Source organism: Apis laboriosa, unplaced genomic scaffold (assembly GCF_014066325.1).
Source record: "Apis laboriosa isolate Shangri-la unplaced genomic scaffold, ASM1406632v1 scaffold16_cov148, whole genome shotgun sequence".
Lineage (NCBI taxonomy): Eukaryota > Metazoa > Arthropoda > Insecta > Hymenoptera > Apidae > Apis > Apis laboriosa.
In genome coordinates this window covers 1,933,619-2,004,336 of record NW_025222129.1, presented here as the reverse complement: position 1 = coordinate 2,004,336, position 70,718 = coordinate 1,933,619, and the positions used below count along the sequence as shown (strand labels likewise).

Here is a 70,718-nt window from a genome sequence, read left to right as displayed (position 1 = left end):
TTTCTTTTTTTTCTATTTTTTCCGCCGACCAAAGCGATTTTCTCCGATAGTATCGGCGAGCCGTTCCATCGACCCCTTTAAGCCGGATTTCTACGAGGTTGTATCGCGTAGAACCGGGTTCCACACGTCTGGATTCGCAACCAGTCCTAGCCGAGGGAAAAGCGGTTGTGAAAATGTCTCGGTGCGAGTCGTGCGGCTAGATCTACGTGATCCAGGATCTACGATCGTGGCGCACGGCGATCGTGCGCGCATTCAACCGGCTGATCATGCGCGCAGCCTCTTCCGAGTCGAATTATTATTTTCACGATCGAGCACGCGTGGCGTGCGGGAATCGGTCGAAAGATGCACCTTCGCTCCTCTACACCACTTTCACCGCGTTCCAATTCTTCTCACTTGCTCTCTATTTTTTTTTCTTATTCGTTTGTTTTTTGTTTTTTCTTCTCCCTCCTCTTCTTTTCCCTTACGTAATTTCGACGTAATAATTTCGCGATTTTATTACCGAGTATTATCGAGGGAAGGAAGAAAATTCGAGGAGGAATTGATCGGATTCTAGAAAGGAATTGGAAAGGGAAAAACATTGGATGCTTTACCTTCTCGCTATTTCTCGGTGTTACGCAATTCCAGGCCTGCGTTGATATCGCGTTGTCCGATTGTATCTGAATGGAGTTGCGGCAAAGGAATTGAGCAAGTCGTTCTACACCGGTTGCCTATGCGTTTGATCAAATTTCAGATTGCCTCGATTCCGTGTCGGGGAAAAAAATCGTGTAATGGAATTCGACACGAAATACCGTGCTGTGAATCTGCCTCCTTCCCCTCTCCTCTCCTCTCCCCTCCTCTCTCCCTCCATTGCGCAATCGCAAAGCTCGACGGCGAAAACGACGAAAACGAGCTTTATATCGTTCCATTATATCGTTTCATTTTTCCGTTTTGCGCGAGATTTCTACGGATGAAAAGCTTCAGCTTCAAGTTGGTCGATCAACCTATGTAGGATAGGTGAATTTCACCAACCGCGATTCTTACTCACCGCGGATTGGATGTTACGTTTTACCGCGACGATCAGTTTTGCCTCGAAACGGACGGGAGACTTTCTAAAAAATGATTTGCATGAGGTAAAAATGTATTCCACGGTTGCGAAACACCGTGCAAAATTTCGGATGGTGGAAAGATCCTCCTTTTGCGAAATTTAATTTAATCGCATTGTATTGAAAAATGAAAAAAAAAAGAACGATTTCAACGAAATTACATTAAACTGATTCGATCCGTATTTCCTAGAATTCCATAACGCGATAAGTAAGCTTTCGACTAAGCTTTTTTCGTTGGCCACGACGAAATCAAAAATAAAAAATTTCCGTCTGCGATGCGTCACGCCGCATCTTTCTTCCCTCGCGATACCCGGCTTTTTCCTGCGCGCGATTTCTGCGCGGCTTTTCCCGACGACGTCCGATTTTTTGTCGGCGCACGTGTTTCTACGGTCCACGAATTAATTAATGTCTCAAGTGGGTGTAATTAGACGCCCTCGCGCGTCTGTCGCGCGGCGAGAAAACAGGGGGAGAGGAGAGGAGAGGGGAGAAGAAAGAGGCTTCGCGCGTCTCAAGACGAACGATGGCCCCGCCAGAAAGAGAAAGCAGCAACGCGTTTTGAGTAGAAAACTGTCTCGTCGAAACTCCTTTTCAGGCTTTTTTAGCCAGCCCTGTTAATTAATTATCTTCTGGACGGAATCGATCGATCCAACGATACATCGATGATTGTTTCTAATAAACACGTTCGTTTCGTGGATTAACCTAATGTTGACACGGCAGAGGAAACAACAAATAAAACGTACCGATTTGGCATCGAATGAATAACGTGTTTAACAAAACGTAATTGCCTGTTACGAAACATTCGAATTGTGCGTATAGAAGAAAATTACGTATTATAGCGATAAAACTACAAATATATACAATATAATTGTGTAATTTTAACTTTGAATATCTTTTGAAAACGCTTAATAATTGTTCCAATTTCGAGTTCCCGAGATTATCCCAACTTTCGATCGAAAAGTATCTCGTATCCGCTTTTCCAAAGTCCATTTATACGTCCATTAATTTCTTTCCCCTTCGATTCCATAATAAGTCGAGCACCGCAAACTTTCTCAAACTCTCGATGCTTCGTTTAATTCGCGAGTTAATTTCGGGGGAGAACTTTCCTCTCCTCCGAAACCTCCTTTTCCTCCTCTTCCTTCTACGAGACAAGAACGCACGATTGAAAATGTATTCTGTCTATACATCGAAGCACTTGTGAATTCCTCGCCGAGATCCATCCTGGTCTCGATCATTCTGATCTGTGGAAATCGGATCGGCCGTGATCGTTGTTCGCCACGTTGTTGGAATTCCTGGATCACCCTGCCCGAGCGGACTGTACCTCGTCAAGATTGGGTTAACTATGTAGATGGGAAACATCTTGCGTAGTGGGGCGTTGGTTCAATAATGATAGAGCAGCCGCGATAACGGGAACACGGAGACGGAAGGCGGGACGAGAGCAAAGAGGCGATGCATAGCCGAGTTTTCGTGCGTGTTAAGCTCTGTCTCCGTCTGCTGATGGGGATAACGCGTGGAGGGGAGGAGAGGCCCGTGGACAGGAAATAGTCTCTCTCTCTCTTTCTCTTCCTCTCTCTCTCTTTTCTCCCTTTCCGGTTGCTCGCTGTGCGTCACGGATAAACCCGATTAAGGAAGGGAAGGGAATTAAGGAATCGAGGGAAGATTGCTTCGAAGTGTTTTCAAAACTGTTCCACAAACTTGTCGCTCGGCGGGATTAACTACTCGAAGCTACGAAGCGATGAAAACCTTGTCGACTCGGGCCTATCTTGACGAAGAGCAGATATTTACAGAAGGGAAGTGGTTGAAGTGTATAAGTGAAAAGGAAGGAAGGAATTTACATCTAGTGTTTCGTTCTTCGAGTTCTAAGGCGTAGGTAGAATCGAGCGTTCGAATCGACCACGGAAATAGCGAAAGTTGGACAGAGAGGGGGAGAGAAAGAGAGAGAGAGAGAGAGAGAGAGAGAGAGAGAGAGAGAGAGAGAGAGATGGATATAGAAATTTAAAAATCATCTAGAGCCGGAGGACGAGTCAGAGCGAACAGCTGACTAGCGTGTTTGTACGTCAGGCAGGGAGGGACAAAAGTTTGTCGGCTGGAAGGTTTAAAACGAGAAAAAATATGACGAAGCTATAGGCGGTCGAAGAAAAAGGATAGGCTGTTTTTGAAAGAGAGAGGAGCAAAGATGATGAATTGGAAGGGATACACGAAAGATCGTGAGGAGAAAAATACACGCATATTATAGACAAATGTGTGTGAGGAGCGAGGAAGACGGAGACAGGTCAGGGCGTTGCACTGCTCACTGTGACCCAGTGTCCCTTATGGATGCCTCGTGGTATCTTCCTATCTACGCCTCTTCTAAATCGACGATATATACCATATAATATGCCTTCCATATTGCGAAGCATCGAACAATTCGAACGAAATTTTCAACGTAATTTCATAATTTTCCCTCTCTGTTTTTATTTATTTATTTATTTTTTTCCAAGAATTTTTCTTGTCTTTCGTGTCGGATTTACGTGTCGGAAGAAATACCAATACTTTGAGAATTCCTGTTTTTCTCGAGCAGTTTATTTACGCTCTCCACCTATTTATCTATCCATCTATCCGGTTTAAGGATGGAGAGGTAATTAAAATAATATGTGTGTCGTACGTGTGTTGCGGTTACCGTGACAACAGATACAGGAACTCTCGTAACGATATCGTTTTCTTTCGTTTGATCGATATTCTTCTCTACTACTCTTGCCTGGCCCCCAAGGACACTTCTCGGCGAGGTGAACTGGAACAGAGAATAAAACGTACCATTCCCGACACCGATTCAACTCTTAAAAAAAAAAAAAAAGAAAAAGAAAAAAGAAAAAGAATAAGAACGTACGCTTTAACCTTAATAACCGCGTGTGTAAATGAACGTTTTAAAATGCATTTTTGCGGGCGCAATAGAGCATGAGGCATTCCTCAGAGACGGGAACGCGTGCGGCAATTAGATTCCTGGCAACAATGCGAGGTTAATAATTCCACTTTTAAGATTAATCGGCACGCTCTGACCGATGCTCCAAACACGGACAACGTTTACCAGACGTCTCTCCCCTCTCCATTCCCGAGTTCCATCGTAACTAAGCGGTTCCCAAACAGTGCACGTGCTACGTTATTTCACCAAGGTTGCGCGCGCTCGTATCCACCGCTACACTTTTTTTGTGGGTTAACTAGCCAGCCATTCCGCTATGTCGAAAGATAAGTGGAACGACCACACGAGACGAGATAGTCGGCTTGTAATTCCGAGCGTTTTCTTTCACGCGTTTGCTATTCCGCTTACGTTTATCCATTTTTCTCATCGACGATTCCTTCCTTATTTAACCGCTTCAAATTTTTCACCAAAATTTTACAATAATTACATTGCGTTTTCCCAGCAATCAAATCGTTTCTATCCTCGCAACTGTTTTTTTTCGTTTCGTTAATCGTCCGTTAATCGCGCTACAGATGGAGAAAGAGAGTAGACGACGGTCGAATAGCGGATTGGCGTTTCTAGTCGGATGGACACGCTCGAAGGGATCTTGGGCGAACTTAGGAGAGCCGTGGCGGAATAATTGCCAGGTTGGACGCGTTGGATCGACGTGATCGCACGATTGCACGCCGCTTTCCTTTCGCGCGTTACGCCCCTAGTTTTGTCGCAACGCGCCACAGGCGGTATCTTTGCTACATGCACGCCACTCGTTACTTCCGTCGTGGCTCGAATTTCAATTTTTCCATTCCAACGTTCTATTATATCCCTCTCGTGACCCTTTTCTCGGTTCCACGGCCGATGTTTCTTGGATCCAACATCTTTTCAGAGATTTATTTCAGAAGGTCGAGATCAGGAACGCATGCACGTTAAATTAATTTCGATGCATTAATTCCGCACGAGATTTTAATTAAAATTTATCTAGCAGTATCTAGTAGTAGTAGTAGTAGTAGTAGTACATTTCTCGTACTAATACTCGAAGACTTTAAGACGTCATTAGTTGTGTCACGTAAGATTGAAACTATTGATAAGATAGGAAAATGTATGCAGACTGGATAATCTGAAGGCGCCGTTATTAATTTACACATCTAACAGATCCCTGGAGTTTAAGGGCCAGAGAATCGATAAGGGAACAATTACGTCAATGGCGATGTAGATAGGAACCGCTGGCACACTCTGCCGAACTCTGACGAGCTCGTGTTTACGGGCCACCAGTTGAACCTTTGTACGTGTCGCGAGTAACAAGTTGTCGAGGCTTAAGTGTTTAAGGTACGTGTTGATCGGTGAACGGTCGATGAAGGGTGTACTTTAAGACGCAAAAAGAAAAAGAGAGAGCGAGAGAGAGAGAAAGGGAACGAGGAGAAGATCTGTCAAATGGATTCTCACAGAATCCACTGCATCCTGGTAGTGACGTCAAACGGTCTGCAAGAGCACAAACGAGTGACACGTGCACGTAGCGACAGAGTTTTCGACCGGAGACCAAAAGAGGGAGACCAGTTTTTCGCGTAATTCTGGTTCTCGAGAAGAGGTTCCAGAAATGGAATTTAAGATGCTACTCGATGCTTATTTTGACAGAGGCGAGAGGAACAGTCAGAATAAATAAATAAATAAAAAAAAACACGAAAACTTTGTCAATCTTTACTTTTAATTAGCACGAAGAAACCACTCTTTGAAACACGTCTGCTTTTATTCGAGATATTGAAAGAGCGCGGAGAGATGAAGGAAAAGAAAAGTCGCCGTGGGCGTGCGTATGTAGATCAGCCACCGAAACCCTAAACAAACTTCCGTGTAATTATTCGATCCGAGGGAGGGTTGTGGCGTGAAAGAAAAGCGAAGGAAAAGAAGGGTTGATACGACCCTGTCGAATCAGCAAAGCGCGGACTCATTCGACGGCAGGGCGAAACTTAAGCAACGCAGCTGGCGACATACCGGCTCGTCACGTGACAATTATTATGGGGGCCACTGTGTAGTTTGGATTACGGGGATCAATTCGTGTACACAGACGTTCCGTTTGCGTTGGAAGAAAAGCGTTCCTTTTTTTTCTTTTTTTTTTTTTTTTTTTTTTCCAGACGAAAATATTCGACGGATCTGGGTTATCTGGTGCTGTTGCGACAGCTGTGCCCTGCTTGTTCTGGACGGAGGCCAGCACTCCGTTGAAAATTATTCTAATGGACCTGTTGAAATACGAAAATACCGCGGAAACGATGTAAAACAATCCAAGGATTTCATTTTCTTTTTCTTTTGATACTTCCATATTTTTCTCTCGTTCTTACTTTTTCTCCCCCCTTCTTCTTCTTCTTCTTCTTCTTCTTCTTGTTCTTTTTCCGAGAAGAAAGAAGAAGATCAAAGAAGCCAGGTTAGATGTCAGTGGACGAAAGGACAGCCGGTTTTTCACATTTCTTCAAAGCGGATTAACTTCGAAGGCTCGCCGGCCAATTGTTGGCTTCGAGAATTCCCTCAAATCGACAGCCAATTTGTAGGGGCTTATTTTTCATTTCGTCGGGGTGTAACGGTCGCGATACACGGGGCACCCTTCGGGGTCAATTAGGCACCTCCTCCTTAGGTGGGATATAATACCTGCATCGTATTACACCCTGCGTGAAATGCGCACGGTGTGAGAAAACACGCATGCCTAGTTTCAAGGGAACAATATATATATATATATATAAATCGAATTTTGTTTCCACCCGTGGAAATGGCAAATTTCCTTAAGTTAATCCTTGTTAAACAGATTTCAGTTTGGGAGAAACAGTTGACTCCGACCTTTTGGCCGACGATTAATCTTTTTGAAAGGAGAGGAAAAGAGAGAGAGAGAGAGAGAGAGAGAGTTAGGAAGTCGTAGGTATACTTTCTCGAAGGGGGTTGCGAGTCCCCCGTTCCGAATTCCGAGGGACGGAATCGAGGTAATGCAACCCTTTGACCACCAGATGCACGGCACAATGGCAGTCACGAAAAATCGAATGACAATGTTATCTCGATCTACTTTCTTTATGGGGTCACGTCGGAGGAATTGAGTCGTCAAAGATGTCTGTCGGCTGGTGGGGCGTGGATCATCGTATCGATCGAAGAACGCAACTTCTTTCGCGAATTGTTTCAATTGATTCTGCCAGTCAATGGAACAATAGAATTTAGATTCGACGGAAAATAACGCTGTTATTTTACGAAGACATCTCTCTCCCCGAGAGGAGAGAGGGAAATACGCGCGTTTCCCGCTCCCTCGAGAGCAAAAGGGTTTTTCGAGGGATGGCCGCACAATAAAGAGGATAACAAATTAGTCGTCATTTTGGCTCGTAGCACGAACAGGCTGGCCGCACAAAGCGGCGGTTTGGCTTTCGGGGAAAAAAGCAAACAATCGGAGGCTAGAGCTGGCTAGAGTCTCTCTCTCCCCCTCGTAAGAAAGAGTCAATAGGAAAGGATATTTTGGTCAGTGTAGGCTAAAAAAAAAAAAGTAGGGTAACCGAACCGGTCTTCCACGACGGTGCCTCTCGCGTACGACCTTGCCTCCATTTTCGATTCCATTTCCATCGCGCGTTTGTCGCGCAGCGTTTGGGTTCTGGGAGGGAAAGGGTGAGACGAGTCACGAGTAGGACGAGGGAGGGAGGTGATCCGCGTTGACATCTCGCGGTGGAAGAAGCACGGGCAGAATGGAAAATCATAACCATGCGCAGAAAAGAAAAGAAAAGGAAAGAAAGGTGTGGAAGGCAGGACGGCGGTGCAGCTAGGACGAGGCGAACGAGCTCTCGCACCCCTTTCTCACGCAACGCCTCACGCTTAGGTGGATCCATCTTTCCTCGAGGCACCCCACGAGCTTCTTCTTCTCGCAGGGTTCATCGATCAAACGTTCTCCTCCCGAGATAAACTGTTTCCAGGTAGCTGGAATCAACAATGATATCATCATCGGTATGCAAATCGGATCGGTCGCCTATTTTTTTCGCCGCGATTGAGATTAAAAAGAGGGATCCGAGCGTTCGCATCTGATTAGCAATCGGAGCCTTTCGTTCCCTTATTGCCGACCTGACCGATTGGACAACACCGCGCAATTTCACGCGCAGTGTTCGGCCGACCGGTGAACGGCCATCTCTTAACAGCGCGGCATTGTGATGCAAATGGCCAATACGCGCCGATACGTATGCAGCGATGCGATATTTTTGCCACTTTATTGGCGTAATTTCGTAACGGTACACCGAAGGGGTGACAGGCTCTCCTAGTTGGCCCACGTGTGATTCCACGAAATTCGACTCGAATCGCAACCCTTGAACCGGCTACCCGTCGCTGTTCCGTTCCGTCAGAAGAGAGGGAGAGAGAAAGGGAGAACGCTTTGATTTATGAGAGCCGGCATCAATTGTGTGCAACTATGTGGCTACCCCTTTAACGCCGCTTTCGTCACTCCCTCCGTGTGTCGGATACCAGGGGAAAGAAGGAGGACGGAGTCGAGCGTGAATCCCACTTCCGTCTCCGGTTTGTTTTCAAGGGAGAGGATGGAAACGAAACGTCCTCCTCTCTTGGGAACCATTTGACGGCTTTATTTGTTTCGTGCGAAACAATGCTTGGAGATTTATCGAGTTTTATCGGGAAATCAACCCTTTCCTTTTCCCAATCGCGAGAAAAGAAATCGCGTCGAGGTGAAATTCGATCCGCGAGCCTAATGATCGTAACAGACTTTAAACTGGCGCGCGAAGAGAGCGGTGCGAAAGTCGGTTGATTTTAAAAAACTCCGCTGGGAGGCCGGAGCGGGGCGGAATGTTTGTATGGAAATTTTACCGGTCGGGAAATGAGCGTGTCGAAAGGCGATGGACGAACGGAGGCATTGCTCGTTGGCCACCACTCGCTCTCGCTTTGCTTTCTTCCCACCGATTCGCCCCGGCAAAATTATCGGGACCGGTGATCGAGCGCAAGGCGCAAGCGCCACGGAGCAAGAGTTACACGACCGTTCCAAGGGGATTTTGGATTCGCTCTTTTGTTTCCCCTCCCCGAACAATGCAGAAACTCGGTCCGGTTCCAGATCCAGATCCAATTTCACGGCCGAGTCAAGTGGCGAAGTGAAAGAACTTTCCGTGAAATTTAATTATTAACGTTCTTTCTTCCTAACGTATTATTGAATCGATGGATTCGAGTAAATAATGGTTAATGTCGAATCGTTGCCACGGTTGGCAAGTAATTTAGAAAAAAAAGGCATTCGCGTTAATTACGTTCCACAATTGGAGGGGAACAATGTATCCCACTTCCTTTAATTAGAGCAACGAATAATTGCAACGTCTCGTTGCGCAATCGACAGAGCGCGCTACGTTTCAACGAACAAGTTCATATTCTCACACGCATACCGTTCGTAAACGCATGCGCAAACGCGTGACAACGGAACGAACGTATTTGGATCTCGATGGGGCTTCGAACGAGGAACGTGCGCTCGAAAGATGTACGAAAAGTCGTCGTACGAAAAAGGTTTCGAGTTACGTGCCCGCATGAACCGCACCCCCGTACAGAACACCCCACGTGCCTGTTGGAACCACTCTTAACGATATAGGTGAATTTATCGATGGAAAAATGGGTCGTTGCCCTATTCTTCCCCCGACAAAAGTTTCGCAACTGTGCGGTATACGTATAAGTTATAGGCGCATTGCGGTTGGTGTGTTGGGCCCCGAATGACGAATGACTGACTCGGAGAGGGAATCGGGCAATTAATCATGGATCGATATTGTCGCTTTCGAAAGTTTCTAGTTTCTAGTAAGGATTGGAAAACGTATTTCGCGCTTGGAATATTATTGCAGAGAGAAATTAGATAATTTTTTTCTCTCTTCCTCTCTTTTAGGAAAGAGAGGAAGAATGGTTCTAAATTTCTAAAAAATTCCACGAAAAATTCTAAAATCTATCGTGAAGAAACTGCTTCACTGCGTCGCTAATAACATTGACTCTAATTGCGCCAAAGAAGGGGGCCAGATGGGCGGCGGTTTCAACAACGAATTTTCGACGACGGATACTGTAAAAATTGCAGCAAAATTCGCGGCAGCTGTTCCTCGAGAGATCCTGCCCGACGCGTGAGCCCGGCAGGACCTTTGTGCCATTGTTTCGCCGGCATAATGCGTTCGAATTGTGCGCTGGAGGAAGGTAGGAGAGAAGAGAGAGAAAATAAAAAAAAAAAAGAGGGAGGGAGGGGGGAGAAAAGGAAGAAGAGGAAGAGGAGAAAGAGAAAAGAAAGAGGAACGAATCGGGTCGGTCGCACGATCGATCGGGAGGAAAAGAAAAGCCCTCTCTTGCCCCCAAGAGTCAAGAGTGCTTGGAGAGTGCTTTGCTAGCGTTTTATATACGCGCGTACTCGTGCGAGCCGGGAAAGTTGAATCTGAAAGAAAAAGCGTAGGAACGTTTGACGGATGTGTGGCCGCAAGATGTGCTCGCTTTGAACCCAGGCCATCGTTATACGAGCGGAAGATATCGAAACCCTCGAACTCGATCAAACTCCTCCGTCAAGAGAGATATCGTTTTTCATTTTCATTCAAGGATCGAGTGGCGAAAAATTTTCTACCGCGCTTTCTCGAAACGAGAGAATCCTTTCGAGAGAAGGGAAACGAAAGAAATAAATTCTGGTGAGAATTAAGGGAGCTGGTGTATGCTCCCTTAATGGCGATCGTATGACGAAAATCCTGCGAAACCATTCTTCGACCCTATTCGACCCTCTTCCTGATGCATCTTGATAATTTCTTGGGTAAACAAGCGCCATTGTCCCGCGACGACGACGATGCGTCTTTTATCGAGAAATTGGAAGGGGGGAGGGAGGGGGATGCCGGTCTATCCTTTTGTCATCGAGTATCATCGATCATTTCTCTGCTCGTGAGGAGAGAACGTAAATCGTGTAGCGTGACAATTCGGTATTTTGCCTCCATCGTCCCCACGAATTTTCTATATATTGGTGTATACACGCGTATTTCCAATCATTGCTGTGTTCAGATTCTCTCTTCCTCGGTCAGAGGTTCATCGATCGACTTCCCGTCCGACTTCCCATCCACCTTTTCCTTTTTTTGCCTCGCTGCGAATTTGTTCCAATCGATCCCCCCGCCCCTCTCTCTCTTCTTCCTCTCCTCCGTTTTTCCTCCCTTTCGCTTCGAAAAGGAACGCGTGTACGTCTCTCGCCTCCTTCCTTCCCGCCACGTCATCCTCTTCTTCGCTCCGCACGCTTCCACGACGGACTTCTGAATCCCCGACACGTCCCTCCCCCTTCCCTCTCCCCCGTGCAGAAGGGTAATGTTTACCGTGAGTCATCGTCTATTCACGGCCCTCGTTTCTCCGATGCCGATAAAAATCCACGGTATAAATAGATAAGGCCGATTAATCGCGAATCGGGGAGTCGCGTCAGCGCGTTCGATTCCTGGACGGCGCGCAACGCGCGCCTCTCTGAATGGCGGAGAGGGCGAACATACGGAGGAGGAACAGCAATAACGCTTTCGTGCACAAGATCTCGAACAAAATTTACACCCGTCCATCTCTCTTCTCTTCTCCTTCCCACGAGATGACCACGGTCGAACAGGAACAAAAGATTCGATTCACTCTCGTGCTCAATTCGACGAAATGAAGAAAAGATAGAAGAAGAAAGAAAGGAGGAGGAGGGCTCTCGGAGGGAGAGAGAGAGAGGTTGGAAACGCAGCTCTCCTCTCATCTCTTTTCGCAGGGAGAAAATTCTGCGAAAATTTCCCGAAAGATTCGATTCGGCCAAGCTTTCGAGACGATCGAGAGGAGGGGACTCGGAGGAGGAATCGCGCGAGGAAACACGTGTCGCCGTTCCATGAATGCCTCCTCTGTCTTCGCGTATCCGTTACACTCTCCCGCATTTCTTCGCCCTCCTCCTCCTCCTCCTCCTTCACCGTCCTCTCGTTCCTTTTGCGCCGCTATCACCCCGCAACGCCCACGAATCGCGCGCGCGTCAAACGAACAAAGGGGAGGGGAAAAGAAATGAAGGAGCAAAGGACGGAGAGCGGGATCGTGTTCCGGGATGCTCGACGGATGATCGACGAGCAATTTTGTTTCTCAAACTTGGAGAATTTTCAGACTCGGAGAATCTTTTAGAGAAATCTAAAACTTTGGAGAAATCGATTCTCCAAATAGGAGATACGAATTTCGTTACAGAATTTATACGGATTCGTTGGAAGTTTGTTTTCGAAAATAATAAAAGGTTGCTTGGGATGTTGCACGCATTCGAAGCAACAACTTCGATTTAATTAATTGTTTGTTTCAAATAAGGAAGGGGAGGGGAGGGAGAGTTATACTAGGAATCGTTGTTTAATCTTTCGCTGGGACAGATAGTTTCTGCTACAACGTCTTCTCACTCCCGATTGTCACACCCGATTGTTCCTCGTCCTCATTGTCGTGGCTAACAATGGCCTTTGTCGCAGCTCTCGGACAATCCTCGCCTGTTTTATAGCATAATTTTCCGGTTGGAAAACGCCGCGCCGATCGATCGGATCAGGAAAATAATAATAACGGAGCGGAGGAGACGTCCGTTTCCATTCGTCAAATGCGTTTCGACGCGACGCAACGTCTCGTCTCGAAGGAGACGGCGAAGGCAAGGATCGAGAAAAATCTTCCTCCCTCCACCCTCCCTTCCCCAGTCTTCGCACACACGCGTGACGGGGGAAAAGCTCGTTCGATAATAAACGATCTCGCCCCAACACGATGTTTCCACGAGGAGATTGACGGGAGGAAGGAAAGGGATGCGCTCGCCTCCTAATTTTATAATCCTCGTTGCTTTTTCGCCACGGTGTGGAAAAAGGAAAAATTCTCATCCCGTCGGATTACAGGATACGTGCCTCCAAACAATTAATGCACGTCGTTCCGCTTTGATCTTCGATCCAGAATGCATGCCTTCGAAGAATCCTCTTCCGCCGGGAATATATTAACATACTTACTTGTCCTGCGACCGAAATCTTCCCTCCCTCCAGTGGATTTCCCGCAAGAATCGTTCCGAGAAGTAAGTGCGACCCTCCCCCTTTCCTCTCCGTGAAAAGGTGAGAAAACTGGCGAAAAGGAAGGCAGATTTCGAAGAAAAGAATCCCCCCTCCTCCCTGTCCGTGGGGTGAAATTTCTCGAAGCGACCCCTCCTTCGAGGAAGAAGAGACTCTCCCCCCATTCCAACACTCTTTACGACTTTCTTTCCGCAGGAGTTCCTCGCCACCCATTGTGCGGGGATCTGTGAAAAGTCAAAACTTACCGTTACCATTCGATTCGACTCGTGGTCGGAAGTCGTGTCAAGTCGTGTGTATATGCGTGCGTGTGTACATAATCGACATCCGTGTACGTTCGTTTCACGGGGGTCTGGAAATGGTCCTAATAGCGGTATATATATAGGGGAAAAAAAAAAAAAAAAAAAAAAGAAAAAAGAGAGAAAAGGCACGGTGAATTCATTAGAATTAGAAGGGACTCCGAGTTGAATATATCCGAGTCGAAGGGACGAGGCGTTGACGATCCGAGGCCTCGCCGGTTGCGAAGGAACCACGGTGCAAACATCGCGGCGGCGAAAAAAAAAAAAAAGGAAAAAAAAGTAAAGAGGAAAAAAAAGACGCTCTCTCGTAAGCGGCACCTAACGGGTTCCCCGTGTAATTACTACTAACGAACCGTTTGTTTCGCTCGACGAGACACACGGTGACTCACAGGTGTGCTTATAGTGGCGAGGTACCCGGCGCCAAAGCGCACCGTGATTACATAATGGCCGACGTAACGATTCGCGAACGTTGCACCGAGGGTATCGCGAGGCCGAAACGAGGATGTCTGGATGATTGTTCATTCGCCATTATCCAGTGCCAATATTCTAATCGAAGCCTTCGTAGAATTGCAATTATAATTGCAGGACGCGAAAGAAGAAGGAAGAAGCTTTTTCTTGGTTCCTCCTCCGGAATAGTTTCGAACGAAAATGTTAACGATCGTAGGTTCGAAGCATAGAGAGGGATTATTAAAGTGTGAAAAAGCGAATATTTCGAAGGAATTGCTCGTAGCGAAGAAAAATTAATGGGTCCCTCTCCCATCCCTGACCGAGAGAGCCTTTCAAATTTTTTCCTCCCTCCCCCCGGAATTTTGATAAAACTTACTGCTAAACTGTCATTTTCCCTCGGCTGTTTGAAATCGGTTAGAAACAGGAAACTATAAAGGAGAAGTAATTTTAAAGAGAAGCTTTTCTAATTTTCCGTGGAATTTTGATAAAGTTAATGTCATTTTTCATTCATATTGAATATACCAATTATTAACAGACAATTCAGGAAACTATAAAGCAGAAGTAATTGGTGAGTTTAGAAAAGTTTTTGGAATTTTGATAAAGTTAATGTCATTTTCACTCACGCCGAACATTAATCGTTAATGAACGGTTCTCATTAGCGGTGCGCGGCAACAGGCGGAACTGGAGGTTTGCTCGATGCCTCTCGGTTCGGAGGAGCTGTAATTACGACTAGCGTGTTTCTTAGCGGGGAGATTGTGACTGTTATGAAAGTTTTATTAATAGCGGTTCGTACACACACATATATATATATATATATAGGGACGAAGTGGGGGATAATCGGCGAGCGGACTCTCAAGGTTTTCGAAGAAAATGAAGATAAATACGGGCCCGATCCGATCGCGTTATTAATCATCGAGAAAACGAGGATTTCGTAACGAGGGGGAAGGAAACGTTGCGGTGGCGTGTGGTTTGGTAGCCAAGTTGGGACCAAGCTAGATTATACTTGTCACGGTTGTTCCGCGCATCGGAAAGTAACAGCCCGGCAATAACGGGGGACCCCATTTTCTTTCCATATAACCAACGTATTTTATCGAGTTGCTACGACTCGCATGACGACTGTCGATGCATATTCCTTCCCACCTCCGCTTCCTGGTTCCTGGCGTAGTAGTAGCTTCCGGTCTCGTGACAGCCCGTCCTGGTCCACGGCTCGTTCCGTCCCAACATTACCAACAGCGCCTCGTCACTTTCACGTCGCGTTTCACCTCCTGGAACACTTCCTTCCTCGTGAACTACCGGTTTGCGCTCGCGTTCAAACCACCACGAAAGAAATCGAAGGAACTAGCAACTAGTTCGAGACACTTCGAAGATACGCTTCTTTCTTATCTTTATTATTATTATTATTATTATTATTATTATTATTATTATTATTGTTATTATTATTATTTAGGAGAAACCGTTTTTTCTCGATTCTAGAATGTTTGACGACGAAGGGGGAAAGAAAGAGAGGGAGGAAAAAGTAAATATATATTTGAAGAGTGGAGTAGGTGTTTCTGATGCGATGATGCATCATCGGTCGGATAAATAATTCATGGCGGTAAAAAAAAAAAAAAAGAAAAAAGAAAGAAAGAAAGAAAGAAAAAAAAGGAAGGTTTCAGCCTGGGGCCCCGCTCGACCAGGATGATCGTTCCGGGACTGACAGGAGGCAGATGAGCGTGAAGGAACGAGGTGAAAAATGGAGGACTGTTAAACAGGATTTTCAATGTTGACCGAGGCAACGAGGAAAACGAGGACGATACTTCCTCGAGAGAAGTTTTCTACTGGATCGTCCAAAGGAGGGGGGGGAGTCCATTCCACTTTTTCCTCTTTTCCTTTCGCGAAAACTTTCTTACGATCTTCGAAAAGACAGAGAAAGAGAGAGAGAGAGAGAGAGAGAGAGGGAGAGTTATTATCTTCGAATCTTTTTGTGGATGCCTCGAATGGAGGAAGGAGGAGGACGAGTTGGGATGGATTTTCGCCGCTTAGGAGTTGGATACATCGTTCTCTCAAGTTACGGAAATGAAATCGAGCTTGAAAGGTTTTGCTTCTACGGTTGCAACCTCGAAAGGTTGCGAGTTAACGGTATCGATTTTACGAAACGGTCACCCGGTATACGTGACACTCGTGCGTTATCCCAGGATCTGAGGAAATAAACGGTTTCCTGAGCGAAACGTGCCACTGCAGTGTGGCCACACAAGGGGGGAACAGATAAAACACGGGACGGAGGAGGCACGAGGAGTTTTTAAGCCCCTCTCCTTCCACTCGGAGGATCGACACGTACGTCGTTTCATAAATATTCATTTCGAATCCCGTAATAAAAAATTCGTGAATGGGGAAAGGGTGTCTCGAGAGTTTCATTCACTCCTTTCGATCGAGGGCGCATTTCCACGCGTTATGAACGAACGTTGAAGAGATTAATCGATGAATCCAGGCTTCAGAAATAAGGCCACACGCTCGATATGTACGCGTTCTCTCTCTCTCTCTCTCTCTCTCTCTCTCTCTCTCTCTCTCGCTCTCTCTCTCGTGGAGGAAACTTTCGGATCGACAGGATGCGGGTCTAGAGGAGGATTGCCTTATTTATGGGGCGTTCATATTCGAAATACTCGCGTATATACGACTTCTGGAGCTTAATGGGCTGTAAGAGAGAGAGAGAGAGAGAGAGAGGACGGCTCTTTCTCGAGATTCTTCAATTCTTGAAACACGTCCTCCCGTTTCAATAGTAGGTTGTACGTATATACGGTTTGGAAACATTTAGTAAACGTGCCTGTTCGACCAGAAAATACGATTTTCCGATCTTCCCTACCCAAACAGATGTTTAGTCACCTCTCCGCTAAACCTCTATCGACAGAAGAACTTTAACAGCCAGCTTCTATCTCCTACGTACACACATTTGCGCGGACGACGCAGCAAAGAGGCCGGCGCCCAAAAAAAAAAAAAAAAAAGAAAAAGAATTGAATTCAAAGCTGCGACGATGATTCACACGTTTCGTAATTCCCCTTCGTGGAAAATCTCACGGAGTTCGTAATTGGTTCTGACAAACGCGCCGACCTTGAAAGGCGTCGTGTGATTCACCGCGATGGAAAAATGCTTCGACCGATTCGGAACGGCGAAGATTAGAAAATTCGTTCCAGAAACGCCAATCTTGCCTGGCCGCTTTCGTTTTCCATTTTCGCGCGAGCGAGAGAGCGCCGCCAGTTTTCATAGTCGTCGCCTCGCCTCGCCTCGCCTCGCCTCGCCTCGGCCGCCGATCGTGGTCGACACTTTCACGAAGATCGGCGAGGAGCGAAGAGACGCGAGTCAAAAACCGCGCGAAACCGTGTTGGTGTGTCACGTGACGATCGACGCGTTCGACTTGCGAGCGTTATCGAGCGGCGCGCAATTTGCAAAGTAATTTATGCAAGCGCCGCGTGCGACCGATTTCCACGCTCGGCAAGATCGCCACAGGATCGAGAGGAGGAGAAGGAAAAAGAAGAAAAAGAAGAAAGAACGTTGAGTCCACGTTCAAGCCGTTTTCAATTGCTACACTTTCTCGACGTGGCGGGGAAACCAAATCAAAAACCAACCCAAAAGTTTTCTCCGTGTCGTATATCTTTTATAATATCTATACACGATGCGAGAGTATCGAGAATAGCTATATAGGCTTTATATACACGCCCTTTTTAAGTTCGTTAATTTATCGAAACGGCCGAGTGCAAGGTTAAAAGAGAAGCGAAAGAAAAAGAGGTGTCGTCACGAAGATGGGTGTTTCCCCGCCTGTCTATCTTTAGCGTTTAGGGGGCAATCGATCCGAGCGTAGGTATGATCGCGAGCTATTCGACGAGCTATCAGCTGGTTTCCGTGGAAACCAGGTGGGGGCGTGTGTCGTAGGTCGTTGAGCGTAGGCTGGCCGAGCCGAAGCGAGTCGAGTCGAGTCGATCCGCGCAGGGAGGGAGAGAGAGAGAGAGAGAGAGACAGAGCGTTGAAATGCGGGTGAAGGACTTCCACGTAGCGCGTACCTTTTCTCTTTCTCCTCTTCTTCCTTATCTGGGTGAAAAAAATGCGGGGAATCTAGTACTCGATCCGTCGTGTCCTTCCGTCACCGTACCGTGTCCGTACGAGCGTCCTTCGCACGCGATAAGGAATTCCTGTCTCGAGAAAAAAAGTTAATGGACGCACTCGGAACGGTGGCTCGTTTCCAGCAACCGCTTTACGCCTCTTCCCCCTCCCCTCCTCCGTCTTTCTCCACTCGTGCTCCGTGCTCGACTCAACAGATAACGTAGAACATTCCGTTGCGTCAGAGCGGCTACGGGTTAAGGTGTCTGTAATTCTAAAAACCAGATTCCTCTACCAGACCCGTCGTCGCTTTGTCACCCGTGATAGCGATCTGTCCGTGTAGTGTCTCCCGCCACGATGGAATTGGTCGGCCGTTGAATGGTTTCTTGCTTACTTATCGTAAAATTGGAAAACGTGGACGGCAGGGAGGGGTGTAGTAGGAGGATCTATTTCTATCTCACGACTGAAATAGTCCCGATCGCCGACCAAGCGTCGGTGGGTGTGCGTTTAGCTGGTGTTTCCAATGGTAATTGCTCGATACTCGAAGGGGAGGCGAAGGGAGCGATGCATCCTCACTCCTACGCCGTTCAATCGAATGACGTCAATCTTTCGATTACCTAAACTCGGGGAGAGGAGGGAGAGTGATTCGTTCGCCTTTGAGCAGAAGCTCCAAAGTTTATTATTATCGTCGAATATTCCGACCGATTGAAGCTGGATCGTCACGCTGGACGAAAGGTTTAAATTAACACTTTTTTCGGAAGGTTTAAATTAAATTCACGATCGATGCATTCGATTAAACGCGTAATCGTAAACGTGCGTTAAGGAAGTAAAGGGAATAGCTTACTCGTAGATAAAGGATCGACGTAGGGCGAAATCGGTTTGGATTCCCAGTTTTGGAAGCTAATTTCTTTCTATGTTGGTTCCAGGCGAGCTATACGTGGAGGACCTAGGCGAGAGGCGGATCGTTTCCATCAGAATGGGATGGCTTTGGGTCGAGGGTACCCCGATGAGGCTTCCATTGAGGGCGTTGAACCTACGCCAAGCAGCACCCACTGTGTGTCAACCGCACGCACTGGCTCTTGGGTTCACGTTGAGCAACTCGCAGGATCAGATGCTCGCTACTTTTTGGGTAATTTATAATTTATTTTCGGCCGTGGAGGATTAAGGAGGAGAAATGTCGTGGAGCGAGAGGAAGTGGAGAGGTATTTTTGTCGGTAAACGTAACTCGAAGAAAAACGATATCAGAGACACGGGGAAGAAGGAAAAGCTGAGTGGATAGGCGAGAGATAGAGCGATCAGCGTAGAACACGCGACGTAATTGCATGTAAATGGCCTTTATCCGCGGCGCGATCCGTTTCCTTGCCCGCAAACACTTTCTCGCTTTGGTCGGGGAGCTCCTGTTTTGCTAAAACGCAATTTCTAATTGCGCTCCTTCAACTGCTTCGATTTCTATAGCGTAGTTATATAATCCTGCTGCGTTTTCGCGTTGCTGCGTTCTTTACAACAATTTCGATCCGCTTCGATCTTTCCTCTCTCTGAAATTCGGATTGAAACGATCTTATTTGAAAATTCTTCAAAGTCGATAAGAAGACGTAAAACAATAACTTCGATTTCCATTCGATTGCTTTTTCTCTAAAATTTGGATTCAGATGAAAAAGATCTAAAAATTCTTCAAAGTTGATAAGAACACGCTGACGTTTACAATAACTTTGATTGCTTTTTTTCTGAAATTTGGGTTCAAACGATTCGATTATTCAAGGTCGCGGCAGATGACTTTCGATTGTTTTTTCTCTGGAATTTGGATCCAATCCGAGAATTTTTCAAGATCCATGAATAAGAAGACGCGGCAGATGACATTTACAATAACTTTGATTGCTTTTTCTCTGAAAATTGGATTCAGACGATCCAATCCAAAATTCAAAGTCAATAAAAAGGTGCTGCAGATGACGTTTACAATAACTTCGATTGCTTTTTCTCTGAAATTTGAATTCAAATGAGACGATCCAAAAATCCAAGAATTCTCCAAAAGTTCTTCAAAGATAAGAAAACGCGGCACGTGACGTTTACAATATCTTCGATTGCTTTTTCTCTGAAATTTGGATTCAGACGATTCGATTCGAAAATTCTTCAAGATCGATAGGAAAACGCGGTAGATAACTTTCGATTACTTTTTCTCTGGAATTTGAATTCAAATGAGGCGATCCAAAAATCTAAGAATTCTCCAAAAGTTCTTCAAAGATAAAAAGATGCGGCAGGTGACGTTTATAATACCTTCGATTGCTTTTTCTCTGGAATTTGGACTCAAATGAGATCCAAAAATCCAAGAATTCTCCAAAAGTTCTTCAAAGATAAGAAGACGCGGCACGTGACGTTTACAATACCTTCGATTGCTGCTTTTTCTCTGAAATTTGGATTCAGACGATTCGATTCGAAAATTCTTCAAGATCGATAGGAAAACGCGATAGATGACTTTCGATTGTTTTTTCTCTGAAATTTGGACCCAAATGAGACGATCCAAAAATCCAAGAATTCTCCAAAATTTCTTCAAAGATAAAAAGACGCGGCACGTGACGTTTACAATACCTTCGATTGCTTTTTCTCTGAAATTTGGATTCAGACGATCCTATTTGAAAATTCTTCAAAATCGATAAGAACACGCTGCAAGTGACCTTTACAATACCTTCGATTGCTTTTTCTCTGAAATTTGGACAATTTTCAATTGGAAAATTCTTCGAGATCGGCTTCGTCCCGTTCGAATCTTTGCCCTCTCCGAAATTCCGTATTCACCTCCAGACGATCCACGGAATTTCTTCGAGGTCGATGGATAATAAGGAGAGGATGCGGCACTCGTGACGTAACTCGTGATCCGTCGAAGGATTAATAAGGTCAGTAGGCAAGGTCAAAATCCGCCGCCGCGATCGCGGCGATAAGGGGACGCGTGGGAGATCCAAGCGCCATTCTCCCATGACCCGCCATTGTCAAGGAGTCCCACACCATCCTCCACACCTTTCCCGAGTTCCTTCGCCTCGTTGCCTTACTCGAAGGACGTTCCAGGGGTCGTTCGGCGGCCGCTCTCTTCTTCGCGGACAAATGCCGAATTGCCATTCCAGGACCTCGACCATCGCGGCGCAATTGACTCTGATCGGCACCCGGATCCCTACCTCTTCCAATAAGTGACAATTTAAAACTTGAATCGCTCGAACGAACGCGCGAATGTAACGTAATGTCGTTAACGAGATTGCTAAAAGTATCGTTATACGGATACAGGCATATAGCTGGTTGGATTAACCCTTTGCACTCCAGGCCTGTTTCGCTCGGTCGCAACTCCAGACTCAGACTCGCGCGTTCGGTGGTCTCATAAGATTGCCATAAGATAAGATTACACCTCATAAGATTATACGTAAAGAGTTTAGGAATCTACTCATGAAGCGATATTCCAAAAAAACATAAATAAATATTATCGCCGTACAAGTTGCCGGAACAATCCCAGCGATGGCAGAGAGTCACCGCTGGAGTTACAGCATTATCTCACTGTTGGAGGGCAAAGGGTTAAGTTTGGAATAAGGAATAAACGAAAGAGAGGGAGAGGATGTTGCTAAGAGAGACGTATTCTTTTGTTACACAGGCAGATTCGGAGGCCATCTATTGGTCGTGGGTGAGAGCGATCGCGGCAGAGTTGGTGAGGCAAACGCCGTTTCGCGCTCAGAGGTGTTTGAACTTTCTCGAGATCCTGACCATTTGTCCAAGGGGGCCCGTCCCTCTTCCGGACAGCCCCACCGAATCGAGGAGACGTTCGAGGAGCGAGTTACGCTGTTGGCCGAGCGACTCCCCCACGGAGAAAAGTTCGAGGAGCGCGACAACGATCCTGGAGGAGTCGAGGAGAAGAGCGAGAAGCGAGTTGAGGGGTTGGTCCAGCAGCAATTCGAGCGACGAGGACCTCCTCGGCGACTTTCGAAGCATACCAGCGATAATAAGCAAGGAGCAGCCGATGAGCCGAACGTGGGGTTGCAGCGAGAGCAGCGAGGGAAGCGACGACAGCCTTCCTTGGAGCGGGGTGTGCCGTTCGAGCGTGGACCCGGCCGTCTCCCTTCCCGAGCCCGAGACCAGAGAGCAGAGGATTCAAAGGTACAAAGAGGCGAGGAGGCGAGAGAACGAGGCCAGAAGCAGAAGGGTCCTCGAGGAGGACGCGAGGAGGCGGAAAGCACGAGCCGAGGAGAACAACAACGACATCCTGAAGACGTACGGGTGTTCGAGCAGATCGAGCAGGAATAGGTTCTACGACTCTACGAACGACAACGACAATTACTGTTTCACGAGGAAGGAGAACGAGGAGCACGCCAGATTGAAAAACGAGAGGAATATAGGCAGGTTACCACCCGTGAAACCGAACGAGTCACCGTTGGTCAGATTCGAGGAGGATCGTCGGAACGAGGATGACAAAAGGAACAACAACACCGCCAGGAATGGGGGCACCAGTCCTGGGATACTGAGGGCGGACACGAGCGAGAGGAGAAGCCGCGCCAGGGAGAGGAGAAGCGCGAGGGAGAAGAGCCAGTTGTCCCAAACGACGCAGCAATTTACCAACACCACGGTGTTGGAAACGCTCCAGGAGCGCAAGGAACGACTGGCCCAATTGTCCTCCAGAATCCCGGTGCCCCGCCAACTGTTACACGTCTCGAAATCGATGGAGAATTGGAGCTCGAGCTCGGGCGTGGCCAGAACGCCGTCCACCTCGCTCTCGATCCTCGCCGAGCCACCTTGCGAGGAGGACGTGGCCAGACTTTTGGAACGGTGTCAAAGGGTGGACCATTACGTGCCTGTGCGGGAGAAACTGACGTTGTTCGAGTCGTTGTCGAGGCTGGGCGGCCGGTTGGCCAGGAGCACCGAGGATCTCGGTCGAACGTCTTCGAAGCCGAGCCCCAGGGGGAAGCAACGCGCCAGATCTCTTCACGATCTGAACAGGGGAGCGAGGGCCGTCCCCGTAAGAGAGATGTGCCGATTCTTCGAAGGGGACGTGGAGCAGGATACGAGTCAGAAATCTTCCCTGGCGAAAACGAGGTTTAGCGATCCCGTGACACCGACCAGGACCGCGTGGAAGGATCCAGCGGCGAGTTCGAAGGGCAGCAACGAGCCCGCGCCTTGCATCAGGTCGTCGACCAGAAAGAAACATTATTTGAAATAATCGTCGCCTCCCTTTCGCGAATCGACACTCCTCTTCGGAGCCTTCTCGATCCGGGCTCTCTCTGCGAATCCTCTATAATAATACAATAAGTAGCGAAAGCGGGTCTTTCCCAAAAATCGGCGCGCTCCGATCGATGAAAGAAAAAACGCGTCGGAATTGCTTCCTCGCGATTTCTGAAGATTCTTTTTTTCGATGTAATAGCAAAGAACAGAAGTCGTTTTAGAAAGGATCGATATCGATTTAGACGCGAATTCCGCTCGTCGCACGATGGATCCGTCACACTCGCGTCGAGAGAAAGTCGCTGCCTGGAGCGGTATTTTTTTTTTTTTTTTGCTCTCCGGGATTGTGCTCGATTCGAGGCCTCGAATCGAGGGAGTGTGCATCCCTCGTGACGCGATGCGCGCGCGAACGAAGGACGACGAACAGGAAGAGATTCGACGTTTTTTTATATCAATCCGTTTCGTCGATTTTTCCTTATTTATTTGTATTTTCGTTTCGTTTTTTTTTTTTTTTTTTTTTTTCGTACGAGATTCCTCGTCGAGTCCACGAGAGCGTGTTCGAACGAACGTGATTCGACGTCACGAAATAAAGAGTGCGTCGAATCGAGAGACGAAGAGAAAGAGAGAGAAAGAGAAAAGAGAGGGAATAGGAGAAACCGGTAATTTCCATTCACCGAACGACTGTCACACACCGAACACCTGTCGAATGCAACCCGAAGGCGATCTTCGATTTCTCGATTATATACCCCGACCGACTCGTGGAATCGTCAATAACCGAGGGAACGAGGAAAAAAAAGAAAAAAAAAAAAAAAGAAAAAAAAAAGAAAAAAAAAGGAAAAAAGAAAGAAAAAAATAGAGAGACCGAACAATTCACGTGAATCGATTCCGAGGAGCTAGACACGCATCGAATGAAATAAAACGTTAAGTCGTAAGCGTTATTCTGCTATAAAAGTTGCAATCGTATTATCTGTTATATAAATAGTTGTTAACGAAGACGTTAGAAGTTTTCTAAATGCCTGGAGGCAATTAGAGATTCGTTTTGTACATAAATTATTATCCTTCTTTTTTTTTTTTCTTCTTTTTTTTTTTTTTTTTTCACGCGTACCTGAATCCGAGAAACAAGACGGGGAAAAAAAAAGTGGCGTTTAATAATTCGCTCGCGTTGTAAATAATTTATCTCGTAGTTAAAAATGGCCGGGAGAACGGTAGCCGAAGCCTATCGGTCGGATCTCGAACATCCGTTTCAACGAGCGGCGCATCAACTGCTAATGTCGACTTCCGTTTTGCTCTTCCAGTCGGGACGAACATCTCCATCCCTGTTTCTCCCCTGCTCTCTTTCTCTCTCGTCCTTCTTTTTCTCTTCGAGTTCAATTAGATCATGCGAACCCTGAACAATCGTGGCTCCTTTTTTTTTTTTTTTTTTTCTTTATCCGTACCGATAATCGCGTTAAAGGCCAGACGGAAAAAAAAAAAAAAAGATAAGAAGAAGGATGACTTTTAACGACACGATGACGATGCGAATATTTTTCGAAGAGCGGAAGAGGCGGCTGCTCCTATCACGATCTATCGATTATTATTATTTTTATTATTATTATTATTATTATTATTATTATTATTATTATTATTATTATTATTATTATTATTATTATTATTCGGCGAGTCGAATCATTTATTATTACGAGGGGATTAATTAGGAACGCTGAATAACCAAGTGCCAAATGAAATGAAAAAGGTAAAAAAAAGAAAAAAGAAAAAAGAAAAAAAAACAGGTATATCACGTTACTTTTCTCGAGAAACGCGTGAAAATGCATAGAATACACACGTGGTTGAAATTTGTAAATACTTCGTTCGTACGTATAGGATTAAGAGAGATTGATTATAATTTTTCTGTTCCGTGTTTCGTGTCTTTCGGTTATTTGAGATCGCGGGAAAGTTACGTAAGAGTTACCTTTCCCGCGATCTACGAAACGATTATTTATTTACATATGTGTATAAGAAAAGATAAAAAAATATATATGATTATTAAGATTACGTTACGTTAGTAAATTGGTTCTGTGAGAATCGTTCGACTGATCTTGAAAAGTGTCTCGGCGACAATTTTTACACGGTATCGTGAATCGTATGCGTTTAGACACAAAGTAGCATTTTTCGTAGCAATCGTTAGAGATCGACTTCCCCTTATTTTCGTATCTTCGCCGAAGAGGTAAAGCCGAAGGAAACCGTGTACGACAATGTGTGACAATGTACTACGGATCAGTGTGCTTCGCGTAAAAGAAATCTGTAAGCCGATGAAAGTATATTGGATAAATACGTGTGTACGTCGATTCGACAACGGGAAAAAAGAAAAAAAAGAAAAAAATTTAATTTAAACACCGATGGCGAGGATGATCGAGCCTTGTGGCGAAAAAAAAGAAAAAAATTCCAAAATTTCTAGCCATTCAACTAGCAAATTTCATCGAACAAATTTTTCTCTTCTCTCTGATAACCAACAATTTTTCCAATTTTTCTCTTTCTCCCAAACAATTCGATTTCCGAGTAAAGAATGTTCTTTCCGAAAAAAAAAAAAAAAAAAAAAAAGAGAGAGAAATGCATAAAAATAAGAAATATAACGCACGTAACGATGAATGGAGAGATTACGTCTATCCCTACATAGGAGAGCCCAGTTAAAAAAACAACTTTGCAGCAAAGCTCGATCCTCTTCGCTTGCGACGAAGCGAGCCGACGACCGTGTTAAGGGTGAACGGTAGCAACCCCTTTGCTGCCCGGATGTCTTATCTCAGCGCTCTTTCATTGGCGCAATAAAAGAAAGGCCCGCGGCACATTATGCACATTCGAGAGGAAACACGTGCAGGCCTGCACCGTCTGTAAAAATGTAGCAATTCGAATCCGGGTAGGGTGAACGTGAGAAGTCATCCAGAGAGTGGTACAAGGGGTTGTTGCCGGAAAAAATGGAAAAATCTCCCGGGGCCGGACGTTGTTCCGCGAAAACGCGCAGCCTGTAAAACCGGTCGATCGCCAAAGAGTCCTCTAGTCCCCTGGTCGGATATAAATCCGAATAGGCTGTACGTGTGTCCCCCTCCCCACCCCATCCCACCCCTCCTGTACCGGGGCTGCGTATAACAGAACCCTCCTCCCCGAAAGAGATCATCGATCCCTGCAATACCATGGTGAATCCTATCGTGAAGTATTCGTGTCCTAAATAATATCGCTAATAACAATATATATATATGTATGTATAGAGAGAGAAAGAAAGAGAGAGAGAGAGAGAGAGAGAGAGAGAGAGAGAGAGAGAGAGAGAGAGAGAGAAAACTTACTCGGCAGATTTGTATGTTACGTTTGTTGTAATAAAAATGGACGAATAATGGCCGTTACATAAAAGTGATTGTCGTTAGAAAGTGGAAAAGGGGAAGAAGGCCTTGGCACTTCTCCTGTTGCGCTCCATCGCAGCATTTTGCTTCTCGTTCTCTTCCCCCTTACTCGCGCTCTCCTTTACACGCTCTCCTTTGCTATTATTTTTTTTTTTCCGCTCTCCCCCCCTCTTCTTTTTTCTCTCTACCACAGCCACCCGCACGATTTTCCTTTTTCCTCGGCCCGCCAATAATTATCCCCCGCGTTTTTTCCCGTCCGAGATCCGAGATTGCCACCAGGTTTCGCGAGGGGAAGGGGACGTTTGAGAGGAGATGAGTTTAAATTGCATTGCTTGTGCAATGCACCCCCCACCACCACCGTCGTCGCGAAATTATCCTATCCCCCTTTTTCGAGAAGCAGAGAAGCTCGAAGAAGGAACGACTCGAAGCACGTCGGAAACGTGGTGCGTAGGAGGGAGGAAAGGTAGGGAGAGAAGAGTGTGCGAAGAGGTCGAAGATTGAAAAGGCGCGCGGACGGATGATCGTCGATGAAACCGAGTTAATTTGCAGGGCGGCTCGAAGGACGCCGGTTTTTCCGTCCGCCACTGCCACTATTTAACTCTCTCGTTTATTTGGTTTACTCGTACGTGAACTCGTTCCTGCCCGTTTTACAGGACCGCCCACTTTACGTTCCCGTGTAATTTTCATTCCACTCGCACTCGTACTTTCGCACACGCGCCACCGCGAAAAAGATATAGAATATTCCTGGGAGGGGGGAGGGGGAGAATCGAGCAGCGGATAATTTATTTGCCGGCTTTAATGAAGTCAAATGTTGCGATAAATTTAACGATGTCGTTAACCGGGGTATCTGAACACGGACACGACTCCTCCAAGTTTTCGCGTACCGTTTGCGCGGTGTACATACGCGCGACCATAACTGATAATCCACGACAAGCTGGACGGTGGGAAGGATTTAGGGATACACCGACGAGAAATAGGGTAACGCAATCGGTCACTCGGGGATCGGCTCTTATCGCAATTTGTATTTTTTTCACGTCGGATCTCGCGGGCAACTCGATGCATATGCATACGCCCAAGGCACACCTGCGCTCCGTGCAATTTGTCTCCTTGATAAGGTGCTCATGTTCCCGTTGTTAATCAGTGGTGCACGATCGCGCCACGTCCTCCTCCCAGCTCCCCGCGAGAGAGGTTCGACAACAATTTTTTTTTTTTTTTTTTTTCCTCTCCCCTTATCCCCCGTCGTAGTAAAATCGTTGCCTCCCACGCGAAATCAGTCCAAGTTCGAATGAAAAATCGATGGAAGGCGCGGGGTCGTTGACCATTTACCGGGTTTCGTGCTAGCGTGAAGGATTTTTTTCAGGGGCACCGACTCTTTTCTTTTCCTTTTTTTTCTTTTTTTTTTTTTTCGAACGAGTTATCGAACGAGCAAGCAAGCACGCTCCCGTCGGTGGAGCGAATGAAGAAAATAGCCGACGTGAACTAATGTCGAGCGGCCATGATTACGAGTTGTTGAGGAAGGCTCGTGTTGTCCCATCGATTTCACGTGGAAGAAAACGTGGTGGTGATCTAGCGACTGGCCACGATGATGGAGTTGGCCAACGTAAAAGCGAATCAGGTACGCGAAGGTAGCAGCGCTCCGCGAACACGAATCTCGTAATCCTGATCTATTAGTAGATAGTTAGCCGCTGGCATTTTCGAATGCACCACAAATCCCCTGCCGCGACGCTATTTACTCGTTATTCATCTGATTGGAAAGAGAGTTGAAGATTGAAATCCTCCTTGGAGATCTCTCGGTTTTCCAGCGTGAATACTATTTTTATCTCGCTGTATCGAAGGATTATTGGCAATTTTTGATCATTCGACTCATTCGATCGAAAAGACGATTTAACTTGATTCAATATTTTAGCGAGGACGTCGAATAGTGGCGGTTCGTTAGGATGAAAATAACGTTTGTAATCATTGGAAGAGATTAAAAAAAAAAAAGTTGTTGGATTTTTAATCGTGGATGGAAATCGAAAGCTATTTGATTGCTCGCCAAGGTCTCGAGATTACAATATTTATCGCTGTAGCGATTCGCTTATGGTGCACTTGTCGCTTATATGCACTTTGATAAGTGTAACGGTTTCCTCGAGGCATCGTCTATAGTTCGTGTTATATTCGAGTTGTAATGCGATGCCTGATGCACTAGCGGAAACGTTACATTTTTCTTTTTTTTTTTTTCCTTTTCTTTTCTTTTCTTTTACAAGCTATGTAGATTTTATCAACCGAGCTTGGAGAAACTAGGAAAAAGAAGGCAAGACGCCATCTACCGCAAAGTGAAGAACGATTTTTCGACGTATTGTTGAGCGATGTACGTGTAGAACGTGTATCTGATCTGATTAGTAGAATAGGAAACATGTCTAGACACGAGCTTATACCAACAGGTATTTATTACATTTTTTTTTTTATCAATTTCTTTTCGTTTTTTATTGTCATAAAAATAGATATAAAAATGATAATTCGTACTAATTATAAATACGTATATGAATTTGTAATTCAGCAATTTGAATACTTCGTAATTTTTTAAATCTCCTATTCAGATTTTTTTTTTTATTCTCTTTCTTTCGATTATGTAACTCCAAAAGATCACGCATAAAATCACAACGATTCAAGAATATCCTTAAATGTCACTCGAGTCAACTAATTAAATGAATAATCGACATGCATATTTACTTCCCGATAAGGATCGAGTCCATAAAATCACAGAGACGAAAGTGGAACATATGGAATCCAATACTTATTAGTATCGCGGAGGAGCATATCGAGACCTCGGCCGACGATAATAGAAATTAATAATAGATTTTATTCGCACGGCCGGTATTTACACGACAATATTCTGTATTCAGCGAACGGCAGAACAGAGAAGATCATGAAACCGAGAGGAGAGAAAGGGAAAGAGAGGCCTATTAAGAATATCTGGCGGATCCATAGGCGCGCCTCGATCAAGTTAAGTCCCATGCGTGGCCGCGTTCAGTACGCGACGAGACATCTCTCGGTGTGGTTCTCGCAACTAAATTCAACCGATTCAGCAACGTCGGGGCATCCGTCAACGTTGTTTTCTTCTTCTCGAGTTTGGTGCGCGAAAACGATCGACAGTTTTGTCATTTGGTGAAAAAAATCAGTGCAATTTAGAAAAGAGGAAAGAAGGGGAATCGATCGCGATGAACGAGATGGATCTGCAATTGGCCAGGGCGATGGTGGATCTCGAGTTGGAGGAAAATACACCGAAAAAAACTGCCATCACAAAAATGCACGATAAACAGCAAACGTTCAGGTATGCTTGTTAATAACTCGTTTTATCGTTTAAATCGTTTATCGAAACACGAATGACACATTTTATCGATCTAATGGTGTCGATCGATTGGAAAAAGGATCGATAGATCGTTTCGAACGTATCTCGTTGGATACCTCGATTCTAGTTATGGAATTTCATTTGAATTCCAACGATCATGCGCGTACGCGCGACTTTACCTTCGATATCATAGTGATAGTGTCGTTGCCGCGTGTATAATTAATAGAAACGAGTGTCTGAAAATAAATTGGCATCGTATCCCATTGGTCGGTCGAGTCTGCGGGAGATTCGCGTTAAGAATAAAAAGACATGCTCATTGATCGTGAGACACGGCGGCGAGTGTGACCGTGACATCTATACACGCGAAATTTCTTTGAAGTTGGTATAAAAGTCAAGGACACAGGAAATTCGAACTTGTGCGATATCGATTAGTTTGCATTAGGTCACGATGCGTTGTTGAGTGCAATCCCAAGGTGCGATGGTGGTGTAATGGTGAGCATAGTTGCCTTCCAAGCAATTGATCCGGGTTCGATTCCCGGCCATCGCACTTGGACATTATTTTTTTTATTTTTCGTTTAAACATCATATCTACGTAAATGCAATATTATAGAAATCTCGAAAATTCGTTTAAATTCTATTTCTATTTTAAATAATATTAACTTTATTTAAATATTATTAGGATTGCATCTGTACACACAGGCCTAGATCGAAACCCTTCACTGAAATGAATTGTGCGATCTAGGCCAAGGTTGAAATTGGACCTTCCCATTCTTATTTGGAACAACGTTCTCTTTTTGGTACATATTGTACCAATAGAAAGATACAAGCGCTAAATGTATATCTCTTGACGCATCGTGATCTCAAAAGATAGAATCACCATATCAGTGTGAAATATAATTTATATAATTTTAATCGATGTTTACTTATTTTAATTAATGATCGATCTCTAAATTGAATACACTGTTATTAAATGCCGAAAGATCTTATTTTAATCTGTAAGTAAAAAATTTCCGACAATGAAAGACGAAGAAAATTTCTTTAATGATAGTTTTAAAATTAACGATTTAAAAATTTCTTTTACTTTTAATCATTCGTTTATTATTCATTTATTATTCTTAAATAATTAATTTGTCTATTTGTCAATTAATGTCAAAAATTTTTTATCGAATCATATAGTTGTCATATTTATGAATGTAATTTATACGCCACGTGACTAATTCTATTCTTCATTGGTATTTAACCCCTTTTGTTTCTCTTGAAGCAACACGCGGTGCGAGTTAACAGTCGATTACACGGAGGCACTGGAACCGCGAAGGTAACGCAGTTTTCTACTTTTTATTCTTCTCCTTGCAACTAGCGCCACCAGCATGACCAAAAAATTTTATCTTGTTTTACGTATTTGCATTTGTAATATTTTCGTTTTTTTTCTTTTGTTGCATCGCATTCATTCCTTTTCTTTTTTTTTTTTTTGCGAAAAACTTGTTCCTGAAATTTATCTTGGCGTAACGTCAATCTTTTGTTATGCATGATCGTGATTGTATCATGGTACATTTTTTTTTTATCAATTAGTTCTAAATCAATTGTATATTAATCTACATAATATTTGTTGTGATTTTATAAAGTTATAAAGTTTATTGAATTGTTAATGATGTTTGTTTTTCTAAGCATGATTTTATATGTCATTAAATATTATATACCATGAATAGCTTTTCATAACTAGTCAACAGGGCGTGTGTATGTGTAAAAACAAAACTAGCTTTCCAATATGTTGCAAATTAACCTTGAGCCATAGAAAGAACTTTCTCGCGGTGCAATTGACACACGCTGGTTCTCCAACCGTTCGAAAACAAGTTACTCCTGTTGGGTCAGAAAAGTTAGCTCGATTCACGCATGTTTCGATTATGACGACCGGCAGGACGACTTGACTGGTCTAAAGATCGCTTCTTTATAATATATTTCTCTATATATATATATCTAAAGATCAATTCTTTATAATTGAAATAACTATCGAACAAATAGGTACGATAATAATCAAGATAAAAAGTTTCATTTTTTAATCCCAAATGACTAACGCTTAATTAATATTTGTGAATCATATTCGAATATTATTTAATCATATTCCAAACATTCCTTTAAAAGAAAGGTTATAAAATCCTGTAAAAATTTTATAAAATATAATCGAGATGATATGTCCTCCTCGTTGAAAAAAATTATTCGAGAAATATCGATAATTTTCATATAATTTATCCAATTGGTTCGTCTATGACACTTGGAATTCAACCATTATTTTCAAGATCATAATGTCATTGTCGTCATCCGGCAATAATAATTCGCCGTTTCTATCTACGGAATGACTGAGCGAAATAGTTTGCATTGTTGTCAATACATGAATGTCGAGAATTTCCTTTTATGTATATAATAATTATACAATAATTAGAAGTCATTTGGTAGATAAATGCTTTGTAGAACAAATCATCCATCATTCGCAATAATTATTTGCGATAAATATAATAATGCGTAATATCAATTGTTATTCACCAAGTTATTTGATACGACATTGATGATTAAATTTAAATTCGCTAAAGATACAAAAATGATATCACGTTTCTTCAAGATTTTGCAAAAATTTACTTACACTTACTGCTGACAATGATTTCGATATCTATTTATATAACCATTGCGCATCAACTACGAAAAATTAGAACAGAAGAATCGAACTACGCGTTCATTTGATAAGGTATCTTATCCGATTAGAAACTCGATTCATTCGTGCACTAGATAAGAATAAAAAAAAATAATTTTACGATACTTAGTATTTCTCATAATAGTGAGAAATTACGTTTCGCTCCGACGCAACACAATCGAAAACTGTGATAGAAAAAGAAATTATGATTAATTGGAAGTTGTTTTGAAATACAATCACGTGCCTTATTTGTGGTAGTATGATAACGGAATAGATTAATGAAAGTATTTAAAATCTCAATCCGTAGATCAATCAATCACGATGGGGCAAAGCACGCGAGAAATCTTTTTTGTACGCTGGGTTATCGCTAAGGTTCCTCTTTATCGTTGAATATTTTTTATTTACTTTTTCTTTCCTTTCTCCGACGACGCATCGTTTGCCATTCGAGTGTATTTTATTAAATCGTTTCAGTATAGTGGTACCCGGTATATAGTGATGCAACGTGGTGGAAGTATACTGAGTAGGGCGGTTTTGCTCAAACGACATTCAAGCATCGATAAAATTATCAGGTATAGTATAACCGTTATCGGTGATCCGTTAATCTTCTTCCAAGATAATTTCGGATAAAAAAAATTCGATGAGAAATTTGTTACGATAAAGGATCGAAATAAATATTTAATCGATAGAAGTTTAATCCGAGTAAAAGTAAAAAATAATTTTAAAAATTATTCTATTTTTTTTTTTTTTAATGTTACTCGATGTAAATATATATATATATAATTAAATGTTACAGAGTAAATGTGAAATAGAAAATATTAAATATAATTTCCTATTTTTTTTTTTTATATTTAAATAAAATTATATTTAAATTAAATTATATTTAAATAAAATTTTTATCAATAGATTTCAGTGAAAATGAAGGGAGAAAAATTAATAAACTACTTTGACAATTGTACTTTCATAGGAAATATTTTTCTAGAATGAAAAAAATAAACTTGCACTGCCCGGGAATCGAACCCGGGTCGCAAGAATGGGAATCTTGCATGATACCACTACACCAGCAGTGCTACTTGCAAATAGAATGTTACTTTCATAAAGATATGGTTCGTACAATTTTAAATTCTACGACGTTATTGCAATTAAAAAAGCGACGATTGTAAAATTAATATATTTAAATTAACGATAATAAATTAAATATTTCGTATCTTCGAAAATTTTTCACATCGATACAGGATATGAAAATTCAACGAATTTTTACATTTATAAGATATTATAAAATACTATATGCAAATAGAAATCTGATTAATTGTTTCGAAGATAAGTATACAGATCATTATACCACAATCGTATCCCAAACCGATCCATTCTCGTCCGTCCACCGATCCATTTTCTTTGACACAGTTTCCTTCAACCACAACCGATGCCATTCGTTACATTTGTATAATTTTCCACTTTCCTGCTCGTCGCGAGCAATTTAACAGGAAAAAAACGTGATGTTCACGAGAACATCCGTCTCCGTTCTTTAAAGCACGTTTTCTAGAAGGACGTAACCTCATTGTTAACCGCAATATTGTCCTCAAAACACCAGGTTCTGTTCGCGAGAAAGTATCTCATTTCGTAAAATGCATAAAATAATAATTGTTGTTCGACTGTTTCCATTTCCCGTGGAAAGTGTTCCGTTATATGTATCATGTATCATATGTAAGTTGCTCTATTCAACAAAAAACTAGCTAAAATTATTAACGATTTCCGCACAACGGAGCATAAATTATAGCGCTCACGAGTTCACAACAAAATTCAAAATGTTCCATCTTGTAATGATCATAATCCTATCTGTCTTAATGTATATCGTATATATACTTAAAGCCGCAAACTTTCCAGATAAACGTCGTAGGTGGGGAGAAAGTTGTGTCCAATCCTGAAAATAGCGAAAAGTCGGAGGCGTTCTTCTTACCCTCGTTCCGAAATACAACTGTATTCCATGCGTCAGTGCATCGTCGATCGTCGATAATTAGAATCTTACTTACGTTACTCCATTGTATAGATATCGTATCATTCAGTAATCACGGCAATGATATAACATAGTAAAAGAGAAAACACGACAATCCTCAAAAAAAAAAAAAAAAAAAAAAAAAGAAAAAAAAATGGCAACAATCTTCAAGTATGTATTCACACTGATGTGGTAAACATTGTGAAATAATTACGGCAGTGACAAGAACAATTACGGAGACAAGACAAAGCTTTATCCGTACAATCTTGTTTCTGAATTGTCGAGGCAAGGAAAAAAATAGTTAAATATTTATAGTTGAATAAGGAGGAAAAAACGGCGAAGATAATTCGCTACGTTCTTAGCGAGGCATCAGTTTGTTCGCGGGACACATCGGTCTGCTTCTCGTCTCATCGGTTTTGCAACGCGAGTACAGGCGGCCGCAATAAATTTTGATCACTTTCATACCATAATTGCATTACACGCAACTGGTTTACAGTTATGCCTTACGACCCGTTTGTTATATATACTTCTCGTAGAATGTATCCACTGTTTTATTATGCAATCGAAGAGGCGTCGAGTGGAGGCACCTCGTATTCGCGAGAAATATTTTCTTCGCGATTGAGGCGAGCTTAATATTTCAACCGACGCGAAACCGTTCGACACGATATATAACAGAGTTCAACAGCGTACGGCAACGAAGTCGACGGCCGGAAGTCGACCGCGGTTTTATCAAGATGTAACGTTTCTGCGAGAACGATCGAGGAAAAAAGAATTAACATGAGAAGAAAAGAAATTCAATTCTCGAGGCTGCCTGCCTTTCTTTCCCTCGACTTTCCTATCGAGAAGTAAGCAGAAGGAAATGGAGAACGAGTCGTTAGGATGAACGAAAAGTCAAATATTTGTTTAGATCCCGGAAAGAAGAAATATGGATGAAATATGGGTCGAGTTCACCACATGATTGAACAATTACGAGCGCAAAACATCTCTTTCTTTAAATGAATCAATTAATCGTTCGTTCGCCTTTCATTGTCGCTTTCACCGATTAGCGACTAGCCTCATTTAGAATGGAGACAATCATGAGAGCAATCTTCTTTTTTCTGAAGCACTTTTTTTTTCTCTCGAGGAAAAGGCACGAAGAGAAAAAAGGAAATCGAAATGCACGTGCTGTCTATGGTTGAAAAACATCTCAGAACGTAGACGCAAACAAGCAACAAGTACTTTGCTCTACGAATATAAACTAACTTGAACTCCATAAAAACTTCATTCTTACTTAAAAATATACTACTCGATAATAATACGAATACGCATCATGTTCGCTTCAGTTCACTTCTCTATCGACGTTCGAAAAGTGAAAAATTACATTGGATCTGTTTCAAGGGAAAAAAATTCTCGAATACAAAAATTCTGAGATACAATGCGAGGGAGTGTTTTACGAAGCAGATTGAACACTTTCATTGCAACTTGTTCGATGAACTCTTTTCTTTTTTTATCGTGCATATTCAGATATGTAGTTGGTACAGAATGGGGAGGGGCGCGAGTTAGAAAGCCCTAAGTGCCTTTCAGAGGCTACTGCCGGTAAAGTTGTTGCTCAGTGAACTCTGAGCCGTCGTCCATCGAGGTACGCCCGTCACTATACGTCGTTTCGTTCACCGAACGAGAATTCCGGTACCGAAGCCTCGTTTCTATTCGTCGACGATCGATTTCTATGGAAAGATCACACCTTATGAGGCACCGTGCCGCGTTGTTGCGAGTTCAACTAGTACGAATAACTGGAACGGTCCGAAACGTGCGTAAATATTACTTTACCCGTGACGACACGTTTAAAAGCTAGAATTCTCGGCCTTGTAAGTATGCTTTCTCTTTTAAAAATAGTTGTGTGTAATTTCGCGATTAAATGTACGATCGGCCGACTCGAAGAAGATGATTATGCCGGGCAAGTGATCAATTTCTAATCGCGTACAATATCACGATATTATTTCCAATTTGGAGTTAATTTTATAGGATAATGAGATGGGATGGGAATATTTTAATGAATTGGAATTCTTATGAATATTTCTTATTTCCAGTTACCAGTTTTATCAATTAGCCTTAAGTTAAATATGAACTTATACGAGACGAAAAACTTATCGTTTAAAATTATGAAAAATTATTTATGAAAATTCATAAATTGTGATGAATGCTAAAATAAGCATTCCACTTTTTTGAAAAGATAGATAAGAAATATGTATAATAATAAAACAATATGATAAAACCGGCAATAATTAGTCTCAGTACACCGGAGTTGAAGTCGAAGGAAATCGGGTCATAAGCTCGCGTTAAAATTAATTATTAACGCGAATCGATCGTTTCAATGGAAGTAGACTGTACTAAAAAAAAATTAAATTATCATAACTGAAATAACACATCGTACAAATATTAAAATCACTCTTATTAAAAATTCATATTATGATAGATACACGTACAATTGGAATACAAGTGACAGGTGAGAATTGCATAACATTTCCTAAGTTTTTCATTTGTACATATGCAAGCGATATTGAAATTGTTTTTCCTTTTTTCCATTGAATCAAATAAATTTTACAACAGTGGAATTAACTTTGACGTACGAATTATATAATTATCCTCTGTTGCGCAAACTAAACAAGAAAGAAAGCTGGTGCCTCATAGAGTGTTCGAAAGTACCGCGCGATGATTATACATTGATGTGATTAATATTGAGGATCGTGATTACAGAAATGATCGGAAATTTCTAATTTTTTTTTTTTTTTTTTTTTTTTGTAGATTTCACATGATAAAATAAAAATATCACGATCATCCAAATGAAATTTTAAAAAAGTGTCGAAACGTATGCGTATATTTATCGAATATTCGAAGTATTCGAATACGTGTTGTTTAAAGAGAATAGATAGAATTTCAAATATGTGCAATAAAATGGACGAATCAGCGAAAAGTTGATGAAGTTATTCAAAAAAGGAGATGTTTCACGGATAATGGACATGGTGAGGGAAAAGCCGAGACCTCGAAGTGTGAGCGAAATGCTCGATTGGCGATGTATCGTCAGAAACAAAGGCGACGTAGGTACTGACGACACGTGCGTGAACGTGCCCTTTCTCGAGGACTATGACAAGGATCCGGAAATGCGTCGCCGGAAACGTTCCGGTACTTGGCCGTGAGTAATACGTTTTATAATTCTTTGGAAACTAAGATTGGAAGATGTTGTGTCTACTTCTTGACTTTGATAGTTCAAGAAAAAATAAAATAATTTTAAATGAAAAATATTATCTAACAGAGATAATACATTCTAATACTTAAAATATTAATGAAATGTACAATTTATTTTATATAAATGTTTAATAATGATATCTGACAATCAATCAAATAACGATTGTTTTTAAATAAATTAATAACAATAATTATAGATATCTATCAAATTTGAAAAAATTTTTTAATATGATTTAATGTCTGGGAATTGCCTGTTTCTCAAAGATTTTTAGTCGTAAATTGAATATTTTAACACTACAATTTATACAAAGAAAGAGAATATGATTCAAAAGAAATATTTCGAATTAAATCAATTATAATTAATAACTAATTATTATTATTATTATTTATTTTATATAATTGAAATGAATGAAGCGACAGAATTCACTGGAAACGAAATGAAAAGTAAGCCAAATGTTGTAGCAAAGTTATCACGAAACCAGTATACAGCTGTTCAATTTCGTAATTAAACTGGAATCGCGCGTAATCCGATTCCAATTCGTGCGAAACTTGAGAGAAGCTGTTTGGTTGCTCAACATTCTTGTTACTAAGAGATACATCGAAATCCGTGCACTGACAACTTGTCTTTGGTGCATCATATGCATCGAATATTTTATCAAACAATAATACGTATAATGGTTTCTGTAATTAATAATCAATCTATTATATTCATTAAATATATCATTCAATTTACTATTCAATTGTATACTTTGCTTATGTCAGTTTTACATTGTCGCGTAGATATGTGAGATTGCGTAAAAAAAGTTAAATAAAATCAAGAGAAAATAAATGTAGTACGATATACAAATCGAAAATTGATTGGTCGGCTGTAGTTGCAGAGCATGCGTACCATATATCAGGCGTCGCGACGCCAGCGTCGATCTGTTCATCAACGTATCCCTTTTGCGATTGTTTAGCAACGAAACGTGCTTCCATCTCGATTCGACTCATTCGATATTGTTTTTTGATCGCAAGGTTTACAACGTCGACGAAACAGCGCGACTGTTTCGCAAATCGATGCATATGGACGAAGCTGAATTAAGGTAGGACCAGGTAGGTGTTGGTTAACCTAAATCTCGCGTGGTGGCATGTGCGTATGGCACTATGATAACGGCGTGCATTTAGTGAATACGATGCGTTATTTATATAACTCGAATTAGTGATATATACGTAATAGTGTTTTGTGATTAATTTGTGATTAATTCGTGATAAGTGTTTCAATGCTTGAATATTTTTAATTTTTCATCATGTATATTTTTTTGAGGTTATATCAAAGTTCAAAAAAATTTTATGATATTAGTCTCTATTATGAAATTTATTGTAGATTATGCCAAAATTAAAAGGTTACTTATAGTCTGAATCGCTTTGCAAATTGAAATACTTTTTTGATATGTATGGAGAAAGCAAAGGGAACAGTTTGTCCTAGGTTATGTCGCATGATAACGGATCGATTGAGAAGAATGACATTTAGGCTGTTAATCGTTAAGCGGGTACACATTGCATCTCGCCGTTCGTTTCGTGCACGTGTACAAGGAGATCGGAGTACTCGAATTGTTGATCGGAGTTTGAATTGTGAACGTCTCGATGAGGGAATGTTTTTTTGTTATTCCTTTCTTTGAAACCGAGAACGCGTTCACCTTTCGCCAAGTATACATTCCATTTTACGCGATACATACACTGGCCACCGATGGTCCTATGGGCTCCCATAAGCTATGCTGATAGTGCCCCCATTACAATCGTTGCATTGGAATTTCAGAAATTCACATTCGATGCAATCGATTACCGAACCGAACATAGCCGTAAGCCGATCGTTTTCTCCTTTGGCAAATCAAAGCCATGAAGAGTGCCGACAACGGATTGGGAAAGAAAAGCGAGCATGGTGTTTTGCAAGCTTTCCGTGCAAGGAAATCTGGGCCAGGTTACGATTAGAGATATGCGATTGTCGATGGATAAAAGGATTTAACTCTCTCATGAAAGGATTTGTTTGATATATGTATTTTTTATAGCTTCTCGTTCCCTTCTCGCTTTCTCTCTTTCTTTTTCTTTGTATTTCTCAATCAATCGAGAGAAAGTTGTGTATCGAATAGTTGGTTCGAATGAAACCAAGAAAAAAAGTAATAATTTTGAAAATATTCACAAACAACATAATCATTAACAATGTATATAGATGAATTTTTCAATTGTATTTTATATTTTTCTTAATTTTTTAATGGCTTGTTTTCTAACAAATATTTATCTATTATCGATCGATATTGATAGATCTATCGATATATGTAATAGTAAAGAATCAGAATATAAGATTAAAATCTAATTTAATGATGAGACAATTAGATATAATCTGAAGTATTTTACGTAATTGATGTTAGTGTTGACAAGAACCGTGAAGTTTACGGTGTACCGACGGTTCCGTGGAAAGAATCCCATAATTGTTGGCAACCTTCGGTCTGATCGTCATTCTGTGTATATCTACCTTGCGATCCAGTCCTTTCTAAAACTTGTCGTCTTCGAAATATTTACCGATGTTTTAAACATTATATTTGTGATTAATTCTTCGTCTTATAATTCTAAAAACTTTAATAACAGTGATGTGAATGATTTGTGCGTGTAGAATAGTGAACTTCTTCGAGATCTTTCGAAAAATTAAGAAAGAATGCTGAAATTAACGACGATGGATTTGTTACGACGAAAAAATTAAAATGAATAATACATGAATGATGTTCATTGATCACACATTTTTTCAAGTGGAATATTCGAAGTTGAGTTCAAGGTTGAACAAATTAAAATGTTATTGAAATATTGAATTGAAGCATCTTTGAAATATTTTGTCATTTGTATACAATTCATATTTTTTTGAAACTATCAACTCTATTAAAAATAAAAAAATCAAAGATTATACGAATTAAAATCCAATATTTAATAAATTTTTATTTATTAACAAGCAAAATAAACGGAATAGACAAACAAATGGAAAAAATCGTGATGTATAATGCAAATTAAAGAAAAAAAACATGCAACAAAGGATTACGTGTTTCTGAGAGTAAATCTTATTATTTCTCGGTAGTGTTCGTTCAAAGGACATCGTTAATTTCACATTTACCGGCCTTCAGATTTTAACGACTAGTTCCGTAAAACAAAGAAGCATTTTTACATAATTTTTAGAATCATTATATCCCCAAATAAAATATTTTACTTCGCGACTAAATTTTTGTTACACTTATTTTACACAAATTATCAATAATCTTATTATCAGTAGTATGTCATAAATATTAAATGATATGATATATATAATTACATGTTAATTATGATACGTAAATTTTTTTTCAATAATTACGGTAAAATTGTAGAATGCTATTGTAATGCTAACATATATATATATCGATTATAATTATAAAATATATATTTTAAACATTTAATTATTTTAATATATTTTTATTATATAAATATATATCCAAATCAAGAATAATATAAGAATCGTATAATATTTTAAAAGAAATGGATTCAATTGATTTTATGATTTCGGTCTAGTTCAATAAAAATTTCGTTCTCAGTTCAATAAATATCTTAAAAAATGACGGATCAAGTCTCACCTTTGCTGGATATTCAGACCAATGGCTATCTCGATATCAGATACGATCTGCTTAATCCTTTAGAAAATGGATCGATCATCTTGCCGACGGAAAGTATACCACGGAACAGAGTGCTCAGGTATAATTTTGTTAAGATGAGAATTAGCTTCAATTTTATAATTAATAATAAATTTTTATAATTAATAATAATAATAATAATCATATATAAATAATAAAATTATTTCATTATTTCAAAATGAATCTACTATTTTTTTCTAATTTTTTTGCATCAAAAAGTAAAATAAATTAGTTCAAGTAATTATAATGACTCAGTACATATAATGTAATTAGCATTTTTTTTTTTTGCTAAGTAAATATCTTACGTCAATGTAAGAAAATAAAGATCTGCACGTGAATACGTGCATGTATATATCTTATTATTATTGTATATATGTATATATGTATATACATATACAATATTAGATTTTAATTTTAAAATTAGATTAAAATTTTAAAATTTACCAATTATATTTATCAATAATTTATCGTACATTTTCTAGAAAAATATAATCTATAAAACTTATATATTATCTCATTGATTATACGTATATTTTTTCTTTGATTGTTTGTTGTTATCTATCTTTCAATTCAATGTAAATTAATAAATATATAGTATATTTACGAGTATATAGTAAAATATTATTATTAATTAATTCAACTCAATTAATATTTTCTAACAAATTTTTAAAAAATTTTTTTTTAAACTTATATAATTATATATACATATTTTTGACATAGTTGCAAATGAAGCCATACATTATATTGTCAAATCAATCAAAACAAGTGCATATCGTCCAAAATATTTTTGCTATCACGATGATAAATGGAATTCTTATTTTTTATTATTTATTAAGAAAATACAAAATGAAAGATAAAAAATCATTAAATCTTAATTAATAGAATAATTAGTAGAATTAAATCTTAATTAATAGAATAATTAGTAGAGTTTTCTTACTAATAATTTCAATTGTTTTCGTTTTGTTTACAGGAGAACAAGAAGTTTAAACGCACCTAGTCCGATTCAACAATTTGGGCCATGCGGACGCATCATGAAGAATTCTGCGATGGTGATGTAAGTAATTTTATCTAGCGCCAATGTTTCAAAAAAATTACATTAGATTATTTCAAGGAAAAACAAGTTGTTTCTTTTTTTCATTTTAATTTATGAAATTTGTCCTTCCATATTAAAAATTATACTATGCTATATGTTAATATCTTGACTCAATTATCTGACAATGACTTTTTTAAGCGAATACATGCTTTGTTTTGTCAGTATAAATTAGAAAACGGTTCTAGAAAATCTATTTTCAACGAAATATATTATTAACAACAAATACGAATATAAATTCTTGATATCTTAATTTTTTTTCATAATAATGTGTAAATTATTTTACTATCATATTGGTGATAAAATTACGTAATAAAAAAAATTTACAAGTTACAAGTTCAATGATTTGATTATATCAACTTTATTTTATTGCGTTTTATGCATCTCTATAATATAGAAGTTATTGGTAGCTGTTTCATTAATTTTTATTCAATATATATATTTTTTGATTGATTGTAAGATATAACTAATGATTATTCAACAAATACGATATCAATAAATACGACTTTCGTAATAATTTTTTTTAATGTACTATTTTGAAATGTGAATTAATATTTTATTAAAATTATATATATATAAATTATTAAATGAATCAAAAATTAAAAATATGCAATTAATTGTATTTCATTGCATATACATATATGCAAATGAAAACGTTTCGATTTAACCTTTACACTCATAATAGCGTAAATGCCTAAAGTATTCATCGAGATTTCCTGTTTAATAATTAATATTTATAATAATATCTGATTAGTGTAAGTGAGAATAACGAAAAGACAATTGCATGTGAATTGTGCGTGTCATTTTGAATATTGTGCATATAAAAACTTGTTACGATTCCTCATATGCATATTGTTCGCGCTTGCGCGCCGTCTGATTGTTTACCGTTAAAAAACGTAGCGTCGTGTTCGGTCCACGATCAGTTCGAGCGTGGCTCTCAAACTGGTATCACGTCATGGTTGGAATTATCAGGTATGTTTTTTTATATATTATTCGATCAAAATTAATTTTATTTTCGCGTTTATCGATTCTATATCATGGATGTTTATCACTGATATGAATTTTAACTTTAAAAGAACTTTAAAAGAATTGTTAAATCAAATAAAATTACAATCGAATTTTTAATTCGAAACGATTATTATTTTTTTGCTGAGTAATACATATATTTTTTTCAGTTGTTAAGTATATCCTTAAAAACAAATATCAAGATCTTGATGAAATAATATTTCGGCTGATTTATTTTGTGAAAATAATAAAATTTATTTAACAACATATAAATTTATATTAATATAAATTTAAATTTAAATTAAAGAAAATAAATAATCAAAGTAGTCATCATATAATGTATTCATACATAAAATATTCTCACCTTTGATTCCTGCGACCCTAATTCAATGATAAGCTCTACGATCGATTCTCTTTATATAGAAACGAGTTCAGGTCACTTGCCGAAGTTGGAATTTTTATTAATATTAAATAACTGAATTCATTTCATTTTGAAATAATTACAATATTTTTTTTTATCATAATTATATGCTATGGATATCGACTTTATTAAGCAGCGATAACAGTTTAATTCATCTTTGTATTTCGTCGATCAGGTTGTAAAATACTTCGATATCCCAAAATCCTCGATCTTTTGTCGATATTAAATTTGACTTCATGTCACTTTAAATAACAATGCTCCGTACTAAGATTCATAGAATTCGATTTATGTAATCGTCAATATTTTATCATTAAATTTTAATTTAATTTTGACTTAACAAATTTGATTTTTGCAGGACCATACAAGATCCAGCCTCCCAGAGGTTGACGTGGTACAAGCCACCGCTCACTGTTCTCGTTATCAAAAAAGTCCGGGATTCCTCGGTACTGCCACCATTTGTACAATTAGTTACATGGTTAATAGAAGTAAGTATATATATTTTTTATATTGTCGATACTCACGTATTTATTTTTTATTCATGCTAACGTAAATGATGACGAAAGGAAATATTTCATACATTTTTTTTATCGTTTTAACGTAACATTTCAAATCATTATGCAAATTGTGATTAATGATTAAAATAAAAAAGAAGTATCAAAATTATGTCATAAGCACGATGGCATATATTATTTAGACGGCATTATATCTTCATTCTTGTTTCGCGCAATCATCGTAATCATAAAATATCCATGTATTCTAGTTTCCTTCATTTTATCGAGTTATTTCTATTGATTCGCATTATACATGTCTCGATAGTAATTTTCAATGTCTTATATTTGCAATTCTAATTTTTAATTTTAACTTATTCAGTTGTAGATATATATTAATTTCATTCTTATGCTAATTTTATGCAAGTCATATAATAATATTCATATAAAAACGTTAATTAAATCCAAATCACTCACCAAATATTATATAAGTACTTTGCTCTTTACATTTTTGCAATTCATATATATTTGCATTAATTTTTTTTATACATATAATTTTTTTATACTACATATTCATGATTATATAATTTATTTTTTTTAGGTCTAGATTAATTTTTCTTATTTAAAAAATCAAAGATTATATGCATTAATTTATAATTCGATTAACTTGATTTTTGAAATTTTTCACATAGGAAAAACGGATGGTAGTATTCGTAGAGGCATCTGTCCTGGAAGATCCAGCCTTGGCTAGGGATCTCAGATTTCAAGAGGTTCGAGATAGGCTACAGACTTTCAGAGATGGCACGGATGATTTACAGGTAATTGTTTAAAAAAAATGTTCAATTTTATAGTTTCTAATGTTATTTAATGAATGTAAATAAAAAATATATGTTTACTCAAGGATCGTATTGATTTCATTGTCTGTCTGGGAGGCGATGGAACGCTTCTCTACGCAAGTTTGCTATTCCAGCAATCGGTACCTCCAGTGATGGCATTTCATCTTGGTTCCTTAGGATTCCTCACACCCTTCGAATTCGATAATTTTCAAGAACAAGTAACAAACGTATTAGAAGGTACGTACATTGAAATTTTCCGGCATAGTTTTCTTTACTTAATTTATCTTCAATAATATCTTAATAATTCATCCATTTATCATTGATGTTATAAAAGTATTATGATTTGAAGGAAAAGAGATTAAAGATGCATTAATAATAATATGTATAATTTATTATAAAGTTAGAAGATCAATCATGAGCATCAATACCACCTGCATATGTTATTTCAACATTATTATTATTATTTCAATATATATAAAAAAAAACGAATAAAAAAAATATAAAAAATATAAAAATATAAAAATGGTAGACGACTTATTAAAACCTATTAATCCGACAATCGGGAAAAGGCCGATAAAAACGAAATATAAATTTGATTTGTTTTCTTTATCTTTAGGTCATGCGGCTTTGACCCTGAGGAGTCGACTAAAATGTATCATCATGCGAAAAGGAGAAGAGAACAAGGAGACAAAACCGCCACGAACGGAATTATTGGTGCTGAACGAGGTCGTGGTGGATCGAGGTCCGTCCCCATATCTTTCAAACATCGACCTCTTCATCGATGGTAAACATGTGACCAGTGTACAGGGTGATGGCCTGATCGTAAGCACGCCGACCGGGTCTACGGCGTATGCTGTTGCGGCTGGGGCCAGCATGATTCATCCTTCTGTACCTGCGATCATGATTACACCGATCTGCCCTCACTCTTTGTCCTTCAGGCCGATCGTCGTGCCCGCCGGCGTCGAATTGAAGGTATTTCCGAATTTTTTCCATACGATCTTTTATAGGTGGTGCAGATTTCAATGCGAAACAGATTGAATTTCTGAAAGAAAAAAAAAAAAAGAAAAGAGAAATAATGTGATTAATAGGATACTGTTATGAATAAAATCTCATCTCCAATTGTTCAAATAGTCAGTTCAAATAAACTTTTAAACGATGCTTCTTATGTTCGTATAATGTAGTATTTCCATGTGGATGAGATAAAAGTTTCTTGTTATAGTGGAATCTGTACTTCTGATCCGGGACGATGTCCCATAGAAGGAAACTTGGTGGATGTCGCCTGCATTCCCAGACTATGCGCTACTCCGTTGTATTCTGAACAAATTTGAACTGTTGTTCTCGAATATATGGTCTGGAGAACACATGCCACATACTACCTACGACATTTACATCAATGAAAAAAACAGAAGAATTTCTAAAAAATTCGTTGATCTGTTGCAAAATCATTAATTTGAATTTCTTTTTTCTATCACAGATATCTGTTTCACCTGATAGCAGAAACACTTCATGGGTATCCTTCGATGGTAGAAATAGACAGGAGCTTTTTCATGGCGATAGGTAGAAATCAAGTTTCTAAATCTTTAATTCTCTCATTGTTATTACAAATAATGGCGAACAACAGTATTTGCAACACAGTTTACGTCTCTTTCGATGGTCGCAATCAGCAAGAATTATGTGTCGGGGATAGGTTTGTCTTGTTATTTCATAAAAGACATTCTTTTTTTTCATTTTCATTTATAGATTCAAAATACTCTTTTACGATATTCATTCATTTTTTTTTTTAAATTAAATTCGTAAATGAAATTCTTTTAAATTTCACTTTTCAATTTCTCTATATATTTCTTTCCGTGATATTTGGAAAATATAACTTATAGATACTATTAATTATTTTTTTTTTTTTTAAATTTCTATTTGTTAAATGATATGAATGATGGAATATTCAATATATATACATCGATATTTTTTTTTTCTTCTAGAGACGTTAACTGTATTGCAAGCTGACAATGCTCTCAATGTTTCTATTACTATTTATATTATTATATACTATTTATATTATTTTCATATCATGTGTTTAACATAAAATATATTTAATATTTTCCTACTATTTTCAGTTTAAAAGTAACAACATCCATCTATCCAGTACCCAGCATTTGTGCTGCCGACCAAATTACTGATTGGTTCGATTCATTGGCAGAATGTTTACACTGGAACGTTCGCAAGAAGCAGAAACACTTGGATGAACTGAGCGACTTGACTCATTCATCTAGCAACGATACGCTAGATTCTCTCGATCGTGATAGCTAGGTCAGGCAAACGAGTCATAGACTGAACCAATACAATCACTTATACATCAAGCCCTAAATAATTATGTTCAAAATCATTTACGAATCGATAATTGTCCGATAAGACTTGGTTCGATAAAAAAATCAATGATTCATTGCGTACAATGCATGAAAAGGGCAAGTCGTATAACTTGTGTTCTAACTTGTGTTCGTTCTGTCATAAAAAACAGAAGAGAATGAACTCGTCTAATCATTAAAAGAACTGAAATATCGTACATGGATTGCAGGCACTATTAGCGATTTACAGGTTAGCGGAACTCGAAGTTCTCAAAAGAAATAATAATATTTTGATACGTTCAAAAGTAAATGAAATATCGAGATTGTTCGTCTTCACGAAATAAAAGATCGTAAAGACTTTATGGCTATAATCAGTGCATCGAAAAGCACAACAGAAGTTTTCTATGTCCAACGCATAATTCTACAGTGATATTTCACTCTAATTTGCAAAATCATTTCTAAAACAAATTTCTTTTCTTTTTTTTTTTTTTCTTTTTCTTTATTGAATTTAAATTAATAATGTTGAATATAAGATTATAAAGTATGAAAGCATTTGAAGAAATTATAAAAAAAATATTAATGATAGAAATATTATATTTTAAGAGAAAAACACATTGGTGCAATTAATTTGTTTAATAAAAAAGCAGAATGAATTATTAATATTCTTATTTAATAAACAAATTATTATGAAAAATAATATATTAAATTATGATCATTCATTTTATATTGTACATTCATATTTATTTATTATACTTGAATTTTTTAATGCATTTCAAATTATGAATCAAAATAAATTTATAGTTTTTGATATAAATATTGTGATTTTGTTAATTGCAATAAAATAGGCATATAAGCATAAATCAACTATAAGAAATATTATTATCGATAATTTTTTCTGCTTTCTTCTGAAAAAGTAGTCCGATTATGGATTATTCTTTTGTAAATGTTGAATGTACTTTTCCTAATGAACATTTTTAATAAAAAAAATCATTTTTGTACAGAGAATGTGGTCCATTAATAATTAAGACAATAATTAAAAAATTTACTTAATCATTGTATAAATTCCAATAAGTAAAACAACACAAAATATTATGTATGATATTTTAAAATTAAAATTAAAAATAATTTAAAAAGCCAAATTTATATTAAAATGAAATAAATATATATATATATATATAGAAAAAAAGAGATCATGAAAAAATTTATAAAATTATTTCAAATATATATAAGTGATATATTAATAAGATGCAATAGTTTAAATGTTACATTTGATATTATTTTATCCGTATATGATCTCTGAATAAAATTATACATGTACAAAATAGTTTGCTCGTATTTAACAGAGAATATAAAAAATATACAAAATAATATAAACATCATTATAAAATGTAAGGGTCAAACTTAGAATGCATTTAATACAAAGGCATTATAAGTATTGACATGAAATCATTTATTTTTGCACAACCAAGTAATTAAATATACATTATATACAGAAATTATATAAAATTTGTAAGAATATGTTGTTTATTTCATCAAACAACAACATATTATAATATTAATATAATATTATTATAATAAGTAGCATAATCTTTTGAATGAACCATTAGAATTTGAAATAAAATAGCTGAAGTACTTTGTTTTTGTACTACACACAAAATTTAATATTTTACTTATGGTCTCATTCAAGATATAATAAAAAAAACTCTATAAGCTTTTACATTTAATTAACATAAAATATAAATATCTATCTCTAAGTTCTTACATTTGGTTGCATCAGTCGTGAGCATGACTGTATGCATGTGCATTACATTGCATACACATCTGCATACAAGCCAAAAATATTTTTATTAATCTAACGAATAATCTAATTATTATCAATCTATTGATTCGATTTCACTGGTATGTACATCATACTAAATCATACTAAAAATTTAAATCTATTGGCATCCGAAAAAAAGACACATATTGACATGGAAGCCAGTTTCGGAACGCAATTACAGAAAACAATACAAAACAATAAAATAACTTACCATTTAAATAATACGGTGCTACATTTTTAAGTTAACATTTTTTCTTTTAGTTAAGAATAGTCTATAAAAGGACTTTTGCTGGGATTGTACGTACTTTTTAAACATTTACAATTATTATAATTTTCGCGCGTTTTTTACTCCATCTTAAATTAATTTTCAAGTAGTGGGGGCATTCGTCTATTGTTTTCATGTGATCTATTTTTGTGCGCATAGAATAGTAAAAATTACTAGAATATCGTCAACATGATTTTATATAAAAAGTTTATAAAATTTTGTTGAATTCGTTAATGAGTTCAATCTAATTAATTATTCAAAAATAGTAATAAAAAAATCATTTTTTTAACGAATTCACAAAAGTATCTTTGTTCGATTTAGACATATTTTGTATTGATTATAGTTACTTTTTTCATAAAAATGCATCCTACGTTTCTGTTAGTGCATGTTTGAATCGAGTGATAGTTAAAGGACGGTATTCCCTGTTCTTCATAAAAAAGTTATCATTTTTTAAAATATAAAGTACAATATGAATAATTTACTACTTTCTTATAACATCTAAAAGTTTTTCTTCCATTTTAATGCCTGCAATTGACGTATGTCTCCGTTTTGCCATTTACGATACGAACGTAACGAGTACAGGCTCGTACGAAGAGTGCAGGTACTCGCTGGTCTGTAGAAAAGAAAAGACTATTGTAAGTATTTAAGTTCTATAAAAAATAATTTCATTAACAAAATATTTGTAATCTTTTTGTCGTCATTCTAAGACTAAATCGAAATCTTAAAAAGTGGTATTCAGAATATGTAGTAAACTACTCTTAAGAAATTTTTCACTTTTATTTTACAAAGAAGTAGTCATTTTTGAAAAAAAATCTAGTCTCAGTATGACGAAGCTTTGTGTTACCGCCAAATCAAGACGAAAACCACATAGCATCGCCACTAAAATAAATATTGTAAACAACAATCGCAAATAATAGCAATTTTTATATCATCTACATCTACATTATATAAATCATTCCAAGTTATGACACACGGTGTTAAGTATCACGCAGTATGCAAGCAGGCAATCGAAATCACATCGGAGTTAGTATTGTTAGAGCACACACTCACATGCCTTCTGATCTGAATCCTGATCCACGCAAGACGGTTGCTGAATATATAGAGCCGGTTTCAATGGCCTGCCATCTTGATCCTCAACTTGGATTACCAGGCCGTGATTACTTCCGCTTCCATGAGAGTTTCGTGGATTCAATCTCCAGAATCGGAGACCTTGTCTAACATCTAACGCTAGATGAGTACCTTTAAACGTGAGGGGTGTCACTACCGAATCCATCAAACGTTTCTTCGCTGTTGATAAAAAATTGATTCCATAATTTATTTCTTATAAAAAATTAGCTGAAAATAATTAACTCGACCAAAGACTTACATCGATGTCTCTTCAAAGTTTTCGTGTAATAATAGACCGATATTCTAATTTTTTTTTCGTCTTCTTCTTCATCGTCAAATGTACTTTCTGAAGAGAACGTTACATTTTCTTGCGGTAATTTAAATATCCGTAATTTGGCAGCTATCACATGATCACTGGAAGTCAAGTTCAATTGAAAATGCATATTCATAGAGAATGAATCCGTCCAAGCATCTTGATCTGTGTTACGTGGAATTTGACCTGATTGAAAGAATTGGATTTTAAACATTACTCGGATATTTTTATATAAATATATTTTAGTAATTGAATAACTAATTATCATTAAGAAACTTACAAGTTGGAGAAAACATTGTCAATCTTTCTCGTTGGACTTGATTAGCATCAGTGCTGAGGTTGAACCTTCCCGTTAGTGCTAAAACTCGTGTTTTGATATCCTCAATGGCTTTTTCACCTTGGCTACACATATAAAGAAATTTTTACAAACTTAATAGTTATAAAAGATAATCGGCAAACTTTTAACACGAAACAGACAAAAGGAAAGATATGATTTTAATCTATTAGTAAGTAAAAATTGAAAATATTATAATTAGAGAGTAAATTCAAATAGAAGAATTAAAAGTAACCGAAGAATTCTGCGTGCCTGAATGACGACGTAAAAATTTTCACTTGGAGATACGTGCAAGCTTTCCGGGCAGTAAGACAGGCTAATGGACGGTGGTCAGTGACCTACAGGGCCTATAGTGTGGGTCAGAGATATTTATTATACGTTCTAGACATTGACTAGACAACCATCGTAAGCACTAGTATCTCATTTGTCTGGTCTAGCAGGGAACTGTTAATGTATTCGTCTTGAGTTTCAAATTTTGATTTCTGCTATTAAAATAAACATTGTTTTACTTTCCGATACTTCATAAAAAAAGTTTAATCAGCACAAGTTGAATAAATTGTATTAATCATAGATCCTGAATAAGCTAGCGTTAATCTAGATTTTATACCAGAAGAGACTTTTAAATATACATATGTAAAACTCGCGCCAATGATCAGGTGAGATTACGGGATTGCATAACGAAGACTAAGTCGTTAACCGGCAGGAAAAAAAGGAGGAGCGTCTTTTCTCTGCGTCACTGGCAAGGATTGGACGCCCACTTGGACCTTTGAGCGCAGCCAATCGGGCGTCAACGACCTCGTTGTTGCTCGACAAATAATCAGAAATGGTTTTCCTAAACAATCAGTTGGTCAGGAACAGAATGCACAGTTGGATGCTCGAGAAGAATCGTAAAAAAAAAATTTCTTTTTTATTAATCTTCATCTAATTTGTCCTATTCTCTTTGCCATCCAGGAATCCCTTTGGAGAAGCGGAAGAGATATACGGAGGAGAGCACTCGGACGAAATCTCGCCACGAAATCTTGTATTCGATTCTAGACATGCTCCTTAATCTAGCCACGTCCAAGTCACGCATTCTACAGCGTCTCGTTGCGTACGTGTCACGTCTGTCTGCCGTCTGGGAAAGGGAAGGACTCGGGTGTCTGGAGGCCGTTGCATCATGAGAATGAATCCAGTGATCCTTCCCGAGTACCGTATTAAGAAAATTGGCCGGTTTTGTAACAGCCTTCGGACTAACGTGAAGTAACATCAACAGATAAGATTTCTTCGATTTTTTAAAAAATCTTTTATTCTTCTTCCGTGAAGAATAAAATTTTTTGCTTAAAAAAGAAAAGATTTTTAGAAAAAAATTTTAATATTATAACAATTTCAGTAAAGAATTATCGGAGAGAAAATTTGAGAAGCTGTTAAGGATTAAAAATCGATTAGAGAAGAATCGTTGGTGGTAGGTGTCAAAAGGCAAGGGAGAACGTTTTGTGTACCGCAAAACGGTGAACGACGACCTGATTGGCGACTGTCAAAAAATGCACGTTGCATCGTCTGGCGGTGAAGTGGGGAGCCACTGACGAAAACTTCCTCCTCGCTCTTCGTTGCGCGTCTCGCATCATCTTTGTCGGCATAGGAAGAGAGACGCATAGACAAGGTCAGCGCATTAAATTAAAATGTGTTACATAACCTCGTAAGAGAGCAGTCCTAACTGCAGTCTGACTAGACACCCGGTGATTACGAGGGTGCTCAACTCAAAATCGTTGTTTCTTTGATATCTAACGATATTTGTTTCATCATAGATTTCATAAAAAATAAATTAATTTATCTAGTACACCACATAGTTTTATATCATTTTTTTTTCTTTTAATCACATTTGTATTTTTAATTTTTCATTCACTGTCATTATTCTTGAGTAATAAATAAATAAATGAAATATCTATATTATTTCTTTTATGATTTTTATTAAAATTAAATTTTGAAATCAAACATTTAAGAAAATTCTAATTCTTGATGGATTATCTAGATCACCCTGTAGAGACTTGAGGAAGAAGCGGAACGACCGGCACACCGGAGTCCTCACTCTCAGCAGGCTACGCCAGTGCCGACACGAATGCATTTACGCGTCTAGACTTAATAAAATAAAAGAAACGCCTTCGCACCAGAGGCCAAGGTGGTGGTGGAGAAGGAGGGTGATTTAAAAACATAGTTAGGGACCACAACGGAATTTCCATTGTATATTTTCGCTCTAGTCTCTATCCCGGTATCTGTCTTTTTAAAAGATAATGAGCACCATATTTGTCCGATCCGAAATCATTTTTTTAGTGAAAAATTTTTGCGTGCATCACTGATTTTTATATTAAATCATTCTTGCGATTCTAAATTTTCTTGCGTTGACCTTGTTCGGTAACGATTCGTAATTGATATTTTACATTTTTTCTGTTTAGAAAAAGAAACGGCAGAGGAAAAGTAAGGAGAAATAGCTGAAGAAGCGGTCGCTGATCAACCCGAGGCGAGAAATTCAGTGGCGCTCCGTGATTCTTCGTTTCGTCATGGTATTTTTACGGGCCATTGAGATATTTTTACGTAGCGGGGGCAATGATTCGTCAAGAACGTCTTTGTCGTTCAGTATTCGCAAGCAGAGGCCTGGGTTATGTCGTTGGAAAATCATTTGCTTTTTTTCTTCGTTGCAATAATTAAAAAGGAGTTCAACGGCAACGTTTGAGGAAAGGAGAAAAAAGGAAAACGAACGTTATCTTTTCATGCAGACACATATAATATTCCATTTCCATAAAGCATAGATTTTCTGTTATTATCGCAATAAATCGTGCAATGCGAGCAATGAGATAATCGTGATGAGAGAATGTATTTTTAAATTATGCAAGCTAAGCTAATAGAAATGGTCGATCGGAAGAGCAAAACAAAAAAGAAAAAAATTCGACAGAATTTATCTGTCCATCTTATTCGGCACACCGAGTCCCTTACCCGAAAAATGATCATAGTACCATCTGTGGGTGAAGCTTACCTGTCGAAGCTTGAGGTTAGGTTTCCTCTAAAAGACACAAAAAGCACATTGTATAGATACTAATTCCGCGTTTTGCAAAGCAAGAAAGACACACGATGATTGACATTTAATGAATGAGAAAAAAATCGAGTCATCCGTTTTGAAATTTTCATTTTTTTTTTTTTACCCATGACTCGAATCTACAAGCTAAAATTCCGAGAGATTAAAGAGAAATTTATCTTGAATTGTTGAAAATGAACATTCGAATCGAAGCAGATGAAAAACGTAGAATTATGAAAGATGATTTGATTATCTTACTTACCCTCGTCGATGAGCAATAGCCACTTGTAGATATGACGATAGATTCGCCAAAGGAAGATTGCCGGCAGAAATGTTATTGTTAGATACGAAGAGCTTGACAGAATCAGGAGTGTCGTTCAAATACCCCAACGTGCTGTTTTCGTTCTCCTCTGTGTTCCAATTTAGTCGGGAAGAGTCGTGGCTAGAGTCTTCGTAGTCGGACGTTTCGTTCTCCTCCGTGTTCTCGAAACTAAGGGAATCCACGAACTCGGGGAGTACTCTGTAAACATCATCTTCGACCCATTCGAGCCCTTCGTACTCGCTGATCTTTTTATTTTCATTAGTTCTCTCTTCATTTTTTAAGACGGATACTTTATCTGTGGAATCGATAATGCGAATATTCGTTTCATTTTTGTCGTTTAAAATTTCATCTGGTACGATACTTTCTGTGGTAGTATCGGTACTACTCGATGTCGAAGACGCGGCTGTAGTAGAATAATCATTATTTAGATAGTTACTCCTAACATTGATGCTACTCAATTGATAAACCAGAGGTAGAGTAGAAATAGTAGTCGAAGACATTGATGGCGGTGTCGATACATGAAAGGAATTACCGGCATTTTTTAAAGTCGCGTGTCTCGTCGTTGTCGAAGGATCGTGATGTTTGGATGTCCTAGAACGATTTTTATTCGTTTCGTCCGAACCCGAGCTGGAATCGAATTCGGAATCATCGTACCGAATCTTGAAGACTACGTGAGGCTCCATCACCCTGTCGAAATCTCGATGAAGATTATTCGCGATATCTTCCTCTTTGGAGGCTTTGGTAACCTCCTCGTAATCGACAGCCGTAGGTTCTGACCAAGATTGTTGAAATTCCATGTTGGACGGCAGATTCTCGTAATCAAGGATCGCCTGTCGATTATACGCCTCGAAGTCAAAATCCTTGTAGGAAGGTGATCTATCCACATGGCGGTTCTTCTTACCTTCTCGTTTATTGGTTTCGAAATCAGGATTTTTCGAAAAGGAACGTGGATCCGTGGATTTTTTATTCCAATTTTTAACCTTTCTTTCTCCATCTCCCCCGTACAATACTTTCGTCCAAGATTTCACGCTCTCCTTCTTCCTCAATTCTTCATCCTTCTTCTTGCTCAATTCTCTCTCGCGAATCGCAAGAACTTCCTCCAAACTATAATTCAGACTTTTCAACAGCAACATATCACCCGTGCTAAGATCACCGGTGATTATTTTTAAGATAGCTTTCTCCAGCATCTTCTCCAGCCTCCTCTCGCTAAAAGGTACAGTGCGTTTAATTTCCTCGCCCTTTAAGCCCCTGCTCTGCTTCTCGCCCTCGGACAGTACCACGTTCTTATTGTCACTGGCCGTGTACCTTTTCGCGTGGTCCATCGGATCCCCCTTTTTCTTATCGTCCACGTGGATACCGCGATGATGATGGTGGCACGATACACTGTTCATAGTCGAGACGACCAACAGCAGCACGAAGAACTCGAATAATTCCATGACGACGACGACGACAACGACGAATTAGGAAATTTTTTCGTGAAAGATGGGGGGAGGGGGAAAAGTCTCACTTTTTGTCCGGTCTCCTTCTCTGACAAAATTCTATCGTGGAAAAGATGGAAAACTGGCACCACTTTGTTCATGCGACAAATGCGGCCACCGTTATCGCTCAATGGATGCCTCCATATTTACGAGGGATTTTACAACCCTCGAAGAGGAGAGGAATCGGAATTAAGGTGAGAAATGTTGTCTGCGAAACCGCGTGTTGTACCTCCCGTAACGAAACCAGTGACCCAGAGAACGACGAGGCGAACGTGAAGACGGAAAGACGTTGCGGTGTGTCCGCGTTACGAAGAAGTGTTAAACAAACTGGTCCGTGATACGGAGTGGCGGGTGATCGCGGACTAGTCTAATCGCATCAGGAAGCCGCGGTATATATGTAAGTAGGAAAGATTCGTGGCATGCGTGTGCACGGGCTGAGCAGTAAGTCTCAACTGAGCCGAGCTGGCCTGCTCACGGACATAATTCTGTCTACTCACTAATTCCGAGACAAGCACGAAGCCGCGAGAGGAGACGCGCCGGTGTTACTACGATCATTCGTTTTTTTTTCTTCTTCTCCTTCGTCTCCTTTCTCTTTCTCTCGGTAAGTCTGTTCCTCTCGCTCCACCCGCCGCGCGCGTGTGGTAATCCCTTTCCCTCGCTCGCCGAAATCCCGCGGACGACCGCCTTTCCTCTCTCTCCGTGACGCTTTATCGCACCCGCTTCTTCTTCCACTTTCCTTCCTTCCTTCCTTCTTTCTTTCTTTCTTTTTTTCTTTTCTTTTTTCGATCGTCGTCCGATTTTCCTCTCTCGTCAATTTTTCAACGGTTCCACTCGCCCCCACTCGTTTCCAATCGTCGGTCGTATCGCACAACGCGAGGAGTGGCTAATTTTCTGGATCTTTACATGCGATAGTTATACGCATATACTTATCGGAATCGAAATTTGTTGCAGGATCGGCGGAGTGACGGCTAGCAGCGAGCGAGCGAATTCGAGCGATGCGACATCTCGTCGTGGAGGAAGGAGAAGGAATTTTCACGCGATGGAAAGGTATACTCCTATATGATCCGGGAGGAGGCGTCTACGGGAAATTTTCACGGGATTTTCACTCAGAGGAGCGCGAGCCCCGTGGGATGAAGGTGGGTCGCGGGGCAAAAGAAGGAAACGAAAAACGGAGGCGCGGAGGAGGCGCGAAGAAATGATCGAGGAGGCACCTTGTATTCGGCTGCTTGTTTCAGGGGCAGCCACGTACGACTTTATAGGGTGTCTCCCTCTCCACCGTCTAGACGAATCGAAGATATGATCTTTGAATCATAATGTATCGCTTTTAATAAATGCAGCCTCCGCGTGCGTGCGTGAAAATACGATGCGTGGCAAAGCACGTCGACGACGGGGGCCCAAAAAGAAGAACGGGAACGAGGAAAGAGGGGAAAAAACAAGCGGAGACCGAGAGAGGCCGGGAGAAACGAAGCGGGACGAAAGATAACCCGTGCTCGGGATCGTGATCGTGATCGGATCGGTCAGCGGAATCCGTGTGAAAATCCATAAATTTCGCGCTCGCGAGACAGAGAGAGAGAGAGAGAGAGAGAGAGAAGAGATTAGAAAGGTCGGGCTTGACGTGAATTGTGGCGGCGCGCTCCTAATCTGTAAATTAGGTTAAAGGATTCGGTTCTTTGAACCTGTTTACTCTGCCCATCTCTCCAATGGACCAGATGTCGGCTGGGATATTCGAATATTCCATCTTTCTTAAATCTTTCTTATAATAAATCGTTGCTGATATTGTCGTAATCGTATCGAGGCTAGGATCTACCGGGAAAAGTTCACGTTTAAAATTCTTTCACATTAGATCGCGCTCATCTATTCTCAGACCGAGATAAGTTTTAATTAACGATATATCTCTCGATAAAAATCTCCAACTTGGAGAATCGCATTAAACGATCTTGCAAGACGATAATCGTAAAGATGATTTAACAATGAACGTTTCCTAGACGGAGGATGAATTTAGATTCTGCTTCGCCCCCGTTTGCCTAAACAACATGGAAGTCTTGTTGTAACAGAAAACAGAATTCTTACTTAATGATTAATTCCTTCCTTTTTGGCAGGTGGCCATCGCCTAGGATAAACTTAGTTTCCATCCATCCATCCATCCACCTTCTCGTCGCGCGATATTCTTCGAATCGAATTTTCGCCATACGCATCTTCGAAACGGCCGTCGAAAGGGTAAATTCTTATTAAATTCGCGCTCGATCTTTCTGATCGAGTCGAGTCGACGCGCAACAGGATCACCTAGACGGTATAAACGAAATGGACGAGGTCGATGAGAAGAGAGAGGAAATGCGAGCGAGGACACTTACTCACCCCCTGTTGCAGCAAACCATCGTCGTCGTCATCGTCATCGTCGTCGTCGTCGTCGCGTTGACCGATGCGTTTGGATCATGCGTGCATATCATCGCGGGACGCCGCGTGTTACATGTAGACACGTGCACGCATTTAAATGTACAAAAGGGAACGGCGGAGGGATCGGAGAAAAGAAGAGGAGGCAGACGAAAGAGAGAGGATGCAATTTGATCCGGCGAAGAGAGGCAAGTCGAATCGTCGAATCTCTCCGGCCACGGTGCAATACGCTCCGTGTATGACGTCACCTCCGAATCTTCCGTCGCGATTCGGACGTACGGACAGACAATCTGGCGTCTAGACGTACCAAAATAAATAACACGGGGCCTTGCCTCGCCATCAAACTGTTTGCAATCGTAATACTCGTCCGTCGGCCTTGCGGGCCCCTCGTTCTGGACAGGGATGAGGAATAGAGCGGAACCGTTTCAGAAGTGGTTCGTGGGCATTTCGTATTAGCCTGAATCCGGCGAGATATCAATTTCGAAAATTCACCAAGATTCTCGAAGATAAGAATAAACTCTTAAAAATTCATTATCGAGTAAGTATTGTTTATCGTACAACGATTTCACAATATTCGTTTTCTTTTATTTTGTTTTCAGGAAAGATTGGAATCTTGCTGTCAGTTTCCGGTTTAATATGGACAATTCTTGTAATTCGTTGTACCGTTCAACGTGTAATCAGATCAACGGAGTAATCGGTTGTGTGTTGTTCGATCGACGTAAAAAAAGGTATCGATGATGGTAATCGGACAGCGCGTCAGACAGACGCCAGAGTAGAGGTTCGATGACTTTCTCCGCTGACCCAAAGTTCGTCAATATTTCGGTCAGTTCACGGATTTTCTCGGATATCTTGGCAAATTGATGCGAAACGATTCGGTGTAAACCGTGGACGTGGTTGCGCCAATAGACTCGTATTATCTGGCGAATCGATATCGAATCGAAAGAAGCAAGGGAAGGGAAGAGAGAAAAAGAGAGAGAGAGCAAGCGTGTATATTAGTTCAATCAAAGGTGAGAAGGCGTAGAATTCGTAGAAAAAAAAAAAAAAAAAAAAAGAAAAATGGAAATGGTGCAATTTGCTCGATACATCTCTCTCTTCCTCCTTCACCTCGGCGGACGCAGACGATTATCGAGATAAGGAATACCTGGAATCCGACAGGAGAGAGAGATCGGTCCCGCCTGCTCGATCCTCGAGCTTCGTGGAAGCGAAATTTGAATTTCGAATCGTATTGCGCAATCCCACCCACGCATAGGTGCACTCGTTTCGAGGCCTCGCCATCGTACGTGGGATTGTATAAAATCGAAAACAAGAGAGTTGGACCGAACCGGGTGTGGGGAGGAGAGGGGGGTGGGGGGCCACCCTTCTTATAATACTCCAGCATTTTTTGTCGGTCGCGGATAAAATATTCATAGCATAATCCGAACGATCTAGCCGATTCATTCGAATTTCACAAGCACCGTTACATCATACATAATTACAATAAATTAGTGATACCAATGCCAAATGAAATATTTTCTTCGTCTTTCGTCTCGTTTCTTCTTCTTCTTCTTTTATATTCCTCTCTCTTTCCCCTCCCCTCGGCCCCCCTTTTTTTTATCACTGACTTCTCTCGTCCCTTCGATCGATAAACAAGCGTTAAAACGAGTCTCGTGCGCTATTAGATTATAACGTATAAGATGCAGCCTGGTTAGTTGGAGATCGGAGATAAAATAAATTCGCTGTCAGGGCAGAAATTACCCCTTCCCGTCTGTCCAGCGCGTGTCCAGCGCGGAGATTAATTTCCAGTGGCTACCGAGCTTTCGGAAGAAGGTGATCGTTAACCCAGATAAGGGAACATCGGAACTGACGTAGATATGATAAAGGGCGGAATCCGACTGGTCTCATCATCTCGGGAGAAGAGTCGCGTGCTGCGCGCTGGAAGATGGATCGGATTCGTCGCATTCCAAGGAATCTCGTGGGCGAGACGAAGGCAATTTTAATGCGTCTTCCTTCGCCCGTTCCTCGCGCCAGAAATTATCGCTCGCTTCTCCTCCTATCATCGACGATTCCAGGGAATGAAATTAAAAATGCATTGCATTATCGGCGATTTCGAAATCGATACACGCGTCTTCGCGGGAATATCGACGAGTTCGATTATTCGCGGCTGTGCTCGGGAATCGGGGTTACCCCCTTATATTCCAATTAGAAATGCATTAAAATTGTCACGAGGAGTAATTTAAACTGGATAGCCGTGCATGATAAATCGTTCGTCGAAGCGATCGTTCGAAACTTGTTCCCCGATTGTTCCTCGTGGCTCGCGTTTCGAGAGGTTTCCCCTCCTCTTCTCTCTCTCTCTCTCTCTCTCTTTTTTTAGATGTTCGAGCAGAATCGCGAGAAACAAGAGAGGAGCGGAAGGAAGAAGAACGCTTTCGAGTATCTTCAATTCTCTTCGGTTCTCGTGTATCCGAATCTCGGTTCTAGGACGGCAGAAAGATGGGATCTGGTTTACTGTTTCCATCGTGGCCAGCAACTACGCATTTCCGCTCGTTGAATTCCTCTGTGGGAATGAACGGTGTTCGCTTGGATCAGATACGATACGTTCGGCTGAACCAGATCCATGTACCAGAATCCGACCAAATCGCCGATCGTAGTTGCAGCAGCCCACGGTTTTTTTTTTTTTTTTTTTTCTTCTTTTTTTTTCCTTTTTATCTTCCTGCGCCGATCGCCTCCTTCTCAGCCTCCCGTATTTTTCTCGAATTCTCAATTCCGAACTCTTTCTTTTCGAGAAAAGACGTGATAATTGATTCCGGATCGTGGTAAATTTTCAGAGAATTCCATGGAGGGACCCACCAGAGTTCCAACCAGAGTTCCTCGAGACGAGATTTCCACGAGAAGCGGGAAGAGCAACGCGACGACGGGGCCCGCCTTTGCCTGTAGCAACGCCGTAACGCCGATGTTTATCCACAAGTTATGCTGTTCGGATTTCGCTATTCTCATCGAGTTTGGCGGTGTGCCAGGAACCTAAAACTGGCTTGCTTAACTTCTACTACGTAGAGCAGGAAAATAGAGGAGGTGTGCGGAATTATCAAGGCCGTAGACAGTTGGACGGAATCGAAATCGCTTCGAAAAATGTAAATTGCGCGTGAGTGTAGCGGGAGCGTACGTCAATCGTTCGTTTGACGCGACTCGATTTATCTCGGAAACAAACTCGATTCTATTCGTGTTCTTAGAAACAAATTCCCTGAAATTCATACAATGTGTATAAGGAAGGAAGGAAACGACGACGATGGGAGATATATAAAAAAAAAAGGGGGGAGATAATTATTTTGAGGAGAATTTCTTGCCGCGTAGATGTAGATCAAGGACGCGGATTCGCGTTTCATCTTTCTCCGCAGCTTCTGTCGAACCGTCGTATAAGCAACGTCTAGGAAATCAAATTTCTTCGCAGGTGGAGGAGAGTCGGATAGCGGAGTGAAAAACACGCGGGCCTGGTTTCCAACAAAAATTTATACGTGACTGGTGCTCCTGTCTCGTCTCCCGTCGCGTCTCGGTTAGATAAGAGCCGCGTCATCTTCCCGATTCCTCCATCGTTTTAATCTTATCCTCCATCGAATTAAACCACCGACGATTCTCGATGAAAGAAAGAAAACACTTCGCTCCTATTTCTCTCGTGGATCGATCGAATTCGAAACGAGGCTGCTCGAGAAACGTTTTCTCAAGTTGCGTCGTGCGTGAATTTCGTCGCCGAATCGATCTCGAATGTTTTCTTTCCGAGAAAGACCTTCGAACGGTCTTCCACGCGCGCGCCCAAGAAATCTTCCTCTCTCGTTATGGCTTGGATAAAGCCACCTTATATAATTTGATCGAAATGTCGGTTTTCAAGGGAAAAAAAAAAAAAACAATTACGACGCGTTTCAACTTGGTCCACGCCTCGGGCGTGGATACTTTTGTTGTAAACATTTCTTAAATAAGAACGAGTGAAAGCTTGGATGCATAAGATCGACCGATTACCTTACCGTCCGATTTGTATTATTCGTATAATTCCTCGTAAAGATCGTAAATGATAAAATGATAATATTTTTTTCGAGTAGAATTTTAACACTTTTGAAATTTACGCACGCATAAATTAATAAAGTAATCGGGAGAACGAGCAGACGTTCCTATTATTCTCTATTATTATTTTCCTCAATTACGCGGTACAAAAATTTAACATTTTTAACATCGTCTAATTTATTTCACGGAAATCTCTTCTGAAAAAAAAAAAAAAAAAGAAATCTTCGTCAAGGCAACGCGCGATTCCTTGGTAAAAAAAATTCGTTACGCTCCTCTATAATTATATCCACGTCTCTCTCATTGAGCGCGATGCTACGACTCCCACGAACGAGTTTCCAGGTGCATGACTAATGCAATCCTTCTCGCGCATGACAATTATTTTTTATCGTCCAGGAAGCGGGCATCTCGTAATTTCCTTCATCTCATAGCAGTCTCTTACTGAAAATCTGTCTACTCGCTATGCGCGTTCCATCCAGGAACGGGTATCTGAATTGCGAGCGGATATCGTCGATTACGGGCACGGTTTTCCGGTTTGGCCGGTGCGTGTACAGGTTCCAACGACTCGTGCGTGGCTAAACACGGCGGAAGAATTTTGATGGACCACGCAAGAGAAAGTATCGAAAGGCCCGTCGCGACCGTCACCCTGTTAAATTGCGTTTCGCGTCCGATCCTTCACCCACGATCCGTTACGACGACGCGTCGTCACGTGACCGACGACGGCTACGTCCCGTGTGAAAAAAGCAGCGAGGAATTTTTTTCGAACTAACCGCCGATACAATTGCCCTGCCTCCTCGAAATTCATGGTTCCTTTCGGATTCGGGGCTCGTAGGGCTCGATCGATGGACGAGGCATTCGAATCGAAGGAATCGACGTTCCCCTCTCGTCTCGCTCATCAATTATTTTCGCATCTCGAAAGCGAAAATTACTTTCGTATCGTATCCCATTAATTCCCCATTTGCTTCCCGATTTTATTTATGTAAAGATATTTGTTTCGAGATATTTTCGTTCTCCTTCCCCTCCCACCTTTTCTTTTCGTTTTACGAGTTGTAAATTAATTGTAAAAATTTTATATATATATATATATATATATACATGCACCGAGAACGATAAACAAATGTATTTGATTATTTTATCGCACGGTAGTTAGAATTTCGCGATAACGGCGCTTAACCCCTGTCCCCTGCTCGGGAGTCGAGGTCGATCGCGTAAAACGAGGTCAATTGTAAAATCTTGTACTCGAAATCCATTATTAGCCTCCCCCTACTATCTAATCATCGAAGCACCGTCAAACGGTAATGATCCGATCTTTAGTGATCCAAGAGACTTATCTCGGTGCACGTGAACCGTGATATCAATGGCATGATAGTATATATGATGTTAATAAGAGATATTCGGTGTCAGTAACATTTTTCTCTTATCCAGTGGCGAATCGTGATTAAAAATTTGTAACTTAACGTTTATTGTTTCGATTCCAGTCCAAGTTGTAAGATTTTTCTGCAGTATGTGATAAAAACTATATAAATTAAAACGATATACGGTATAATCAATGTTGAAAAAATAGTTGATAGTTTTTTTTTTTATTGTGTTTAGAAGAAAATGATTGTTTTACAATCGGTTTAATATATTAAACAACCGAATTACTTTTATCGGTATTATCGTATATTTAATTAGTTATCATTCCATTTATAAATTATTTATGTTTATAAATTGTATTCGGTTCTGTATGAATAATTAAATTCTTAATTTGTTTTTTTTTTTTCTTTTTCTCATTTAGTATCCGTTGGTGACATAACGAGACATGTCTGCAAATCCAGGATTTGAGGTATTTTTATATTTCATATTTTTCCTATATCCTTATTCAATTATGCAATAATTATGTATAAATTTTTCGATAAGAGTAAACTCTTTATAACTTCATTTAACTTATTAGTTACATTTTACGTTAATTCAAATATAATTTCCAAGAATCCATTTGTTCGATTGAGGTTAAAAAAGAAAGTCGTTGGCATTTCCACGATTAACTATTTCTAATAAAGTTTCTCTATTTTTCTTTTTTCTTTTTTTTTTTTTTAGAATACCGAGTTAAACGTGTTAGAGACTGGTCATCTGACAGACGAATCGATAACGGAAAACAAGGTATGTAACGTATTTGTAATTCTTGTTAAAGAATGCCATTGTTCATTGCAATTAATCGATGATTAGTAGATTCAATAAGGTTCTTCATTTAAAATATCGATAAAAATAGATAAAATTGTGTAGAATTAAATTTGTTGCGAAATATTATCTTTGTTATCATTTCATTATATTTAATTATTATATTTAATTTTTTTAAGAACTATACCTCTTCCAGGGGACAAGAGAAAAATCAAGTGATTATATACAATCGGTATACGATGCATTGGACGATTTCCTTTCGAAGCATCATCGAGTAGTTCATTTTTTCTTGATGACTCTAGGGAATTTAATTGTATTAATTTATTTTATTTTTGCCACAATATATTGGAAAAATAGTAAGTTGTTACAGTCATGAAAATTTGATTGTTTCATTTCTATATTATTTTATTATATTATTATAATCCAGTCTTTCTTAGATTACAACTATTTCGATTGGTGCCATGGTTATGGTTTGCTACTCCTTATATTAGTGATCGTTTATGGCTTAATTTTTTATCATTATGCCCTGAAACCTTTGTTTGGAAAAATATTCGTTTATTGTCATTGGCCATATCTCAACAATATCATCAACAATTTCCAAAAGATAAAGTAAAATATTCATTCGATGGACGAAATAAAATATTCGTTGCTTTAAAAGTTTTTACTAACTATTTTATATTATTTTTTTTGCAGATATGGCAACATTATCGGTCAAACAATAATTTATACATGTATCTTTACTGCTATCATTGTATTCCTTATTATCGACACTGTAAACTCGAGAGAAAGATTAATGAGTGGAATCGGAATCATCGTATTGATAAGTTTAGGATGGATATTCTCAAAGCATCCTAGTCACGTGAGTAAATCTTATTTATATAAGATTGATTTTAAGAACTATATTAATTAATTATTTTTAATTCTTTTATCGATATAATAATATAAATGTTTACAATCTCAGATTCTCTTTGTTTATCATTTAATATATTAACGTATATATCGGAATAAATGGAAAAATAAAGGATAAGAAAATAACAGCTGTAATTTTTATAAATTCAGATAAAATGGAAACTCGTCTTGAACGCATTGATCGTGCAAATTATCTTTGGTCTTTTTACGATACGATGGTCTGTTGGTCGATCTATTTTCCAATGTATTGCCGACAAAGTAGAATCATTTCTCAACTTTGCAAAGATTGGTGCAAGCTTCGTATTCTCCGATAAATTGATCGCAGATGGCATTTTTGCTTTCACCGTTAGTCATGAATTCTTTCCTTTTTGAAACCATTGAATGAATCATTATTACATTAATCAAGTATTTTTTCTTTTAGGTCCTGCCTGTGCTCTTTTATTTTAATTTTATCATTCAAATGTTGTACTATTTAGGTACTATGCAATGGATTATCTTCAATCTGGGTAAATTTCTGCAAAAACTCATGGGAACTTCGATTTGTGAATCAGTAGTTTGTGCTGGAAATATTTTTATTGGAATGGTAATTGGTATTATGTATTGGATTAAGATTTTCCTTAAGATATTGTGACTGTCCATTCATTTACAGACAGAAACACCGTTAATGATCAAACCTTATTTGAACAAATTAACTACTTCGGAATTGCACACTCTCATGAGTTCGGGTTTTGGTACCGTTTCAGGTGAATAAACAGCAAGCGATATTTAATTGATTCCCAAAGAAACATTAATTTCATTTTAAACTTAGGAACTGTTCTTGCCGCATATATTAATTTTGGTGCAAATCCTGCTCATCTGATAACCGCTACTTTGATGGCAGCACCAGCAACTCTCTGTTACGCTAAATTATTTTATCCGGAAACTGAAAAGATTATAATTACTTCCGATAATGTAAAATTAGAAAAATCGTAAGTTTGTGATAAATTTGTGAATAACGTAATGTAATGCATGACTACTATTTTTATCGAATGTATTAATTATCATAAAAAAAATTGTTTTAGAAAAGACACTGGTTTAATAGACGCAGCGAGTAAAGGTGCTACGGCAGCAATTCCTTTGGTATTGAATATAATTGCTAATATTGTTGCGTTTGTGTCCTTTATCGCATTAGTAAATTCTCTATTATCTTGGGTAGGATCACTAATTGGTTATGAAAAGTTAAGTTTCGAAGTAAGTAAAGAAGAAAAATATTAATATTAAGAAATAATCGTTTGATATTATTTTTTCTAAAACATATTTTTTTCAGCTTATATTATCGAAAGTATTTATACCTATAAGTTGGGTCATGGGAGTACCTTGGGATCATTGTGAGGATGTAGCAACTTTAATAGGTTTGAAGACTACAGTAAATGAGTTTGTCGCTTACAAAGAATTGGGAAAATATAAGAAAGAAGGTCGAATTTTTGGTAGAATTGAGGCTATAGCTACTTTTGCGATTTGTGGTTTCGCGAATCCTGGTTCCGTTGGAATCACTATAAGCATATTGACTTCTTTGGCTCCTGATAAAAAAGAAATTATAAGCAATATTGTCATGAGAGCTTTCATTTCTGGATGTGTTATCACTTTTCTTACAGCCAGTGTCGCTGGTAAGATTTGAAAGATCATTCTCGCATTAAGAATCTACTAATTTACTAATAGAATAATGTTTTTTTAGGAATGCTGGTACCTGATGATTATGAACATATAAATGCGTTTGTATCAAATAGGACTCTTAGTTAATATAATAGTTAATATTTTAGGTTATTATGTTTGCCACTTCTATATAAAATATTTGTAAAATATATGTAAATAGGTAGGATAAATAAGAAAATCTACATTGTTTCAACTTAATTGATATTATGATATCCTATGTGTTATAATATTAAAATTTCATAGCTAATATCCCATAGCCATATACCGATTCTTTATAAATTATACAATTCCCGTATTCATAAATACTAATAAATATATAATAAAATGATTACAACATACATAGTACGAATATGAAAACTTAAGCTAGTACATTTTGCACGTTTTCGATAATTATAAATACGATAGTGTATAGTAATAAGTAAAGTATCACAAAAAACATTAATGAGATCGATATTCAATGTATGTATGGAATTGATATATGCATCACATATATGGAATGTTTGTTTTCTCAAGCACCAAAAAGTAAGTGCATTATTTTTCTAAAGATATTTTTATGGTAGACTATGAAGTTGATGAATTTCATAGAGATTGTGTGTACGATTGAACACATCCGCAGTTACTTCTAACATTTTTGGCAGGACATCAACATTCCTTTGAACGTCTGAACCACAGACCTAAAAAAATTAAATTTCAGAATAATTTATTAATTTTATAAAATTAAATTTTAGAATAATTTATTAATTTTATATAACAAAATATAAATATTAACCTTCTTAAATAAAAGTTCTCTGGTAGGCATTGTATACATGGCAACCACTGCAGCCTTTCTAATCACCCATGGATGATGCTTAGCTAATGTTTTATTATAAGCATCTTGGCAACAACTGGATGTTTTATCACTATCTGAAAGATCGCCCAATTGCCTTAAAAATTCTCTAATAAAATCTGAAAATTTAAAACTACATATTATTAAATGAATTAAAAATAAATACTCATAAACAAATTTTCATACATTGTAGTACCTAAGCCTCTATGAAGCCTCAATAACGTACGAGCTCCATTCGAATAGTCTCCTTTATCTAAAATTTTGTTTTCTTTCTCATATTCTATCATAGTCTTTATTGTACCATAGTTCTGATCATTTTTATTGATCAAATCAATCAATATCTCAATCTTTTGCTTTAAATCCGAGGATACAAAGCCAAAAACACTACCCATCAGTTGAAAAAATCTGTGTCATAAATAATTATATTATACATATGTCAGAGAGAAAAATAAAGATAGAAAGTGCTCATTTATATTCATTTATAAAATTGGGTCAATAAAAGATGTTATATGCATATGGCATTGATATTATCATTGATATTATCATCACCAGTTGTTTTCACAAGATTTTTATGTGAATTTCACGAAGAAATCAAAATGAACACTAACTAGATAAAATATTTAACTATTAGCGAAAAGGTTATATGTAATAAAAAATATAATCTGTTATCGTCTTACTTGTAAAGTTCATTATAGGCATCCAAATAGGCTTTGAGATCAATATCATCATCTTGAACGAGAGCTCGATCAAAATGATCGTGAACAAGTCTGAGATCAAAATACATTAAATCCATGCCTTCCGCCATTTTCGTGTCACTATGTTTAATCGACTACTGACTTGCTTGCTACGTACTTAAATCTTAAGCTGTGTCAAAGATGACATATTAATTAAACACAGTTGGTGATAAAATGTGTTGTATTAATTGAAAGTGAGATAAGATGTTATGATAACAAAGTCAAATTGATAAGCTGCATATTTAAAAATCAATCACGTTCTGCTTTTAGGCTAAATGGAATTTGATTATCAATGCTGATAAATTTTAATATTATTAAAGGACATTTTTATTATAAAAATTATATTAAAAAAATTTAGATACATATAAGAAGCATTTTTTAATATTAATGTGATTATAATAAATTTTATTTTTTGATCCATTTAGTTTCACATGTTGTGGTTTCAATTCGACATTCTTGAATTTGTCGCTTTAAAATCATAATAATCGATACTTCAGTTTATCGAAGATGGCGACGTAAAATGATAGGTTAACTTTTCTTAAAATTCATTTTATTTTATTATTTAAACTACACGTAATTATAAAATTTATTATTTACATATATAATATTGCAATTACATTATCATATTGAGATATTGTACGCAGAATTATCATATTGAGATGTATCATATTATATGATTCTATTTTTATTATTATGAATAAAGAATAAGGTTATATATATTTTATTATTATATATTAAATTAATTATTAATATAGATATTGAAATTTTTTCACATTTAAAATCAAATTTAAATATGTTTTAATGTAATGTAATATCTGCTTATAATATTTCATACTTTTATTTCACTTTTTGTGATCAATAAGTTCAAAGAAAATTTTGGGGAATTTTGTTGAGCTAGACACGATTCATTTATTGTGTTATGTTTTGATTCATTTTCAAAAGAATGATAAATGAAAAATAGTATCAATTCTATCATTTGGAAGTGATTGCATAAACTTGACAGAACCTCATAATTATACGTAATAACCTTCGTTACTATGTATAATCTTTAAATTATTGTGACAAGAATATAAATTCTAATTAGCTTCAACTAACTAAACTAGCTTCAACATATGCGTTTTAATGCGATATATAAATTATATTCAACAAGTTCTCAAAAAAATGAATAAAATTTTTTTTATTAACAATATTATATTCAATTTTAGCAAAAATGAAAAATATGACATATTATTGATAATATATTATTAATTAACAATTTTATAATATAGGATTTTATTTATATGGTCAAGATATAATCAAAATTAGAAAAAATCAACAATATAATTTTTGCAAAGTTTCAACTATATTCATATGTTTTATATATAATGAATTCTATTAATAATAAAAAGAATTCTATAATTTTTTTCTGCAAATTTTATATAAGGTATTCTTTCCTATTTTATTTATTCTTCTAGTTATATTTAGTTTTATTTATTCTTCTAATTATATTTAGTTTTATTTCAATTTATTAATATAAGTTTATTCTACAATGAATCAATAACATTGAAAGTGACATTAAAATGATAAAATGGTTTTAGAATATAATAAGATAAAAAATATGCATATAGTACAATAGATTTATACTTTATCTTAATTATTATATTTTATTTTATTTTTATTCTTAACTAGAAACTTATTTTTCAAACTTGAAATATGATTTATCGATTTTTAGTCTCTTTGTTCCAAAGAAGGTTTCAAAGAAGGTTCCAAATATTTCCACGAGGAGTGCTATACATAGTTTCTTTGTTCTCTCCTTTCCAACTCAATTTAATTGCAAATGAATGACCTTTAAACAT

At 38.7% G+C, this 70,718-nt stretch overlaps 5 protein-coding genes and 2 non-coding genes across 24 annotated transcripts in view; 4 read left to right on the top strand and 3 right to left on the bottom strand.

Annotated features, from left to right (window-relative positions):
• The window catches only part of LOC122711121, a 34,194-nt gene extending 9,155 nt beyond the window's left edge, over positions 1–25,039 (top strand). For 3 of the 4 annotated variants that reach the window (XM_043929574.1, XM_043929576.1, XM_043929575.1), the window contains 2 exons: positions 18,754–18,956; positions 21,453–25,039. In XM_043929574.1, the coding sequence (XP_043785509.1) occupies positions 18,754–18,956; positions 21,453–23,009 (1,760 nt within the window). In that variant the 3' untranslated portion in view covers positions 23,010–25,039. Of the gene's footprint in view, positions 1–15,232; positions 15,485–18,753; positions 18,957–21,452 lie in introns of all 4 variants that reach the window. The other variant, XM_043929577.1, reaches the window with a different exon arrangement.
• A 4,298-nt stretch (positions 25,040–29,337) lies between these two features.
• LOC122711322 (NAD kinase-like) lies at positions 29,338–48,049 on the top strand. Of its 6 annotated transcripts, XM_043929983.1 has the most exons (10): positions 29,338–29,689; positions 30,969–31,022; positions 32,867–32,959; positions 42,256–42,339; positions 44,157–44,286; positions 44,982–45,107; positions 45,191–45,362; positions 45,742–46,097; positions 46,600–46,682; positions 47,237–48,049. In XM_043929983.1, the coding sequence occupies exons 1-10, from the start codon at positions 29,577–29,579 to the stop codon at positions 47,427–47,429; spliced, it is 1,404 nt and encodes a 467-aa protein (XP_043785918.1). In that variant the 5' UTR covers positions 29,338–29,576; the 3' UTR covers positions 47,430–48,049. The 6 variants fall into 6 exon arrangements, with proteins under 6 accessions (XP_043785918.1, XP_043785921.1, XP_043785923.1 ...); XM_043929986.1 differs by lacking the exon at positions 32,867–32,959 and having other exon boundaries at positions 29,344–29,689; XM_043929988.1 differs by lacking the exons at positions 30,969–31,022; positions 32,867–32,959 and having other exon boundaries at positions 29,348–29,689.
• Trnag-ucc lies at positions 30,183–30,254 on the top strand. The gene has a single exon. It is a non-coding gene; the product is annotated as a tRNA-Gly (tRNA).
• Trnag-ccc lies at positions 33,387–33,457 on the bottom strand. Its single transcript has one exon. It is a non-coding gene; the product is annotated as a tRNA-Gly (tRNA).
• Positions 48,050–48,668: 619 nt separating the features above from the next.
• LOC122711315 lies at positions 48,669–57,087 on the bottom strand. Of its 3 annotated transcripts, none has more exons than XM_043929955.1 (6): positions 54,611–56,129; positions 54,310–54,336; positions 51,249–51,370; positions 50,915–51,154; positions 50,599–50,835; positions 48,669–50,161 (listed from the first exon to the last, which is right to left on the bottom strand). In XM_043929955.1, the coding sequence occupies exons 1-6, from the start codon at positions 56,104–56,106 to the stop codon at positions 50,067–50,069; spliced, it is 2,217 nt and encodes a 738-aa protein (XP_043785890.1). In that variant the 5' UTR covers positions 56,107–56,129; the 3' UTR covers positions 48,669–50,066. The 3 variants fall into 3 exon arrangements, with proteins under 3 accessions (XP_043785890.1, XP_043785888.1, XP_043785889.1); XM_043929954.1 differs by having other exon boundaries at positions 48,671–50,161; positions 50,603–50,835; XM_043929953.1 differs by lacking the exon at positions 54,310–54,336 and having other exon boundaries at positions 48,670–50,161; positions 50,603–50,835; positions 54,611–57,087.
• Positions 57,088–57,112: 25 nt separating this feature from the next.
• LOC122711316 (solute carrier family 28 member 3-like) lies at positions 57,113–67,521 on the top strand. Of its 8 annotated transcripts, none has more exons than XM_043929959.1 (14): positions 57,113–57,284; positions 61,344–61,587; positions 64,343–64,390; positions 64,642–64,704; positions 64,919–65,078; positions 65,160–65,331; positions 65,416–65,581; positions 65,782–65,976; positions 66,053–66,214; positions 66,281–66,374; positions 66,440–66,599; positions 66,693–66,861; positions 66,938–67,277; positions 67,346–67,521. In XM_043929959.1, exons 3-14 carry the CDS (start codon positions 64,367–64,369, stop codon positions 67,408–67,410), a joined length of 1,770 nt encoding a protein of 589 aa, XP_043785894.1. In that variant the 5' UTR covers positions 57,113–57,284; positions 61,344–61,587; positions 64,343–64,366; the 3' UTR covers positions 67,411–67,521. The 8 variants fall into 8 exon arrangements, with proteins under 8 accessions (XP_043785894.1, XP_043785893.1, XP_043785898.1 ...); XM_043929958.1 differs by lacking the exon at positions 57,113–57,284 and adding an exon at positions 60,266–61,181; XM_043929963.1 differs by lacking the exons at positions 57,113–57,284; positions 61,344–61,587 and adding an exon at positions 62,910–63,860.
• A 51-nt stretch (positions 67,522–67,572) lies between these two features.
• On the bottom strand, positions 67,573–69,329 carry LOC122711317 (ceramide-1-phosphate transfer protein). The gene is made up of 4 exons (XM_043929965.1): positions 68,827–69,329; positions 68,346–68,554; positions 68,093–68,268; positions 67,573–67,997 (listed from the first exon to the last, which is right to left on the bottom strand). The coding sequence occupies exons 1-4, from the start codon at positions 68,952–68,954 to the stop codon at positions 67,875–67,877; spliced, it is 636 nt and encodes a 211-aa protein (XP_043785900.1). The 5' UTR covers positions 68,955–69,329; the 3' UTR covers positions 67,573–67,874.
• Positions 69,330–70,718: the final 1,389 nt, after the last annotated feature.

Bases quoted from the DNA above. Each gene is read 5' to 3' on its own strand.
- LOC122711315 (XM_043929955.1), bottom strand. From the start codon at position 56,106: ATGGAATTATTCGAGTTCTTCGTGCTGCTGTTGGTCGTCTCGACTATG. The intron at 51,371-54,309 runs GTAAGCTTCACC...TTATATGTGTAG, and splicing joins CTAACCTCAAGCTTCGACAG to CCAAGGTGAAAAAGCCATTG. The intron at 50,162-50,598 runs GTGAGTGTGTGC...TCTTTTCTACAG, and splicing joins GGATTCAGATCAGAAGGCAT to ACCAGCGAGTACCTGCACTC.
- LOC122711316 (XM_043929959.1), top strand. From the start codon at position 64,367: ATGTCTGCAAATCCAGGATTTGAG. The intron at 64,391-64,641 runs GTATTTTTATAT...TTTTTTTTTTAG, and splicing joins CTGCAAATCCAGGATTTGAG to AATACCGAGTTAAACGTGTT. The intron at 66,375-66,439 runs GTGAATAAACAG...TTTTAAACTTAG, and splicing joins GGGTTTTGGTACCGTTTCAG to GAACTGTTCTTGCCGCATAT.
- LOC122711317 (XM_043929965.1), bottom strand. From the start codon at position 68,954: ATGGCGGAAGGCATGGATTTAATGTATTTTGATCTCAGACTTGTTCAC. The intron at 68,269-68,345 runs GTACTACAATGT...TTAAATTTTCAG, and splicing joins GAGGCTTCATAGAGGCTTAG to ATTTTATTAGAGAATTTTTA. The intron at 67,998-68,092 runs GTTAATATTTAT...TAATTTTTTTAG, and splicing joins GAGAACTTTTATTTAAGAAG to GTCTGTGGTTCAGACGTTCA.
- LOC122711322 (XM_043929983.1), top strand. From the start codon at position 29,577: ATGAACGAGATGGATCTGCAATTGGCCAGGGCGATGGTGGATCTCGAG. The intron at 45,363-45,741 runs GTACGTACATTG...CTTTATCTTTAG, and splicing joins AGTAACAAACGTATTAGAAG to GTCATGCGGCTTTGACCCTG. The intron at 46,683-47,236 runs GTAGAAATCAAG...TACTATTTTCAG, and splicing joins GAGCTTTTTCATGGCGATAG to TTTAAAAGTAACAACATCCA.